The sequence below is a fragment of the Manihot esculenta genome, chromosome 5, assembly GCF_001659605.2.
Source record: "Manihot esculenta cultivar AM560-2 chromosome 5, M.esculenta_v8, whole genome shotgun sequence".
Taxonomy (NCBI): Eukaryota; Viridiplantae; Streptophyta; class Magnoliopsida; order Malpighiales; family Euphorbiaceae; genus Manihot; species Manihot esculenta.
Window position 1 is genome coordinate 10,169,054 of NC_035165.2, and position 72,089 is coordinate 10,241,142.

At 32.8% G+C, this 72,089-nt stretch overlaps 5 protein-coding genes across 5 annotated transcripts; all 5 read right to left on the bottom strand.

Moving 5' to 3' along the window:
- Window positions 1-4,431: 4,431 nt before the first annotated feature.
- Window positions 4,432-6,989, bottom strand: LOC110615745 (eukaryotic translation initiation factor 5A-like). Its single transcript, XM_021757814.2, has 5 exons — window positions 6,667-6,989; window positions 5,873-5,995; window positions 5,713-5,769; window positions 5,553-5,627; window positions 4,432-4,939 (listed from the first exon to the last, which is right to left on the bottom strand). The coding sequence occupies exons 1-5, from the start codon at window positions 6,787-6,789 to the stop codon at window positions 4,838-4,840; spliced, it is 480 nt and encodes a 159-aa protein (XP_021613506.1). The 5' UTR covers window positions 6,790-6,989; the 3' UTR covers window positions 4,432-4,837.
- Window positions 6,990-9,325: 2,336 nt separating this feature from the next.
- Window positions 9,326-12,630, bottom strand: LOC110614321 (cell division topological specificity factor homolog, chloroplastic). The gene is made up of 2 exons (XM_021755833.2): window positions 12,419-12,630; window positions 9,326-10,190 (listed from the first exon to the last, which is right to left on the bottom strand). Exons 1-2 carry the CDS (start codon window positions 12,509-12,511, stop codon window positions 9,585-9,587), a joined length of 699 nt encoding a protein of 232 aa, XP_021611525.1. The 5' UTR covers window positions 12,512-12,630; the 3' UTR covers window positions 9,326-9,584.
- Window positions 12,631-20,512: 7,882 nt separating this feature from the next.
- LOC110616105 (peroxidase N1) lies at window positions 20,513-21,928 on the bottom strand. Its single transcript, XM_021758428.2, has 3 exons — window positions 21,353-21,928; window positions 21,105-21,267; window positions 20,513-21,002 (listed from the first exon to the last, which is right to left on the bottom strand). The coding sequence occupies exons 1-3, from the start codon at window positions 21,737-21,739 to the stop codon at window positions 20,587-20,589; spliced, it is 966 nt and encodes a 321-aa protein (XP_021614120.2). The 5' UTR covers window positions 21,740-21,928; the 3' UTR covers window positions 20,513-20,586.
- Window positions 21,929-30,641: 8,713 nt separating this feature from the next.
- On the bottom strand, window positions 30,642-32,174 carry LOC110615159 (xylan glycosyltransferase MUCI21). The gene is made up of 2 exons (XM_021756884.2): window positions 32,063-32,174; window positions 30,642-31,873 (listed from the first exon to the last, which is right to left on the bottom strand). The coding sequence occupies exons 1-2, from the start codon at window positions 32,172-32,174 to the stop codon at window positions 30,642-30,644; spliced, it is 1,344 nt and encodes a 447-aa protein (XP_021612576.2).
- Window positions 32,175-39,189: 7,015 nt separating this feature from the next.
- LOC110616364 (xylan glycosyltransferase MUCI21) lies at window positions 39,190-41,384 on the bottom strand. The gene is made up of 2 exons (XM_021758767.1): window positions 41,054-41,384; window positions 39,190-40,564 (listed from the first exon to the last, which is right to left on the bottom strand). The coding sequence occupies exons 1-2, from the start codon at window positions 41,172-41,174 to the stop codon at window positions 39,282-39,284; spliced, it is 1,404 nt and encodes a 467-aa protein (XP_021614459.1). The 5' UTR covers window positions 41,175-41,384; the 3' UTR covers window positions 39,190-39,281.
- Between the last annotated feature and the right edge of the window lie 30,705 nt (window positions 41,385-72,089).

Sequence of the window (72,089 nt, forward strand, 5' to 3'; positions counted from 1 at the left end):
ATGTTAGGATATCACCAAATCTCTATGGACAGGTCGAATGAAGAAAATACCTCCTTCGTAACTGAAGATGGGATATACTATTACAGGGCTATGCCTTTCAGAGTGAAAAATGCCTGGGCAACATATCAGTGGTTAATGAATAAGATCTTTAAGGATCAGATAGAAAGGAACATGAAAGTCTATGTTGATGACATGGTTGTGAAAAGTCAAACCTTCCAGCAACACCTAGCTGACTTAGAAGAGTTATTCAGAGTATTGTAGCGGTATAAGATGAGATTGAACCCGGCGAAGTGTGCCTTCTTTATCAGAGGAGGAAAATTTATGCTACATGGTCAGTGAAAATGGCATATAGCCGAACCTAGAGAAGGTAGAGGCTATACTAAGGAGACTATATACTAAGAATGCCTGAGCTGACCTATGTGAGGGGTGTGTAGAGGCTTACAGGAAGGATGGTGGCACTCAACCGATTCATGTCCAAATCAACAGAAAGATGCTTGCCTCAAAAACCTAAGAAAGGTCCCAAATTTTGAATAGACAGAGGTTTGTCATGAAGCCTTTAGAAACCTCAAGCGGTACCTCAATTTCCCACATGTGCTCAGAAGCTCTTTAGCAGGTGAGGAACTTCTAATATATTTGGTCGCATTTGAACAAGCTGTGAGTGTTGTGCTGGTAAGGGATAAAGTAGGAGTCCAGAAGCCTATCTTCTACGTCAGTAAGGTACTCAGAGATGCCGAGTTCAAGTATATGAATATTGAGAAGCTAGCATTCGCCTTGTTGTTGGTGGTGAGGAAGTTCAGAATGTATCTGGAGGGCCACTAAGGGGTGGTAATGACTAACCAACCCCCAAAGAAAATCTTGCACAGGCTTAAGATCTCAGGACGAATGCTAGCCTGGCTCAAGAAAATCAGCTCATATTACTTCATTTACCGGCCTTGGACAGCCATCAAAGCCCAAGCCTTAGTTGACTTCATAGCCGAATACTCTTTTAGCTCAGATAAAGAAGAACAAAGTGAAGCGTCATCGAGCTCGATAAAAGAGAAGAGGGGGATTCACATCCACTCGAATTTAGATGGAACCTATTTGTAGATGGAGCATCCAGCTCCACAGGCAGTGGGGCAAGAGTGTTGTTGAAAGGACCAGATGGATTCAAAGTGTGTTATGCTTTACGCTTTTGATTCCCTGCATCCAACAACATGGTAGAATACAAAACTCTTTTAAATGGGATACAAATAGTTTTGGGAGTGGGGGCAATCGACCTCAGGATAAACAGTGACTCACAACTTGTTGTAAACCAAATAATAGGAGCATATCGGATAAAGGATCCCATCATGAAGAAATATTTAGCTAGGGTACAAACTCTAAAAGTCGAGCTTGGCAAGCAGAGGATCACTGTTCAATATCAAAGAATACCCCGAAAAGAAAACAAAGAAGCAGACCTGCTCAGAAAGTTGTCCACAAAAGAACTAGAACAACTCCCGGATGAAGTATATGTGCAACAAATAAATATTCCTACTTTCAAAAAATCAGCCCCAGTCATGCAGATCGAGAAAGAACAGAGTTGGATGACCCCATACCTAGAATACCTAGAAGTAGGGAAGTTACTTGAGGATAAAGCGGAAGCTCAAAAAATTGCAGCTAAAGCTGCCAATTACCAAGCAATGAGGGAAACTTTATGCCGAAAGGGAAAATCCAGCCCGTAGTTGAGATGTGTAGACCCGTAAGAGGCAACCAAGTTAGTCTGAGAGATGGGATTTGTGGAGTTCATGAAGAGACAACTACATTGGCAAATAAAATTTTTCGATAAGGGTATTACTAGCCCACGATAAAAAAATGAAGCAGAAGAGTTTGTTAGAAGATGCGATATCTATCAAAGATTTGTCAATGCCATCAACAGCCCGACATACCATAGTCAATCATATCTAGCCCCTGGCCGTTTTCACAGTAGGGGATAGACATTCTGAGTCCATTTCCAAAGATTGTGGGACAAAAGAGGTTTGTGATAGTAGCTGTAGAGTATTTCTCCAAGTGGCCTGAGGCAGAAGCTGTGCCCATTATCACAGCCCAGAAGGTGATAGATTTCGTCTAAAGCAACATTATATGCCGATTCGAGATAACAAAGATGTTCATATCAGACAATGGTAAGCAGTTCGACTTTAAATCTTTCAAAGACTTCACGATGAACATGGGCATATAGCACAAGTTCTCCTCAGTAGCTCATTCGCAGACAAGTGGCCAAACTAAAGTGACAAATCAGGCTATCCTCCAAGGGTTGAAGAAGCGGCTCAATGGTGCTAAGAAGAATTAGGCTACCGAACTACATAGCATCCTATGGGCATTCCGGATGACACCTCGAAAACCAATAGGGGAGACACTAATGGGGAGGGGTGCAGAGATTCTCTGCACCCTGTCCTGGTAGTGCCGAACATGCCACGTATGATAAGATTCAACATCACGGGAGCATTCACCTACTCCCGTGGCATAGGAGTGAGCTCTCGAAGCAAGGGAGCTCACACTTCGGCACTATCGGTGTCGAACAATATGGTGTCGGACAAGTATGTTCAGCATATGTTCGACAGTATGATTGCCGAACATGCCTTTTTGACATATAAAATTTGAAAATATTTTCGATCTGTGCATGATTTGATAAATATATTAAAAAATATGCATGATTTTAAGAAAAAAAAGCTCGATTTGTGAGGCAGTGAAGCAAATTTGGATTCGACTTGGTTTATCATGGGTGATGGCCGCGGATGAGTCTTCACCCAAGAATTGGTGGTCTAGTTTGATGGACCGTGGTGCTATGGACGAATTAGTGACGGTGGTTTGTACATGTTATCACATTTGGCAAGGACGTAATGGATTTTCTTTGAAAGCCAGAACTTCTCCTCTAGTGGGGTGATTATATTGGCAAGGATAATGCTGAAAGAATATAAGCAGGTCTTTATGGCTCAAGCATTCGAGTATCCGACCCATGAAATCATGTCGACCTCCAGATGATGGTTTGATCAAGATGAATACTAATGCGAGTATATATCAAGGGCTGGTTTTAGCGTCTGCAACTAAAATGGAGCTCGGTCTCTAGGACCCGATTTTGGCTGAGACACGTGCTATATCCTATGGTCTTCAGCTGGCTGTCGAGTTGTGCTTCCATGAGGTGTTTGTTGAATCTAGTTGCAAATGGATAGTGGATCTGCCAAGTGCAAATTGTCTTCTCCCGAACGAATTGAGTCTGTTGGTTCCAGACTGTCTTACGTAGGCGGTACGTTCATATAAGTGATAATTTACACATCGTGAAGGAAATAAAGTGGGTCAATGCCCCTGCGAAAATTGGTTTGTTACATGCAGAAATCTTAGTCTAGATAGAAGAGATGCCTTCATCCATATCTTCTCTCATAATAAACGATATGATGATGAAGTAGTAACGAGTTCTCGTATTTTGCTAAAAAATATATATATAATTAAAATTATATGAATTAAATAAAATAAATAATTTAAAACAATTAATAATCTTTTAAAAAAATTAAATAATATTGAATGGTTTCGAAATAGAAACCAACTAATTAATTACCATTACAATTAAAATTAAGCCATCTGCATTCACTTTCTAAATTAACATCGATAAACAAGTCTAATTTTCTACTCCGTTATCTAGTGCCACACAACAACCTTCGAGCAACACAAGTAGATGCCAAAAACTCAACCCAACAGAAAAGACCCCGAGTCTAACCGCCTCGTTCCATCAAATCAAGAACTAAGGGTTGAACTATTTTTTGGTCAGAGAACTAAAGGATAAAGTAGATCTTATAGTCAATGCCAAGTAATTGCGGACAACCAGAGACATTAACAGCCGAAAAAAGAGCTAGACCATGGCCAAGAGAAATTAACAAGTTTGCAGGAGGAAGATGGTGGTAGAGCTCATTGGCATATCCCACACAGCCAATGCCTTACGAGTAGGTCATCTGAGGCTCAAAATCATAGACGCGACAACCACATTCCCTCCGCACCGAACCCAGCAATCGAGCACCAAATTGTTGCATGAGCTCCCACAAATTTAATATAAACCAAGCGAAGCCACCAAGGCGACTATACAGTTCAAACGAAAAGAATCCTCTCTAAGCTTAGACTTGTACTACCTAACACAAATTATATAGACCCTCACCTCGCGATGCCATAAATTGCACCAACGGTAGGAAAAGGCAAATCCATGACCAGGCACAGATGAAAAACGCTAATACCCTAGCTTAAAAACGAAAGGGAGATGACAAATTATCTCTCTCTCTCTCTCTCAAGTTCTATAGAAAATGCAAGTAACGACTCAGAGTTTTAACCCGTTTAATTCAATTCTCGAAAATTTTCACTTACCAGTTGCTATTAATGTCAGGCTTTGAAAGTCTTCCTAATCTAGCTACATTAAAAGTATGGAAAAAAAAATTACACAAACCGAAACATCAATTATTTTCTACTACCAAATACACTTTCCATAAAAAGAATCATCAGAAGATATCTTACACACGCTTCTCCATGAACAACAAAAATATTAAAAACCTGGAATACACGAGAAAACGAAAATGTAAAATAGTTTGAAACATCCAAAGGTGCTAAGAAGTGTATAGTCTTGCTGGCAGATGTAACTTCTCCACACCAAGAAGTGCAGAAATATAAAATAAATAATAAAAAAGTCTACTTAAGGACAAATCTTTATAGGTGGCGGCCACATCTCATGTAAAATGTTTCCTGAAACAGGCCGAGTTCTCAAACCCACATTAAACGCACTGCTAAACTACAATTATCAGTAGTCAACAATGGACAAGCAACACAGACACCGAGTAAAGAACATTTACTTGGGGCCAATGTCCTTAAGAGCACAGATCTGCTCCTCTCCCATGGAAGACATCACAGTCACAACCAAATCTTTCCCCTCGGAAAATCCATCCTTGATCTGCAAGATACAAAGAAATTCACATTACTGATTAGATATCACATGAATATAGGCTTGGAGAGAAATCGTAGAACAATCATTCTGCCATAGTTCATCCCTAGTAGTAAGGACAACACTTGGGTGTAAATTTAGCACATAGCATGGGTTGTTCTTGGTCAGATTAGCAGCAAGAGGCCGTGAGATATCCCATTTTGAGACGTATCAATTCCATAGACGGGAGAGTTTGAAAGACAATATCCCAGCGATGCAATTCAAAACACTAGTCTTATCCCCTCAAATTAGATGGTTCAATAGAAAGATGATAATTAGGGCATGGCAAATTAATGACTATCCTATGAATTGTCAACTAAACCTTTATGATTCTGCCATCGTCTTTCAGCTAAGTCTGCATGCTGAATAACGAAGGGCATAAGCATATTCATTATCTTATACCTCTTGATTTATCTAATCTTTCACTTCCACCTCCGTCCCACCCCTTCTCTAGCTTGTCCTATTTAGCATCACGAAATGCCTTTTTCCCTTTTTTTTTTTTTGGTTTTGGGGTGGGTGGGGTTTGGGGAAGGGGTGGAGGGTTGGCTATCAATCCGACAGTAAGGTGGGATTCTTCACTTACCTGAGTCAGCAGACTTTCATCGGTTGGAAGCCTCAGGTCGTCCTTGGTGTTACCATTCTCAGTCAGCAGACTCACCTGAAATTTAGCAGTGTATTGATTTTAAGTTCAACCAACTTAGAAGTGGGAGAAATCACAAACAAGAGAAGAAATAAGAACATACAAATCCATCCTCAGATATATCAATCAGCTGGTAATCAGTACGGGTAACATGGGGAACCTGTATCAAATTAAAGTAATGCCATGAAAAATACATTTCATAGTAAGTACTTAAAGTTCAGAAATCACTCAAAAACACCAAGATAAAAGGTCATAGTTCATACATCACAGTTGTGAGAAGAAGGGACAATATCTTCAAGCTTCTTGGCGTTGAAGATATCAATGCCAACAAAGTGACATTTAGCATGACCATGCTTGCCAGTCTTGGAGGTTGAGACCTCAACAACCTGTGACACAGAATACAGTTATGCTTTAGAAAGAGAATGAGAAGAAACAAATCAACTAAAACAGATATAAAAGGGGAATAAAGCAAACAGGTGAAGACTCAATCTAATAAAAGGCATGCCAACATCAAGAACCCACTGTTGGAGCCATCATACAACATAATCCACACTATACATCACATTTAAGTCCTAATTCACAGCTTCACATTTAATAACCAAGTGTCCCCACAAAAAAATAAGTAAACTAATACAATGAATTACTGATGGAAAGCATCTAGAACTCTTTATTTGTAATTATACATTGTAAACATCAAAGTATGCAACATAATCCGATTTACTTGTAATCTTAAATTTTCAGACTCCTAACAATAGCCACCCGGGTGTATACAGGATCATCTAAAAATTATGGTAAATCTTATCCAAAAGAGACAGAGGCAAAATAACTATATACCCTAAGTTTAATTCTAGCTAAAATCCCCCAACAAAATTGACCGCGTACGAAGCATAAAAAATTCATCCAAATGAAAAAAACTAAAAAGGTTCGGATCCAATCCTCGTATACATACATGAGGATCTAACGAAGCGGCAGATCAAATCAATCAAAACGGCAAAGCTAAAGATCTTAATACAGATCTACCCAATCCGCAAACAAGAGAGATGAATAGATTAATTACCTTGCAAGGACGGTTCTTGATGACGATATAACCGTTTTTGCGGATAGTACCAGCTTGCTGAGGATAAGTTTTCGAAGCTCCAGCGTCGGCCTTGGACTCAAAATGATGCTCCTCGTCAGACATGGTGGCGGCTGGTAGCTAGCTTCGAAAACGAGTGTATCAGAAGAGAGTGGAGAAATGAAAAGCAGAGAAGGTGGGTGGGGGAGGAGGATTGAGATTTTACGGTATTTATAGGGGTATATATGGAAGAGGAAAAAATTAAAAGGATCTAGGGTTTTCTTCTAAAGGTAGCTTTGGTGTGGATATGCGAGTTTGGGCCGTAGGATTTAATCTTTGTGGAAAAATTTGAGAAAAATATCTTGAAGCGTTTGCGTTGCAATAACGCAGACAGCACGTGGGAGAACGCCACTGTTTCAGAAAGATGCCTCGTGTTATGATGTAGTACAAATGATAATAATTAGAAAATTCTTAGCCGTTTTGTTTTCAATTATCCTTTTCTTTTTTCTTTTCTTTTTTTTTAGGATAAAAATGAGTTTCAATAACAAATAAGCATTGCCATTGGTTGGGCCCAAATATAGAAATATTAGAATTCTAAAGCCCATAACAGAAGCCTCTTTCCCATATTGCAATTCTTGGAATTTTTTTTAAATAAAGTTTTTTTTTTAATTTTTATATGAATTTTTAGAAATATTATTATCTTTCTTGTTCCTATTTTCTCTGCTTACAGAGATGGGTGACTTGAGTTCTTTCTTTTTGGGTTGGTTTATTTTAGTCTTGCAGGTTTTTTTCTTCATGAGCTTAGGCATGGGTTTTTATTATTGATACTAACTTTTACTTTCCGTGGAATTTATATTCTTAATCCTTTTTATACATATAAATTTTAGATTATATATATATTTTTTTGAAATAGAGATTGAAAATTGAGAGAGTAAAATATAAAATCTCTTAAATTTATTATGCACTTATCACTAGACTAAATCTGTGAATGCTTAAATTATATTTAACATAAACAAAAAACCTCTCTTATATAAAAAATTTAGCCTTAATGATAGAATTTTAAAAAAATATTATGTGATTTATTAATTTTTACTGTGTGTAAATTATTTTAAATCTGCTTAATTTTATATTTAAATAGTATTTTATGATGTTATGTTATTAATAAATAGCGATAATTTTTATATTTTATATTAATATAAAATTCATATTATAAATTACTATTTTAATATAAAAATTAAATTATAAATTCTAAAATAAATTAGATATATTAACATAAAAAATCTAATAAAATTATAGTATTTTTTTATTTTTCTGTATCATATATATAATTTTATTTAATAATACTCTCTATGTTTTATAATTTTTTTCCACACTATCTTTTTTATTTTTTACATAAATTGAGAAAAATAATTTTTTTTATTAATTTTTCAATTATATCTTCTTAAAAATATTAAACTTTATTAAATATTAAAAATATTTTGATAATTAATGAGAATTTTTTTTAAAATAAAAAAAAGTGCAATTTTAATTTTTTTTAATTAGACATTGTATCTTGGTATAGAATTTCTATTCAATCTTTTGCATTCTACAAGATCCCAAAGATAGTTTCTTAAAAACGTATTGCCTAATAAAATTTTTTATTATTGTATTCTTTTCTTACGTTTTTTTATTATTTTTATTTTTCTTAATTTGTACAAAAAGTTTAGAATACTAATTTTTTTTAACAAAAATTAGCTGCAGAAAGAGATTTATTAATAAAATTAATTTACTTTAATTTATTTGAAATTATTATATATTATTAACTAAAATTTAATTTATAATAATAATACTAGATAATTTATTAATATTTTAATTTTATATGAAACAGAGATAATAAATAAAATAGTAAATGATATTTTACTAATTATTTTGATTAGATACTTATTTAGTATTTAAAAAATGAACTTTAATACAAATATACAAAAATAATTTTTTTTGTTAATTATATTTTAGAGACATATGTGTTTTTTGTTTTCTCTTTTATCTATTATTTTTTTTAGTATATATCATAAAACTTAACAACAACATAAAATAGCTTATTAAATAAATTAAATAATTTATGTAGTTTAATCTTTTATCAAATATTAAAATTTGAAATACAATTATAATTAATTAGAAATTTTATTATTTAAATATGTAGTTTAATCTTTTATCAAATATTAAAATTTGAAATACAATTATAATTAATTAGAAATTTTATTATTTAAAAAGTTTATAGTATGATTTTAAAATATAAATGTAAATAAAAATAATAAATGTGTAGTACATGTATTAGTTTTTCTGGTTTTTTATTGCTAAAATTGAAATTTGAAATATTTATGTTAAATTTATTTTATTTTTTAAATAAAACAAAAACTAAATTAATATTTAATCAGGGTAATTAAAAATATTATTTATTACTTCTATTTTGCATAAAATCAACATATTGATAAAATATCACATAACAATAAAAATTTTATTATAAAATTAAATTTATTATTATCGTTATTAATTTAACGATAAAAAGACAAGAAAGAAAGAAAAAAAAACAAAGAGCTCTCTAAGTACAAGATTCAGTGAATCATGACAAGAAGACATTGGTCTGTCAGTGAAAATCTCAGTCAATCTCCAACACAGTGGTAAATACGGAAATACCCTCTGGAGGATTCAAATACGATGCTTGTTAACATACAACAGTACACGCACAGTATAGACATGCTTTAACGTTATTAACTCAGCTATTGAATCAACTGCAAAAATAAAGACAGGAAAATCTTCAATAGCTTACCAGACATTTCTTATATATACACAACTGTAAGCTTATCTCCCTAGCTAAAGATCCCAACATGGAAAACAAAGTCTTTGGTACTTGAAGACACATCGTTTTATCATAAGTGTTAAAATCACCGAGTTCTTTCATCTGGGATGAAGAAATCAAATCTGACATCCACAGAACCAGAAGTGTCGCCAGTATCTTTGTATTCGATGTTTGTTATTGATCCAGTTTCTTCTGCATCCTGATATTCTGGCCTCACCCTTCGTACGGGCACTGTAACAGAGTACACAGTCCCAAGATCGAGATCTGCAGTGACACTTAGCTGGACTTTGTCCTCTGAGTCTATTTCCACAAATTCTGATAGAGCATGCACAACGTTTCTTACAATCTTCTGTTTTGCCTCGTCGCTAACAGCACATCTGTCAGAGAAAAGAATCATCTTCAACCGCTGTTTGGCAATCCTTGCATTTGAGCTCTTTCTTCGTGCTGGTGATGGGAATATTATCTTCCATGCCAGGTTTAAACGCTCCAGGAAGCTCATGTTTATGGCATTTAGGAGAAAGCTTTCAGCATCATCTCTAATTGAAGTCGAAGACAGCTGATAATCTCCACTAATCCCAGAAAATCGTCTAGAGTGATCCTGCATTTTATATCTATCAAGCATGATACCAGGCCACTTGTGTCTGTTTGGGGTTGTGCCAGATCCCCGACCAGGGAAACCAATGAACTCTACCTGCATTTTACAGAATGAAAGACTTTATCACAGTGAAACATTTTGGCATTACTTTCTCAAAGTTTCAGCAATATGCATTTGTAATTCTTCCGGCTACGCTTCAACGTTGAACATATACAATTAAATCAAATAACAAAGAGTTAGCTGTTTACTGAAATAGATTTTAAGCTCATGTAGGCCCAGGAGAAAAACTACCTAGGGAACATATGGTTGACCCTCATCCTTTGTCTTTCATTGGATATTTAATAATTTCTAAGGGAAAGTACAAAAAAGTATCCTATAATTTTATCGATTTTTCACTTCAGAGTCTATAATTCAATTTGTATCGAAATAATATCAGTGATATCACGCTATTAGAAAATTGCGTCAATTTTTAGACAATGTCAGGAATATTGATGTGAAACTCATATCACAAAATTCTAATTTAATACAAATTGAACCACAGACCATGAAAGGAGTGAAATCATAAAGTGTTCTTTTTTAATTAACAATTATATTTTACTTGTCAAGTTAGCATTTCTTGACGGCGTTAGAAAATTGCCCCTATTTGCCAACGGGATGATACAAGTACTATTTCACACAAATTGAACTACATACTCCGAAGTGAAAATGAGTGGAACCACATGATATTTTTTTTGTATTTTTTCCTAATTTCTATAACAATAACAACTAAGCCTTAATCCCAAGCATGTTAGGGATGTATAACAATTTCTGGTACTATTTAAAATAGCCAAGCATTATGCTTTGGACGTCTTCTCGCAGAATGAAAGCTGAAATTTTTTGGAAAGGTAAGGTCTCCACTCATAAATCATAACCATAAGGATAAACTATTCATATATTAAAGTAACAATACAAGATGCCTGATACCCTTCTAACTATGTGGAACCCTCCTTCAATTGCATTCAGCGAATGTATACGCCATCAAACTCAAGCACTTGTTACAGTGTTATCCAACCACATAAGCAAAATAGGGCTTACTTAACTAATAATTTTTGGATATGATTAGACACCCATCCTGATTATCATAACCGTTTAACTTTGCTCCAATAGCAAACCCAAACTGGTTTAATCATCAAAATCAGCCATAATATTATAATAATCTTATTATTTTCTTGAACAAAATCATATTTGGAAGGAAATCTCGCTGCCATGCCCAAAAATCCAAGAAAACCATGTAAAGACAAAGACACTATACAATCAAATAAAAGTCCCAGACTGTGCTGGTTAAATAGTCAAGAATCTGCTAATGGTATGAAGGAATAGCAAAGATACACATGTAGAAGCATGAATTAGCAACATAGAATGAGCTAAAGAAGGCATTATCAGTGACAAGCCTTATGGTTACTATCTGAGAAGTCAAATAGTGAACTTCAAAGCCCCACAACAGAGGGGAGGAGTAGATGAGACTACATTAGGTGGATTATTTTTCAGTAAATTTATCCGCAGAATCCCGCCCAACTCTGCTGACCAAGTAATTTTTGGTCGAAAGTATTGAAAAGTAAATTTGACTCACCAGAATCACATCACAGAAATGGATGTTTGTATGAAACAACACTTAAAGCATGCCCATGTGAAAAGGGAAATTAATCCCATATAAAAAGATCATATATGAACAAAATTACTGCTTGTTTCATTCTAGTTGGTTCTAGAAATATATCAACAACAATGTGCCAAAAACTTCATCATAAGCAGCTTCTCTGAGGATCACTTTTTGGGTTTTCTTTAACAACATCCAAGTTCCTCTTCACCTTGCCTAAAAACTGTTAACTTTCCAAATGCTATAAGTTCTTAAAAAAAAAAAACAAAACTATATAACCCTCAACAGATTTTTATAAAGCAATGTTAAATATGAACTAAGTTCCACCACTAGGCTAATGTTCAATCCATAAAATTGGATGCACGAACAAGCGAAGCAATCACATAAATATCAAAATATGTAGGTTAAATATAAACCCAAATCACCAAATTGGAGCAAAAAACCTATTACCATAATTAACCAATTCGCATAACCAAATAAAGACTAGTAGGAAGACATGGGAAAGATCCCAGGTTTTCCCGTTTCTAAATATCCTAATTTTCTCGCCAAACGAGCAGATACATTGGGATAAATTGGGCGTATGTGCACATATGAGAAGAATTAAGAAATACCATGCGAGAGTAGATGCAAATAGAGACAAATTATAAATGCAAGCGGGTGAGGGATCGAATCGAGTAAAAAAGCTAATGACCTTTGAATTTGAAGTAGGCAACGAGCTTCGAAGAGGGTGCTTGTGGTAAGAGGCCAGTGTTGCAGAGACCCTGAGATCTCCCGATATCGCCATTTCGATTCGCTCACTTACTCGCGCTTTGCCTCCCTACTAGATTCTCCCTTGAGCAGCTGTTCACGCGGCCTTCTTCACGAGTAGAAGGGTGATGAGTTGCAGTTTAAACGATGTCGTTATGTTTGGCTAGGTTTTGATTGGCTCATTTCTCGCCTGGGAATTAACGATGCAGTAACCGGTTAAAATTATGATAATTAGTGAAATTTATAATTCGTTATGATTGTTTTATTTTGTCTGTACAAATTTTTAATTATAAATTTAATTCAATCTTTTTAATATTAATTAATCAGCATTGATAATCCTTGTAAATTGTTGGTCACATCTAATATTAAGAAGGGTAAAATGGTAAGAAATATATACATATTTCTAAAATTTTAAAAGTTTCAAATTGAATGAAATAATTTTTTAAAAAAATTTTCTGGGGAATATTATTTAGTCTTAATGTATTTCAGAAAATATTAAATCTCTTATGATTTAAAAACTTTTTCAAAACATCTCTTCAGTTAAGTTTTGATATTTTTTTTACAAATAGAAATTTAGAAAATAAAATTTAAGAGCTCTCCTTATATATATTTATTATCAGACTAAATCTGTGAGTAAATTTTAGTATTATTAACTTAGATTTAGAAAGTTTTAGCTTTGTTAACTTAGATCTAGGATTATGAATAATTTTTGAAGATATTAAATTAAATTGAATAAAAAAATATAATAAAATTAAAAAAATATAACGATAAAAATTAAATTATATCCTATCAAATTAATAAGTATTATTCTTATTTAATTTTATTTTTTTATCATGAATAAATTAAAATTAAATTATATAAAAAAATCCGACAATAAAAGTAGAATGCTTTTTTCAAAAATTATTTATTACATTTTAAACATGTTAAATATATAAATTTTAAAAATCTCAAATAATATTATATTTTAGGATAATCGAAATTTAAGCTCATCCCTTGTCCAACCATCTTTTAACTTTAATAAGTTAGATTAGAAAAGAAAAATAATGCACTATTTCTAAATTTGGAATTAGCGCATAATCTTGCGGGTTTTTTTTTTTATAAGATGAAAGAAACAAAAATAAATTACATCATTTTCCATTTATTTTGGAGAAAATATTTTTTTTAAAAAAAAAATATTTTTTATTATTTTTTATTTTTAAAACATTAAAAAAATTTAATTAACAAACAATATTTTTATAGTTAAAATAAAAAATTAAGGTGTTTTAAAAAAATATTTTTTAAAAAAAAATCATTTTTCACATTTAAATTTTTTTATTAATATTCTTTATATATAAATTTTTTAATATATTTTATTTTTAAATTAAAATTAAACAATAAAAAATAAAAAATAATTTATATTTTTAAAATTAATTATATTATAATTAACGGATCAATTTTTATATTTTTAAAATCGAACATTTAAATTTTTTATTTTTATTCTGTTTAAATACATGATATCTATATTTATATTTCAATTAATTTAAAAATAAATAACTTATTAAACTTTTATATTTTTTCGTAATATTCTTATTGTATCATAAAAAAATAAAAATGAAAACAGAATTTAATATTAGTACATGATGTTTTAATATATAAAAATTGAAAATTTAGCTTCATATTTAGCCGGAGATTCTAGAAATTTAGCCTCAGCCACAAATTTTCCATAGTGGATTCTCCTTCATCCCCATCTAATATTCACCCTAGTTTGATTCATCTCAAACTAAAAAATCTAAATAAGGTTTATTTTTTTTTAATTATTTAGAGAATGGAATAAAACCTTCTTCTAGAGAATGGAGTAGTTTTGTAGAGAATGGAAAATGTATATGAGAGGAGTAGGTGAAAAAAAGATGGTAAAATTTTCTTGAAGTTGCATAGAGAAATTAATATTAAAAAAGTTTTATTTTTTAATTATTTATTATATCTTTAAAATAATAGTATAAATTTACTAAAAAAATAAATAGTTGGAGAAAAACTAATAGATGAGAAAAGGTCTAAATCGGAGGAAAATTCACTTCTAAAACAACTTAGGGTAACAGGATATTTTATATTGACAAAAAATTTTTTTTTCTCGTTATTAGGGATATAAACTTATCCACCCAAAGATATATTATGACTAATAAAAAGAGTTTGGGCAGCTAATTTTTAACAAAGCCTGATTCTTGAAAGCTTTCTTGGCCAACATGTGGGGGCTTCATACGAAGCACTATTAACCTATGTGAAAGAGATGGACTCTATATCTATAATGAGGCTTTTGATATCATGCAACACATTTTGGATGTTTATGGGATCTTTGCTGGTATAAAGTGAGTCAATAAGCTCCCTGCAGTCCCCTTCTACGATGAAGCGATTAATGCCTCTACTATGACCTAAGAGGATTGCCTCCCGACAAGCAAAACTCTCCATGATCATGGGTCTGAATTGCTAAAGATTGAGTATTTCCAGTCAAGAGTCTATTTATTGTGGTTTCTCAAGATGACAATTGTGGCTCGTCTCTTATTGGCTTTATCGATAGCAGCATCAAAGTTAACTTTAAAAGACCTTGGTGGAGGAAGCTCCCAAGATGTAGGGGTATGATAGGATGCTTACAACCCTTGGAGATGTGTATTTATTGTATTAAAGGATTCTTGATATCCTAAGGTTGTTGATACAGTATCCCTTGGAGATTGATAGAGCTTTTGAAAAAGCTAGTTGTTTTTTGCCTTCCAAATACTCCAAAGAATAAAAACTATCATCTGAATAAGCTCCCGACAAGCCTTATGTATTCTAAGTCCAGTTGTAATCTCTTCCCAATAGTCCATAAAGGAGGTACCACTAATAAGAGTATATCGAAGTTGGAGAGGAGATGAGAACCACACCGCCGTAGCTCTTGGACATTCAAGGAAGATAGGCTTGACAGATTCTATATTCCCGCATGCATGACATTCTGGAGGCAAGGAAGGTAAGTATTTGTGTATGGCCAACCTTGTGGGCAACCTCTCAAAGAGAACACTCTAAAGAAAAATCGCCAACTTGCTAGGTAGATCAATCTTCCATACCTTCTAAAAAGATTCAAGGAAGTGGAATGATGAAGAACCTAGAGATGATGAAATAAGGATATTTAAAGTTCTTAGTTGTCGAGTAATATAGTAGCCATATTTCATCGTGTAGTGTCTATACCTTTCGAAGTGCCATATCAATTTGTCTTCTTGCCTATACAAACCAATGGGAAGAGATAGAATAAAATTAGTATCTTCATCCATAAAATTATTTCTCACAAGATCGATATTATAAGAATTAGTTGTGGGTTCAAAAGTTGAGACACACATACAATGTTGGCATCGTGATCATGTTTCAGCTTCAATCAGTCTGGGAAGGTTTGAGGAATCCAAGGGTCAGTTTTGCATAACTTTGAGTTACCATCTCGAACGTGCCATCTAGTTCCTAATATTCCTTCTCCAAAGGATGCTTTGCCATTTCTGAAAGGTCTACTATCTATATTCACCTCCAAGAAAGAAGTATTTGAAAAATATTTGCCCTTAAGGATTCTTGATAGAAGGAGATCTAGTTTATCGATTATGTGCCACCCTTGTCTAACTAAGAGAGCCATGATAAAGCCTTCTAGGTACCAAAAACCTAAACCTCCTCTTTTCTTTAGTTTGCAAAAGGATTACTAGGAGACCCAATGAGTTCTCCTTTCTTCTTATTGTTGGCCCCACCAAAAGTTGACAATTATTGAGTTGATAGCTTAGCACACAGAAGTTGGTACCTGGAAGAAGGACATGGCATACCTTGGGATGGCCGTCAAGACTGCCTTGATAAGAACTTCTCGATTGCCTTTGGATAGAAGATGCTTTTTTCAATCCATAGTCTTGTTAAAAATGTGATAGAAGGAAATCTAATTTATCGATTATGCGCCACCCTTGTCTAACTAAGAGAGCTATGTTAAAGTCTTCTAGGTACTAGAAACCTAAGCCTCCTCTTTTATTCGGTTTGCAAAAGGATGACCAGGAGGCCCAATGAATTCTCCTATCTTCTTATTGTTGGCCCCACCAAAAGCTGACAATTATTGAGTTGATAGCTTAGCACACAGAAGTTGGTACCTGGAAGAAGGACATGGCATACATTAGGATGGCCGTCAAGACTACCTTGATAAGAACTTCTTGATTGCTTTTGGACAGAAGATGCTTTTTTCAACCCATAGTCTTGTTAAAAATGTGATCCTTGATTACCAAAAAGACTTTAGTTCTAGATTTTGGGATGTTAGATGGTAGCTCCAAAAACTTATCTAGAATGTCAACCTTTCTAACAAGGAGAAAAGTGTGTTTTCTTGGTTCCTTTAGTGCTCGTTGAGCTTTCTGCAAGTGCTGAAGAGCTTTGAAGCAACATTGATAAGTTGTTCCCGTGAAAGAATTCTCTGAGCTAGGTTCATATATTGAATAGTAAGAGGAGAGCATTAGTTTTTGTTTCCTGTCGGCCCAATTACTAAAGTGAGAGGGGACCTATATGAAAATCATTGTAGTTTTGTTTTTATTTCAGTCCATTATTCTCTATCTTCTATATTACCCACATTAAATGTGAATTAACTTCAAAATAAATAAAATAATTAAATTTAAATATTATATTTCAAATAATAAAAAATATAAAACATTAATTTTATAATCTATAAACTTCTAAATCTTACAAACTACATTATAGTAATAGAAACACAAAAACAAATAAGAGTTAGCTTCAAAATAAAAATTATAACTTTAATTTTTGTTTTATAGAAATTAAAAAAATAAAAATAAAAATAAATTTTGCATATTATCTTAACTATTTAGAAAAGTGATTAATTTTAATTTTGCATAAATAAAAATAATAATTTCTACACATTATTTTAACTCTTTTTTCTTTGAATGTAACTAATTTTAATTTTATACAGATTAAAAAGTTAAAATAATTTCTGCATATTATTTTAATTTTTTGTATAAATGTGACTAATTTTAATTTATAAAAATTAAAAAAATAATTTGTGTACGTTGTTTTAATATTTTTTTTATAAATATGGTTAATTTTAATTTTACATAAATAAAAAAAGTTATTACACTTCAAATAATTGCAAAAATATAAAATAATGTGTCTTCAAAGCATATTACAGGTGCAAAAATATAGCTAATTTAATTTTTTTTAATTAAAATACAAATAAAAATAATTGAATTGAGATATAACATTTTTAATAATAATAAAAATAAAAAATCTAATAAATATTATATACAAACTACCATAAAAACTAAAAAAGAGAAATGAAATTAGGATTAAAATGCATGGTGTACAATATTTATTTATTAGTTAACCAATAAAAAATTAAAAATTAGATAAAATATCTAAACTAATCCAATATTACCATATAATCAAGTTTGTTGGTTTGATTTAATGGATGGGTATAAACACCCCTAGAACTTTGTTGATGATTCCATCATTTAAAGTAGCATAACAAAAATATGGAGCCATAAGCAAAAAGCAAGGTGAATCTCATTATGATTTTATTAGTTTTTCTTTCTTTATAGTTAATTCAATTTTATTAAATATTAAATTTAATTTATTTAATTTTATTATTTTTTCAAATTGAATCTATTGATATATTACCCTATCTTTAATCCTTGACAAGAAAATATATGGGGTATAGAGAATCCCTTTTATCTCAAGCCTCTAGTTGGATGAATAAATTTTCAAAAGTCACAGGCATTCAATTGGAGGGAGTTTGGACATTGCAACTACACATTTCATAATCCATATAGTTTATCTCCACTCTAAATCATAGATTTAACATAATTTCATTCTACATATTTGTATCTTTTGCATGTATCTATTTTGTCCGTTATGTTATTGTTTCTTGCCTTTCTTCTTTGTTTTAATATTGTACATGAATTTATATAGTTAATTAAAAAATATTGTTAGAGATGAGTTTCTTTTTGTAAAAGTACTATGCTCTTCTTTTATGACTAAATTCCATGAATGATTTTTTTTTTTGAAACAAAAGCAGGTGATAGCATTAAAAAAACAAAAAACAACCAATACAGAGTAGCCTCAAAGAAGAAAGGCACAAAAAAAAAATAAAACCTAAAAAAACACGGGCTCAACCTAGAGTAAAAAAAAGCCCCCAACCAACAAATACACAGTCCCAGAATAATCAGGAGCTCCAACCCGAATATGGGGAGACCATAATGAATGACTTCATCCCAACTTAGAGAAGCAGAGAAAGACTCAACAGGCAGCTGAATAGAGCTCGACCATCTCAATCTCATATATGTATAAGAGGACCAAGAGGTCAACGAAAGGGGCACCGTAACATCCTTTGGGATGTCCAATGCAATCGGAAAGACAAAATCCGTGAGATCCAACCTTACAACAACCATAATCCTTAAAGCAATTCAGGGTCTTTGCCATCCCCAACCTGCACAGAAAACAAATAATAAAGGAAATCCAATATAAAGGAGGCAAAACACTAAAGAAACAACACTAGAAATACAGATTGAAGGAAAGCTCTCGCAGTAAAGCACAGAGCTGCTAGGAAAACCCCCTAAAAAAAAGAAACTATCTACGCCCCTCGATGGAGGGGAGAGCACAGCTGTACAACCTAGATGAGAAAAAGTGAGAGCTTCCCCTACCTAGAAGGGGCAAGGGAAGCCGAATCACACTGACACAGACGAGAAGGATAGTGAATGATTGTTGTAAATGAACTTGCACCTTCGATATAATTTTATAGAATTAGGTTTCAATCTTTCTTAGATTGAACTTGTTTCTCTTTCGATGTCAAGGTTTTGGATGGGTGATTGAACTTCTTTAACATCTTTCTAGTGTGAAAGAATTTATTGTAGGCAAATCTCTTTTACTATGATCCACTAGCATCTTTGAAATAATAAGGTTATTAATGAGAATGCTATCCACATGATTAATGATCTAAAACCTATAGTAAACTCCTCACTATTAATTAGCTAGCCTCGTGGATGTGTAAAATTATTATATCATGAATATACCAATATTGATACAAATACTTAAATCAAACTTTCAATGGCCACTATTTATTTTTAGATAGGTTTAAAAATTTTAAAATTTTTCGTTATTTTGTAATTTAATCTAAATTTTTAAGAATTGATAAAATTGTTTAAAATTATAAATTTTATTATAACTGTATCCAATTTTAGATATGAAATATGTTGTAATTTCTATTGAAATTAATAGTAAATAAAAAGAAACTTATAAAATTATGGTCTTTTGCACTAGACAAATGAAAAAAAAAATAAATTAGAGATTTTGAATTAAATTATACTGATTTTTTAAAAATTTAAATTAAACTGTAAAATAATAAAAAATTTTAAATTTTTTTTCTACGAATTATATTAGTCTAATAAAATAACATATATGTTATTGCGATATCAACAGTAAAATACGTTTTCTTCTATTTAAATTTTAAATTTAAATATAATTATAATGAAATTTATAATTTTGTATAATTTTAATAAATTTTAAAATTACAAATTAAATTAGAAAATAGTGAAATTTTTTGAATATTTCATGTAAACAGTACTTAATTTTTATCACCTATGCCCAAAAAGATTTCTCTCTTTTTGGACGATGACCAGCTCATTTTCAATCCTTCTGACAGCGTCTGAATTCCAGGCTGTCGAGTCTTCTGAGTCCGGCTCTACAATCACAAGGATTGTTTCAGACTTCAGAAAAATACTAAGAAAAGATAAAGTTCCTGGAGAATAATACAACAGCCAATTGGACAGAGACAGAGAGTCTTTTGTCTTTCTGACTTTTTCCCAAAAAGCTACAGAAGTTCAGTCTGACCAGCATTAATTAATTCTTACAAAGGATGGCCATCTTCAAGTATATCCAATAATATTATTAATAAATAAGAAAATTCTCGTCTTTAATTTCTTGGCTTTTTGAAAGGAGGGTTGATGCATGCTCTAACTGTTATTTTAGCCTTGATTTCTGCTGATCCAAGTATTTGATATGATTGTCAAGCTAGCTGTGAGTTTTCAACATCACCATTTCTTTTTCTTGGATAACAAAAAGTACTACAACAAAATCATATCATCATCATCATCAATTTATTACAGAACATTTTTTCCTAATTTCACCATCAGATCCTGTCTTCACTCCAATGTTACTCATCTTCACCATGGACTTCCCGAACTCAACATTGAACTTCAATGCAGCCAAGCCTCTAACACCCATGAATCGTTGAACCAAGGTTCTGGTGGAAGCATCTGTCCACAATTTCTGATCGGACTCAAGAATGCCTCGCCCATTTCTCAGGTTGCTGAAGAAAGATACATCAAACTTGTTCACGCTGCCTGTATCTAATGCGACTCGCTTTGTCCCGTCGCCGTTCTGTGGACACAGTGCTTGTAGCTGGGGAAGAAATGAGGCGTTGATTGTTGGGTCGGATCCGTTCCCGCTTGCATTATAAAGTCTATAATTAAAGAATTGGCAAGCTGTAGTCCCTATTGTGTGTCCTCCTATATCAACAAAAAACCATGGACATGGAAGTTAATTATCGTTGAATTTTGTGTCTTAATACTAAATAAACATGAAAAATTCAGATGGGTTTCTGTAGTTACCAACTAGAGCGACAAGATCCTGTGCATTAAGACCCTTTTCAGCGAACTTTTGCTTTTGTTTGTCTATGGAGTCTGTGAAGCCAGGCAAATTAGCAGTATCAGATACCAATGACACCCGACCGTCTCTACGTCCAGTAGGCACCCTCCAACTTCTTCCACCAGTCTGCATGAAATTTAAAGACGCAAACGTTTAGCAGTTTATAGTAATTTTCTGAATTATCAACTCATTAAATGTGATCAATAATTACCAGAACAACAGAGTCACGAGCTGCAAGTGCAAGAATATCAGCGCAAGAAACAATTCCAGGACATGCAGCTTCAAGCTGAGTCTTGGCATCATCAATAACTTCAAAGCCTTTCAATCCAAGATTTGGTAGTGCAGTTTTCTCAGTGTTGGAACCATCAATAAGAATAGAAGCATCACATCCTTGAACAAAGCAATCATGGAAATGCATCCTAAGCAAACCAGCAGCAACTGCTGGGTTAGACTTAAAATGTGTATCAACTGTAGACTTTACAATAGATTCAGCTGTAGGACAAGTACGAGAATAGAATCCAACACGAGTGCGTTGGCCTTGCACCAACGTCGCAAGCAAAGCAACAAAGAGACATATTAACATAATGCATCTTCCCATGATTGAAATAAAGGATTAAAATTTGATGTAGATATTGAGCTAGAAGCTACGAGATGTTGGAGTTTGTTTTGGCTGTGAACAAGAGAAGTGAAGTATTTATAAGCATCCAAAGTCAAGAGAAAGAGAGGGGAAGTAAGCAAAGGCAGCCGAGGGTCTTCCACTAAAGTTGACATAAATGGAGGATGAGTAGGGAGGCACTATCAAGATGGCAGCTATTAATTAAATTTTGTTATTGTTATATAATTTGGGGATTGCATGATCCTGTATATCACGTGAAGAATATTAAGCATCTTGTCATTTTTATTTTTCAGTGGGTTCACATTGCTCTTTTGTCTACTCCTATGAGACAAGAAATAGGACACGATGGATAAGGAACGGATTGTATAGCCAGGAAATTGGGAAAGTGACCCTACGCAACAGGGCCGTGCCCATGGACATGGCCATAGTGCTAGGACGCGGTTCTACCTACTTCTGCAAGGAGCTTCCAAGAAAATGTGGGTTTACTTTGTTTATGGAGAGAAAAGGAAATATTTTTAGGTGTATGATGGACGTAAAAAATATTAAATTAAATAAATCTTATTTATTTTTTTAATAAAAATCCACTTATTCATATTTTGAAAATATATTAATTTATAATAAATAAAATTTTAAAAAATATTTTTCGATGACATCAAATATTCATCACGAAACTTCCTAGATATCATAACTTCAATTAATTCGCAGGAATCTTTAATATTCTTATAGTTTTAAGACATAATTACTATGATTATTGCAAGTATAGACCCTCTATATATATATATATATATTGCTATGGGAATCATTTGAGGAACACTATATCGCTTTACATGCCCTATTTTAGTTAATGTATAATCACTTTAAATTTTAATATAATTAATCAATCAATTTTTATATTTTTAAAATAAAATAATTAAATTTTTATATAATTAATCCGTATAAATAAAAGATTTTTTCGTAAAAATATTATATTAATCAATTGATTAAAAAAATAAATATTTTAAATATCTAAAATATTTTCATGAATACTTAATCATTTTTAATATTAGAAATTTTTACATTATGTAAATTACAGTTTAATTTCTAAATTTTAGTGTAATCAATAAATTAATCTTTATATTTTTAAAATTAAAATTTTAAATTCCTCTATATTTAATCTATTTAAAATTATAATTTTTCTATCCATTATAAATATTAGTTCAAAATTAGAGAGATCAAATTTCTGAAAGTACAATTTTTTTTTTAAAAAAAAATTTATAACCTATTTAAAAATTATGTGGTACCATAGTTGAAGTAGTAAGTATTTTTTGAAAATTTTGAAATTATAAGTATTGAAATATTTTAATGAATGAAATTTGAAGAATAAAAAATGTTAAAAATTAGTTAAATAAGATATTATAGCTAAAAGTTAATGGAAATTTAAGTGTTTTTTCAAATAAAAATGAATGATCAAAATATTTAAATTATAATAAATGAGGACGGACAGATTATAGATGGATTAAATGTATGATTTTAAAAATATAGAAACTAATCTATTAATTATGCTAAAATTCAAGAATTTAAGTGTAATTTATTTATTTAGAAAGGGTAATAAAAATACCAGTCCAAGACTCATGGATGTGAATATCTCCTTCAAAGATTCAGTAATGGCAACTTTGAATATGAATCTCGGTCTTGTTGGAAATCACGAATGATGATCTTGAGAATCATTTAGCCAAAAAATGGAGTAGAGCGATTGTGATATGCCTGCTGGGACACAAAGTTGGATTTATCTCTTTACAATCAAGACTCCAAGATTTATGGAATACAGCTTCTTTCGGAATTCTTGATTTAGGTAATGATTTTTTCATGGTTAATTTCGTTAATAAAGTGGACTATCACAAAGAAATTCTTGAAGGGTCGTGGGTTGTTCTTAGAAGTTATATCAGATTCAACGATGGACATCCTCTTTTGATTTTGCCACTAGTACGTTTGACACAGCCATAGTATGGATATGATTACCAGGCCTCCCTCTTCATCTGTATAGTAAGAAGATGCTACATAGAAGTGGTGGGAACTTTGATCAAAATTGACGACAACACAACAACTGCTTCTCTTGGGGAATATGTTAGAATCGCAGTTGCTGTTAACCTTAGTAAATCGATTATATCCAAGATCAAGATCAAAGGACGAATTCAACTAATAGAATATGAAAATCTTCCTCTCATCTGTTTTCAGTGTGGAAGGGTGGGCCATCCTACTAGTTGGTAAGAAAACACTAAATCTTAAAGTACCAAACAGAGCAAACCTTGAGACTAAGAGCTCATGATTTGAGATATTAAGAAACACTGATGCCATGGAAAGCCATAGCAAGGAAGTTCATCCTTCAAGGAATACGCCCCAAAAGGAGATAACTGCCAAAGATTCCATAGTTTTGACAACAAAAGGAAAGGAAAAACCAAAATACAGACAAGATAAGCTTATTAGGTTACACATTTTACCTTAGAAATTTCTTTAGAAGCAAGGGGAAATTCATCTAACACAAAACCTATAAAGATTGTCCCTCTGCACCAAATTCTACCTTTGCAAAATTCTAAAACAAGTATAATTCAGGTAAAGACATCTCTAGACCCTAATAATCATACAGTAGTCCGTATGGGTAGCCCTTCTCAGGTTGCTAGTTTGAGCATATAGCTACAAATGTCTCATAATAGTGTAAAGGCTCAAAATTCTATTGCCATAGTCCATGTGAATGAATGCCCTCCTGAGCCTGGAATATCCATTCCTTTAAGCACGTCTGACTCAGTCCAAGCGAATGGTTACAATTCTCTTGCTCCATTTCAACCTCTCCCATTGTTAATTGCTATAAATGAAGAGATAGCAGAAGGATAGGAGGTAGAAGATGAAGATGAGTCTAATATCGTCTTTGATAGTGAATTTGAGGAGGAAACATACTTGGACCCTCACCTACGAAACTGAGTAAGATTTACCAAGTGTTTGTTTTCTCCCTTCTGTACGTCATATTTTATTTCTATGTCTATTTTCATTTGGAATTGCCAAAGGACGGACAACCTTATTTTTTTAAATGCTTTCAGATTATTAATAAATAAATATAAAACTGATCTTATTATTCTGTAAGAGTCTCATATTAGTGGTAAGAAAGCTGATTCTTTCACCATTAAGATGGGCTTCCAACACTCCCATCGGCTGGAGGCTAGTGATTTTTTGGCAAGTATTTAGCTTTTTGGAATAATGATTGGAATATTCAGATTCCAATAAATAATAGGCAGTTTGTTCATACTTGTATTTTTAAGAATTGGGAGCCTCTCATTCTTTTTACTGTAGTATATGGAAGTCCAAATGCCCATAGTAGGAAGAGTTTATGGAATGACTTATACTCTCTTACAATTCCTACCCATGTGACTTGGTTGCTTGCAGGTGATTTTAAGTCTTTAATTACTCGCAACAGATGAATGCTGGGCTGGCTCTATTCATAGAACTGGAGTATCATGAGACTTATTGATTGGTTTTCCAAAACTCAACTCATTGATTTGGGATATCAAGGACCTAAATTTACATGGCAAAGAGGAAAGGTTTTTGAAAGATTAGATCGAGCAGTGTGTAACTCTGCTTAGAGATCATGCTTTCCTGAGGTTAGTGTTTTTCATCTTACTAAAATCTAGTCGGACCACTGCTCGATCTTGATCAAGTTTCAAAGTTTTCAATTACATATTCGAGAACGACCTTTCAAATTTCAAGCAGCATGGTTATCTCATAGTTGTTTTCATCAACTCTTGCAAAAATCCTAGATTCCAAAAAAGTTTTATGGACACCCTGAGTCACCTATCTGATAATCTAACAGACTGGAACAAAAATATTTTTGATAATGTATTTCATAAAAAAGAAGACTTCTTACCAATATAGAAGAGATTTGGAAAGTTTTGGATAATAATTTTTTTAGATATTTGGTTAACTTAGAGTTGAAATTAAGAAAAGATTTGGAGGTAATTCTGCAAAGGGAAGAGCTCATATGGTATCCCAAATCCAGAACAGATTGGATACAATAGGATGATAGGAATATTGCATACTTTCATGCCAAAACGCTTTTCACAAGGAAAAAGAATAGAATTGAATTGATTCAGAATGATGAGGGGATTTGGATTGACAACCAGGAGGACTTTAAGAATCATGGTCTGCTCCTTTTTTTTTATAATCTCTACCAAGCTATGCTATAACAGGTAAGTTTTTTATTATTCCGTATCACCTGTTTCAGATTTTAATGGGTGATGTGGTGATCACAGAAGTTAGAGATGCTCTATTTAGTATGAAACCGTGAAAAGCTCCATGCCTAGATGGCTTTTAGGCATGTTTTTTTCAAAGCAATTGGTCTATTGTTGGTAAGAGTATCTACAAGGAAGTTGTTAGAGTATTAAAGGGTGGTCCCTTAGACACTAATCTTAATAACACTCTCGTTTCTCTCATTCCTAAAGTTTCAAAATCAATTTCTTTTAAACAATTTAGACGTATTGCTTTATGCACTGTTATATAAAATTATTACTAAAGTGATTGTTAACAGATTGAAATATTATATTTCCATGTTGGTTGGTTCCAACCAAACTAGTTTTGCACCAGGGAGAAGAATCACCGATGATATCATTATTGCCCAAGAAGTTATTCACTCAATGAGAAAGAAAAGAGGCTCTAAAGGCTTTCTTGCATTGAAAGTTGATGTAGAAAAAACATATGACAAAATTAGTTGGTATTTTCTTCAGGACACCCTAAGGGACATAAGTCTTCCTTCTTTATTGATACATGTTTTTATGAGCAGTGTCTCGTCTTCTTCTATGCAAGTTGTGTGAAATGGTGCACTAACAAAGAAGTTAAACCATCCAGAGGCTTAAAACAAGGAGATCCTCTATTTCCTTACTTGTTTGTGTTATGCATGGAAAGGTTTGTGCATGGCATCAATAAAGCAGTGAGCCAATATGTTTGAAATCCAATAGTGCTTTGCAGAAGAGGTCCTCCTATATCACACATTTTCTTTGCTGATGATTTAATTCTTATTGCAGAAGCTTCCTTATCTTAGGTGGACATTATAAAGAGAGTTCTAGATTCATTTTGTGCCAATTTTGGCAAAAAAGTTAATAAAGAGAAGATCTGCATCTTGTTTTCTAGAAATATACCTACTAGCCCCAAAAGAATTCTCAACACCAAGCTCGGAGTTACTAAAAGATCTTGGGAAATATTTTGGTGTTTCTCTCTTTTTCATTCTCGAGCCTTCAAATCAACCTTCTAGGGAATCATTGATAAAATAAGAAGTAAGTTTGCATCCTGGGATGTAAGGAAACTTTCTCTTGCGGAAAGAATTACTCTTGCTCAGTCTATTATTTCAGTGATTGTTGTTCATACCATGCAAACGATTTTCTTACCTGCCTTAGTTTGTGACATAATAGATAAGTTATTTCAGAAAAATGACTTTATCTTTCTAAAAGAGAAAGTCATTCCATGTACTTTAAACATTTTATTAAAAACTCAATATAAATGTATTAATATATTTATTTTTTAAATTAAAATTAATAATATAAAATAAACTATTTTATTAAAAAATAATTTTTAATAAAAAATATTTACTAAAAAATTATTTATAAATACAAATGACTTCCTACAAACAAACAAAGTATTAAGTCTTGATTTATATGTAATCAAATTGCCAAAATTTATCTAAATAATTTTAAACTCATTTTCGATTTGACATAAAATAACTATTATATATTGCTTTCATTTTTAATATACGAATGATGTGGGATTCCCATTATATATCTACATACAGAGAAGCTTCCATAAACAAATTGAAAAAAAAAAACATATATAATTATTTAATGGAGTTTGTACATTGTTCACAGTTTTTATTTATCTCGAACTAAGCGAACGGAATTTTTTTTTATCTTTTGAAAAATAGAAATATTAATTGATTTAATTAAGTTATATATGTATAGATTATGTTTAGAAATTTCACTTTGCAAACGCAAGGGAAATGCAGATCTCGAATTCATCCCTTGTGTAATTGAGTGGTTGTTCAAGGACTTAATTATCTTTTTGGGTAAATTCTTAGATGGATCTTGTCATCATGAACCAAGTTAATTTTAAGATATAAAATACATAGGTTTCTTTTTATTTTAAATAACTTACACTTAATCGTTATACTATAATTAAAACCGAACACTTACATCTCTCTATTGTCCTTTCATCTAAATATACGGTCTTTCAATCTATTTTTTCATTAATTCAAAGGTAAATAGCTGGTCAAACATTTCAAAAAAAAATTTCTTCCCACGATACTCTTATTACACCATACAACACAAAAAAAAAAAAAAAAAAACTTTTAATTCTAAAGACCCAAATAATATTTTTCATTGCCATCCTAAATACTGCATCCTTTAATGGCTAAAAATTTCAACAAGTCCCTCGCAATGAACAAAACCATCCACTTCGTCCTTATTTAGCACTAGCAACAAAACTCAAAACCCAGATCTTTCTTGTGCTTTTTCCCCATTGTTTGGCCAAATCATCTTTCAAAAGAGGCCTTTTGTTGGTAATGGATAATTATTTCCACAGATTAATAAGGGGAGGAAGAAGACAGAAGAATCAAATCATACACGAGAATATAACAAAATGATGCTATTACTGACTAAGTAACAATGGAAAAATATTACAGGACTAATATGAACACCGACAAGTACAAATTCTCCATGGTTAAGCAGTGTATTAAAAAAGACAGCTAACCATGGAGGACAACATTTACATGCATATCAACATTATTTAATGATATACTCTATTGGAGACCTTGACAACCTTGGCTCTGCAACTGTCAAAAACTTCATTGCAATAATTAAGTACATCAATTCCTAAAAATACATAGACAACAATGACAAATTTTAAGATAAAAGAGAAGTCTAATTAATTTCATAAGATGGGTACTTCTGCAAATTGAAATTTCTAGAATCAACATCCAAAGGCGCCTCTTCGAAATCCAGAAACGTGAGACCTAACAGAGGAGATGATCCTCCTGAACCTTGGCTTTCAATCAACATGGGAGACGGTGTCTCAACCTTGCAACACTTGTCCATGGTAACTTTCTGCTGTGAATCAGCTTCCTTTGCCACCGCCGGCTTGGTCGTCCCCACTTAGGCTTTCTTCTTGTTCAACGAGTTTGATTGCTTGTCAACTTTTCCTCTTTGTTTCTGTGATTCCACTAAGCTTTGACAGATCGCTTGCAGCTTCGCGTCAACTGAGGAATGGAGAGGCTTGTACTCGCCAAACTTGCCTTCGATGTTAGACCCCTAATGGCGGAGCTTCCTCAGCTGTAAAGAAAGTGCTGAGCCAGAGTGGAGAGAGAGAGAAAAATATAAAGCAGCAAAAGGAAGAAAGATCAAAGATGAAGATGTGGAGAGTGAGAGACGGTTAATGTGGAGGGAAGTAAGGAGGGAAGGAGGGAGAGGGAGAGGGTGAGGTTTTTATAAAGGATATTTTTGGCATTTAAAATATTTTTCTCTAGATGTTAATAGATTTTAAAATGAAAAAACTTTCGATTTGAATGGAATAAAAACTGAAATGAAAAGACTTTCGATTTGAATAGAATAAAAATATAAAAATTTAAGTATTTAATTCTAAAAATAAAAGATTAATCTATTAATTATAATAAAATTTAAAAATTAAAATGTAATTTTTTTTTTTTTTATGAAAAATCCACTCGTTTGTGTTTTACAAGTCTGGACAGGATTTAGACAAATGTTTCCATTCTTTTTGTGCTGTGCACTTTGTTGCTATGTATGCAACAATTGAAGTTTATGTTCTGTTTGTTCCTAGAATTGAAGTACTAAACTGAATTAATTTAGTTTAATTCAATCATTCGTTTGAAATTAAGAATTTTATAAAAATTTAATTTAATTAATTTCTTTTTTTTATAATTTTTTATTTAAAATAAAAAAATTTAATTTTTTTTTTCATTTCAAAAATTTTCATTATATAAAAAAATAAAATTATGTATAATTTCATAGGAACTCATTTAAATTTTTTCCCATAAAATTATTTATAAAAGTAAAAATTTCTCCATCTCATCGAAATAAAATGCTTTTATTAAGGTTAGACTGATTTTAGGTAATATTTTGATTGTCATGAGTGAATGCATAGCTTAAATTTGAGGAAACATGGTAAGTTTGTAGGGATGGCAATCAAATTGGATATAACCAAAGCTTATTTTTAATATTTCAATATTTATAAGAAGTGGATATCTTGAATTATACAGTGTATATCTTTAATTTTTTTTTTTATTATATCAACGAGATTTTTATTCTTAATAAATTAAAATTGATATTCTATAGCATTTCTATTCCTTAATCGATTGCTACAATTAATATAATTCACGAATGCATTTCACAGAATTCAATTGCTATAATTAATATAATTCATGAATGCATTTCACAGATTTAACTTAGAAATGATAATTCTCATGTCTCTACAATATGATTTAAGTAATTAAATTATTTTTATATTTTATAAATTAAAATAAACAAATTAAAATACAAAACCTTTATAATTTTTCTATAAAAAACAATAGTCTAATTTAAATTTTAATCAATATATTAAAATTTTTTAATTCCATAATTACCCTTCATTCCCATTAAAAAAAATATTTCATGTAACAAGGCATACCTTCAAAATATTACATGATAATGACTTATTCATAAAATTTTAAATCAGAAATTCATTACACTCCATTATTAAAGTTATATAATAAATTAAAATTTAAAATTTCTATAATAAAATGCAAAAGCATGTAAATTAATGTAGGTTTTTTCCGATTGACCAATCTACAAATATAGCAATAGAAAATACAATCAAGCTTCCCTCAACCCTCCCTATCCATGAACCGCCTGGCCTTGCTATAAGCAATCTTCAAAAATTTCCTAAACCTTCTTAAATCAAGCTTTACATTTTGCTCCTTCAAGTATATATCCATTATCTCACCAGGCCACCCTTTTCCCTGAACTTGAACACCATGAGGATCCTTCACCAGCAAGCTCTCACTCCCATATTTTTCCACCAAGCTACTCTCTTCCGCTCCAATCCTATACTCCATATACTCCAGCTCCAACCCTCTTCCTACCCTTCCAAAAAAAGCTTCCGATGCCCACTCGACCCCAATCGGAACCACCTGCAAAAACACCGCCCCTGCACGGAGAAACAACGAGTGCGTAAGCGCCGCCCCATGCACCCCAACCAATGCATGGCTTGAATTCACCAGCGCATAAGATTCAACCAGGGAGGTGTTATACTTGGGTTCAAAAACAATCACTTCAAAACCCGTTTCTTCCATCGCCTTGATTACTTCATTTTCATTCACAATCTCACGTCCTGTGCTTCCCTTGCGGCTCGCAAGCAACAGCCGTGGGCGTGCCCACCCTGGGCTTGAAGTTGGAGGGTTCAAATTCAAACCTTTTTGGTTATATGCTTTCTCTAGTAGAGCCCTGAAATGCAGGAACGTTCTATGGTTAGGCATTAGGGTTTGGTTTATCGTCATGAAGCCATGCGAGATTAGGCCAAATATTGCTGACGGGAAGCAGTGGGTGTTTGTATCTTTGAGCGTTACGATCGGGTGTCTCGTGAATGTGTTTAGCAAATCTCCGTACTTGGTGACCCACCAGTCAGGAGCTTCGGAGACAACGATGACGAAGTCTTGGTCGGGGAAGATGGTGTTGACGGTGATGAAGAGAGGGATGATTCCGTCATTGAAGTCGTGAAAGAAGTTTCCGGTGTAGCCGCCGACGCTGAAAACCAGGGCTGGAGCGCTGTGTTGGATTTGGCATGGCGGGCTTGTTGGGCTTAAGGTAATAGTGAGTTCTTTGATTTGGGCCATGATGAAATCTTCGAATTTCCGAGGATAGGGTTTTATTTTTTCAACAGAATTTAGATTCGCGGGGCCTACAACGAAGAAAGTAGAGGTTGTGGGGTCCAAAACAGTTGAACCATTGACTGAGCAGAGATCATAGCGCAACTGAGTGCGGTCGCAGCTGATTTGACTTCCACAATGTAACTGCCGGTCTCGTCGGGTAATCGTTCTCAATTTTGCACGTGGCATCTCTGAAAATAAATATAAAATAAAGAAGAAAAATGAACGACTTTCTTTATAAAAAATCTAATATTTAATTTTTTTATATTGAAAGTATTTTAAATTATTCTATACTTGTCAAACGGTTTGATCAAATTAATGCTAGGAAAATGACAAACGATAGAGTTAAAAAAGGAATGAAGGATGCGTTAGGGGCATACCTGCAAAATTCTCGTTTGATGAAAGAATTGAATTTCTTGATCGCCAAATGAAAGAAAAATTCGTCAAGATTATGAAGCACAACACCAGAAAGAGCAAGAAGACAATTGCCATTTCGTAATGCTTCCTCTTCTTCATAATCATTTGTAGTGAAATCAAAACCTCAAGAAACTGATGAAAATTAAGAAAATGATAAATTCTGATCAGTGATCATCAATTGTCATGTAGACATGTACAGATTAGAGGTTGATCAGTTCTTACACTGCAACTTCAAACTTGGAAATGGTAGAGAGAGAAAGAGAGCTTCCATTCCTTTTTATTCATTAATTGCCCTTTGCTTCTTCAAAAATAATGGCTTTACACATGGATTATATATAGATTACTTAGAAATGGTTTCTAGTGTGCAGTCAACGTAATTGGCCGTTGAAATTTTAATTTTCGGGTGATTATGTAAATTCATTTTTCAATAATGTTATTGAACTTGACAGCATACGCGAGGCATGGAAAAAAGCCTGATTTTGCGCTGATGATGGTGTATAGAATGAGAGAGAGGATCAGGTGGCGTATTTGATTTTGGTGTCTTTCCTAAAACATTTTTTTATTTTTTAATTTAATTTAATTTTTATTTTTAAAAATTTTAATTATTTTAATCTAATTAGATTTTAATAAAAAAAATTGATAAAAAATTGAATTGACCAGTAATAATAATATATTATTTTTAATAATATAAAAAAATTAAACTATAATTAAAATTAAAATATTTTAATTAAAATTTAAAATATTAAAAATAAAATATAAAAAATAAAAAATTTATTTAAAAAGCTAATAGATTAAACCAAATTAAATTAAACTGAATTACACTAATTCGATTCAAATTGATTTTTTTTAAAATAAGTTCAATTTAATTTTTATAAACTTACTCTGATCCTGGTAAATATTATATAAAAATAATTAACGGATAGAATAAAATCATTATAAATATAATAATTGTTTATCAATTATTAATTAATTTCCTCTAAGTAATTGTATTTAGTTAAATTTTAAAAGATTTAAGATATTTTCCCCTTATAAAAATAAATAAATTTCCTCTAATTTGTTTGAGTTCTCTTCTACAGTTCTACTGTTTGAGATGATATCAAAGTATACTTGTAGACTAATTCCCCTCGTCAAGTATTTTTATTATAGCCTTTACTTCAAAGACTAAATCCCAAAATTCATTATCTTTCATTTGATAAAATTCATTTTGTAAAGGAAAACATTCAACTTTTTTAAATGAAAATTTTTAAATTAAAAAATTAATTTTTTTATTTTTAATAAAAATTTTATTAAAAATGAATTAAATTAAATTAATTTTTTATAAAATTATTAATTTCAAATGGAGTGTTAAAGACATGGACCTCTTTAGTCTTCATAACATGCTATATGAAATTTAGGAAAAAGTATAAAAGAGTACTATGTGGTTTTATCAATTTTTCACTTCAGAATTTATTATTCAATTTGTATCAAAACAGTACATGCAGTATTGCATCGTACCAAAAACTGATAATTTTTAGACGCAGTTAGAAATATTGATATAAAAATCATATTATAGGTGTTAACTTAATATAAATTGTCATTTCAAAAAAAAAAAACTTAATATAGATTGAATCATAAATTCTGAAATAAAAATGATTGAAATAATAGTATTTTTTTTTATACTATCACTTCTTAATTAATAATTATATTTTAATTATTACATTAGCATTTCTCGATGATTTTAGAAAATTGTCGCTATTTGCTTACAGCATGGTACTGCAGATATTATTTTGATATAATTTGAATTATAAATTTTGAAATGAAAATGAGTGAAAGTACAAAATATATTTTTATATTTTTTCTTAAAATCTATGTTCAAGGTGTGAGCTTGCAAAGAAATTAAAGGTTGTATTACTCATATTGATTAGTACATATATATGATATGCTTTCTATTGCCAATCCTTTTTCATAAAGAGAATCAAAGGATTATTTATAGTTTTTGGTGAAGACTAAAGCTGGTTTGTGATTCTGATGGAGAAGGAAAAAGACAGGTTAGAAAGAAAAAAAAAAGAAAAAAAAATTATATTATTGACCGTTGTAAAATTAGTTTAAATTTCAAAAGATTTTATAGTCATTAAATATTTTATGGTCGTTAAAGATTTTATAGTTGTTGAAAATTTGATAATCGTTGAAGATTTTATGGTCGTTGAAAATTTTATGGTCATTGAAAATTTTATGATCGTTGAAGATTTTATGGTTATTAAATAATTTATTTATGAGATTTAAATATAATATTAAATCTGACTGTTATGATTTTATTATATTATCTCAAAGTTTTTATAATTATATATAACGGCTGATTTTTCCACTATAAATAGTCTCCATCTTTACAAAGATATCAACTCCTCTTTTTTTCTACTTTATTCTTTCTTTCCTCTGTATTTTCTGCTGGGTTATAAATTAGATATAAATTCTTGTTGTTCTGATTCTGAAAAAAAATCCCAGAAGAACATAATTAATCCTGGGGATTACAAAATAAATCTTTAAGGACAGTGTTCAACACGACTCATGTTTCATTATTTTATCCTATTTTTCCAACAATTTTAAGGATTTATCTGTATACAAATGGAATCAAATGTTGTCACTGTCTCTACTTTTGCACTGCCTGCTGCTCTATACGCCAAACTTTTTCCTGACATCTCGAAGATTAAAGATACAAATAGGAGGGAACTTAAAGCTGCAAAAGGTAAAGAGCTAGCTACAAGAGCAAACCTTGTATAAGGAAAAGTGCACAAATTAAATAACAGGTATGAAAATGAGAAACTTGATTACAAACCTAAGTTTAATAATCTCATCTTTAAAAAGAAAAGATATTGTCTTGTATGTGGTAAAGCGGGTCATGATGCACCCCAGTACAGGAAAAAAATGATAAATGACAATCCTCCAAAACCAAAAGTGAATTTAGTTGAAGGAGATGATATTATTGCTGCGGTCATTTCTCAAACTTTTTTGTAGCTAATGTGCAAGAATGGATAGTAGATTCTGGTGCTACTAGGCATATCTGTACAAACAGAAATGCGTTTACCTCCTACTCTACAGTGGGAGAAGGAGAAAAACATGTGTATTTGGGTGATTCTAGAACTGCAAGTGTCCTTGGTAAAGAGAAAATTCTTCTCAAATTTACATTTGGCAAGACCTTGGCACTTAATGAGGTACTTCAGGTGCTTAATACGATAGCTAATTTAATTTCTGTTTTCCTATTGGGAAATGCTGGGATTAAGGTGTCTTTTGGGTCAGATAAAATTACACTGACTAAAAATAATATTTTTATTGGAAAATGTTATTGTAATCAGAAACCCTTTATTCTCAATATTTCTGCAATAACAAATGAAAATGCATCTTCTTCTACTTACTTGCTTGATTCTTTAATTTATGGCATGCTAGATTAGAACATGTTAGTGCTTCTTATATTAAAAATAAAATAAAATAAAATAATGTAATATATTAGTATAATATCTGGCACTGGTAATACATGTTTAAATAAATGTGAGATTTGTGTAGAATCTAAGTCAACAAAAAAAATCATATTTAACTACACATAGAGAATCTGAATTACTTAGTTAAATACACACAGACTTAGGGAATTTAAAACAAACTATGACTAGAGGTGGTAAAAAATATTATGTAATTTTTATTAATGATTATTCTAGATATACTAAAGTATATTTACTTAGAAATAAAAATGAAGCATTTGAAGTAGAAAATTAATTAAATAGGAAAATAAAAAGGATTAAATTAGATAGAGGTGGAGAATATATATTATTTAATGACTGTTGTGAAAAAGAAAGAATAATTCATTAATTTACTCCACCTTATTCACCTGAATCCAATGAAGTAGCGGAAAGAAAAAAATAAAACATTAAAAGAAATTATGAATGCTTTATTAATATGTTCTTCCTCACCTAATAACCTTTGGGCAAGTTTTATTATCTGCTTGTTATCTACAAAATATGATACCCTATAAAAAAACTAATAAAACACCCTGTGAACTTTGAAAATGTTATACACCTAACTTAAAATATTTAAACGTGTAGGGATGTCTTATTAAATTAATTCTTCCTGATCTTAAGAAACGCAAAATAGATTCAAAAACTTCTAATTACATGTTTATAAGTTATGCTGAACATAGTGCTGCATATAAATTTCTTGTTTTGAAAAGTGATGTATTTCATTGTAACACTATAATTGAGACAAAAAATGTTGAGTTTTTTTAACATATTTTTTCTTTAAAAGTTGAGAAAATTTCTCATGCACCTAATGAAGATATTTATGAAAATCATTTTGGAAATGATAATGAAAATTTAGGAAGAAGTAAAAGGCAAAGAAAAGAGACTTCTTTTTGGAAATGACTTTTACACTTATTTTGTTGAAAATGAACCTTTTAAATTTTTCTGAAGCTATTAAATCTTTTGAAACTCCTTTTTGGAAAGAAACAGTTAAAACTGAAATTGATTCTATTACTCAAAATGGTACTTGGACTTTAGTAGACTTGCTTCCAAGAGCTAAACCTATTGGTTGTAAATGGATTTTAAAATATATATATATAACCTAGATGGGTCAATTGAAAAGTATAATGTAAGGCTAGTAGTAAAAGGTTCTTCTCAAAATAAAATATAGATTATTTTGACACCTTTGCTCCTATAGCTAGAATTTCTTCTATTAGAATATTAATTGCTTTAGCTTCTATACATAAACTTGTTATTCATCAAATGGATGTTAAAACAGCTTTCTTAAATAGAGACTTGGAAGAAAAAATTTATATGGTACAACCTGATGGTTGTATTATTTCTTATCAAGAAAATAAAGTTTGCAAACTCATTAAATCATTATATGGTTTAAAACAAGCCCCCAAACAGTAGCATGATAAATTTGATCAAGTTTTTTTGAATGATAATTTTACCTCCGTTAAAGTTGATAAGTGTGTATATATAAAACGTATAAATGATGAATCTGTGATTATTTATTTATATGTGGATGATATGTTTATTTTTTGTACAAGTTATGATATAATTTGTAAATCAAAAGCTTTCCTTGCCTCTAAATTTGATAAGAAAGATATAGAAGAGACAAACGTGATTTTGGAAGTTAGAATCATAAGGAAGAATGATAGTCTAATGCTATCACAAGAGCATTATGTTGAGAAGTTTCTAAGAAAGTTTGAACATTTCAATGTCAAACCGTGAGTACCCCTTATGATTCTAACTGTCAATTAAAGAAAAATAGAGGTGACTCTGTTGCTCAATCTGAATATGCACAGATCATTGGGAGTCTGCTGCATTTAATGAATTTTTTACCAACACCATCTGTATCAATGCGTTGTGATTGCCAACCGGCAATAGCCATTGCAAAGAATAAAACTTTCAATGGTAAGAATAGACATACTCGTCTGAGACATAATATTATTAAGCAGCTGCTGAAAGATGAAACTATTTTCATTGATTATGTGAAGTCAGAAGTGAATTTGGCCGATCCTCTGACTAAACCTTTAGGGAGAAAACTAATAGATGAGACATCAAGAGGAATGGGACTTGAGCCAATTTGAAATTAACAGTGATGGAAACCCAATCTTTATGATTGGAGATCCCATGAAAAATATTTATATGGGTAATAACAAGTCACTTGTTAGTTCTGGTAGCACTATTTATTGTTGTCATTTCCTATGGTGTGAGAAGTGCTAGACTGCATTAATGAGAGGATGAGATGAAAACTCTTAATGATATTCATATCCCTTATGGGTGGTGTATAAATTGCAGTATATACTTGATGATATCACCTATATAAGTGTGAAGTGGGACCGCTTCTATGAGATTGTAGCATAATCTCTAGAGTATCTATGAACTACCAAGCGCACGCATGGCCTATTAGCGCAAGACAGCATTGACAACAAGATCTGTGGAGTGTGTTATGAGATTGATGGGATATTAGCATACAAAAAGAGTTTTTTGTTCATAGAAACAAAAGTTTCACCAATTCCTCTATATGTTAAGTCTTATTAATCTAAGTTTGATTCATAGTCTAAAAGACGCCAGAATCGAAACATATACACTAAATTTCTATACCCATTAATGAAAATTCTTTTGAAATCTGCAGGGGATTGTTGTAAAATTAGTTTAGATTTCAAAAGATTTTATAGTTATTAAAAATTTTATGATCGTTAAAGATTTTATGGTCATTAAAAAATTTATTTATGAAATTTAAATATAATATTAAATCTGATCGTTATAATTTTATTATATTATCTCAAGATTTTTATAACCATATATAACGGCCGGTTTTTCCACTATAAATAGTCTCCATCTTTACAAATATATCAACTCCCATTTTTTCTACTTTATTCTTTTTTTTCTCTGTGTTTTCTGCTGAATTATAAATTAGAGATAAATTCTAGTTGTCCTAATCCTAGAAATTAAATCTCAGAAGAACCTGTTTAATCCTAGTGATTATAAAATAAATCCTTAAAAACAATGTTCACGACTCAAATTTTATTATTTTATCCTATTTTTTCAACATGGACATATATCAAAATTAATAAATTCATCATTTTATTTCCATTAAATTATATAATTCTACTTGAAAATTCATTAAACTATAAAATAATTTTTCATAATTAACAAAATACATCTCTATATAGTTTATCACTTGAAATAAAATACGCTCAATATATGGTTTGAAACAAGTTTTTATCTAGATTAATACAAATAAATAAATTTTAAATTCCTTGTGTTTACAAAAAATAATTTACATTTGAAAAATATTTTTTGCGATAAAATATATTTTATTACTTAATTTTAATTTAAAAAATAAAATTTATTAACAAATCTATATATATATATAAGTTTTAATAAGAATTTTAAAATATGAAAAATAACTTTTTTTTAAAGAAAAATTATTGTTTTTAAATTGACTTTTTTTTTATTAAAAAAATATTTTTCGTTAATTAAATTTTTTGGATATTCCAAACGTGAAAAATAAATAATATTTTAAAAAAAAATATTTTCTGTAAGAGCAATATGATGTGTGTTCTAAATTACACATAAATTAGTGCAATTCAATTGGAATAATATTAATTCTTTATCAATAAATATTTATACAAACAAATAGTTGCATAGAATACATTTAATCATAATTCTTGCCCCTCTTCTATCCCTATCCTTTTTTGCTCATAAACCTTTTAGCTTTTCTGTATGCATTCTTTAAATACTGTCTAAATCGAACCAAATCAAATTTAATATTTTGCTCTTTCAAATATATATTCATAATATCATTTGACCAATTTTTTCCTTGAAAAGCAACTGGATCCTTTAGTAACAGGCTATTCCTATCATACTTATCTACCAAAGTGCTTTCCTCCACTCCAATCTTGTATTGCATGTACTCCAATCCCATAGTCCTGCCTGAATTTCCAAAACAATATTTAGCTACCCATTCATTGCCTAGGGGCACCACTTGCATGAACACCGATCCTGGTCGGAGAAACAACGAGTGTGTAAGTGCTGCACCATGCACTCCAACCATAGCATGGGTTGAGTTAATAAGTGTATAAGCTTTCCACAATGAAGTCTCAGTTGTAGGTTCAAATATGGTCACGTCAAAACCGATTTTTTTGGCTAATTTTTTTACTTGAATTTGATTTAGAATTACACGTCCAACGTCACCATTACGACTTATTAATAATAATCGAGGCCTTTGTTTCGAAGAATTGGATTTGATGGGATGGTTTTCACCATGGTGACGACCATAGGCTCTATCTAAGAAGGCACGAAAATGGAAGAACGTTTGTGAATTTGGTAGCAATTTAGGGTCAATGGCCATAAGTCCATGAGAAATGAGGCCTATTGTGGCAGAAGTAAAACAATGGGTGGAGGAATCATTATCAAGGTTTACAATAGGATGTTTGCTAAAGCTTTGTAATAAATCTGCATACTTATTCACCCACCAATCACGAGCTTTTGATATCACAAGGACAAATTCTTGATCATCAGTGAAGATAGAATGAACGGTGATAAAAAGGGGGATAATTCCATCATTGAAATCATGAAAAAAGTTACCTGTGTAGCCTCCCGCAGAAAAGACCAAGGCAGGAACATTGTGTTGGACTTGACATGATGGGCCTGGTGGGCCTGAAGTGAGAGTAATCTCTCTTATCCTTTTCATCGTCGAACTCTCCCATTTTCTAGGGTAAGGCTTCATTTTCTCCACTTTGTAAGATGGTGGGACATGATCTTGGTGGCCCAAGGTATAGAATGTGGCTATGGTGGGGTCCAAAACTGTTGGACCGTTAATGGTGCAAAGATCATAGGATTTGTGAGATCGGTCGCAGTTGATTTCTGTGGGTTGAGGTGATTCAGAGAAGGACGGCGACGGCGACGGCGATTGTAAAGATAATGGATTCTGCTTGAACGCCGCCTTTAGTTTCAATTCTTCTTTTCCTTTAAAAAAAAAAAAATTATACCAATTGCAATTATCAGACCAAAGCCATATGATATGAGAGAGAAATAAGTCAAATACTATGGGCAAGTGGACATTCTTATATGTATGTTTCTTTTTTCCTTTTGCCGAGGTTCAATTCCACGAAAAGACATAATAAAATATTCCATATTCAAATTTCTAGTACTTTGTCTGGTATTGATTCCCTGGATAACAAACTTCTCTATGGAATGTTTCTTACAAGAAACTTTGTTTTAGTTCTAATGGAAATTTATGAAAAACAGTACAATAAATAATTTTTTTTATATTTTCTCTTTTTCCAATGAAAAATGAGTAAGAATAAGTAAATTACTTAAAATAGGTTTTTCTTCTGAATGAAAGTTTCAGTGCTGTTATATCTGCTCGTCAACTTTTTCAACAAATATCAGATAATTGACAAATGTTAATAGTAAAAATATAGAATGAAGGATATGATATGTGAGAAGGCAAACCTGGAAGAATGTCGTTTGAACGTGAAATGAAAGAGAAATTGATCTGAAATATGAAGCAGAACACCAAAAATAGTAAGAAGACGATTGTGATTTCGTAATGCCTGATCCTCCTCCTCTTCATAATTACTTGCAATACTGAAATCAAAACGTCAAGGACCAGAAGGAAATCTAAAAATAATCAGTTCTGATGGGTATATACAGATTAGATACAGAAAGAAGATTGCTGATCAGTTCTTGCACTGCAACTTCAAACATGGAAATGGTGTAGAGAGAGAGAGAGAGAGTGCTTTGTGAATGGAGATGGTAAGTTATGAAGATGAACTATGGAGAAGTGGAGGTGATGCCTGAGGAGAATTGAGAAGATGTGGAAGAGAAACGTGTGAAGGAATTTGGGAATATGACAGCAAATACTCTTTGACTTTCAAATAATCACGTCCTGAAAATTTTTACCTACACACAATCTGCTCTGTGGAAATAAAAAAATAATATATTTAAATTTAATAAATATAAATTACGTATAAAATTAAATTCATAAAAAATTAATATTAAAAATTTTCAATTATTAATTAACAAAATTTATATTATATATATTAAAGGTCAAACTCTCTGTTTACCTTTTAAAACTAATTTTCTAGTTTAACTTTTATAATAAATATGGTAAATTTATAATATTAAAGACTTCGCATTTAAATATTATACATTACATCATAAAAATCTCTTTATTTTAATTAATTTATTAATTATTATCAAAATAATTATTAATTATTAAAATAATTAACAATTAAGCTTTCAGTATAGTATTTAGTTTTTTATTAAGTTAAAATATTAATATTTATAGTTTAATGGAATGAATGACGATGAGTTATTTATTTTAAGTTTTGCGAAAAAGAGAAAATTATTATTTAATTTTTATGCTATTTAAAAATTTATTAGTTAATTTTTAAAAAATATATTAAAATAGGTTTAACGTTTTAAAAATTTATTAATTAATATTTTTTTAAATTTTTTATTAAATATTTTATTTTTTATAATTTTTAAAAAATTAATTGATTTTTTAATTTTTTAAAAAAATTTATTAATTAATTTTTTTGTATTAAAAATATTTTAATTTTTTTATAATATTTAATGATTAAAATTAATGAAGATATTAACTAATATATTTTTTAAAATATTAACAAAGTTTTAATATTTTTTAAAATTAAATAGCTAATGAATATTTCTATATTATAAAAATTAAGGAATAATTTTTTCTTATTAAAATAATCGTCTGTCGTTAAAAAAGCTCAAGTTGAGAATGTCACGATTTAAATAATACGAGAGAAAAAACATGGTGAATTGGGACTTGAAAGCAGCCCCTCACGATCTCAGTTTAAGTATTAAAAAATTCAATGTATATTTATAGGTGACAAAACTATATTAATTTAACAGCTTTTGGAGAAAAAAGAAATCCAGAGAAAAGGGTAGCGAAAGGGAAATCAATTTATTTTTACCGCCAGGAAGAAAATTTTAGCCTCTAAATCTTTTTTCTGTTAGGTTAGAGAGACTAGTTCAGTTTTAATATGAATTAATTAATTTTAAATTTTACGGCAGATTTAAATTGGACCTAACTTAATTTTTACTGTCTATATTTAATAGAAATTTACGATAATTTTTCAGAAAAAAAAATTTCGAGAGATACAACTTTTAAAAATATGACGAGAGTTGTAGATTTGTCACAAAATTTGATATGAAAATTTTATCTTTTAAGAGTCAATTTTATATTTTAATTATTTTTTTAAATATTTTAAATATTTTTATAATTTTGCATATTAGAGTTTTGTTTTCATTATAAATAACTTCTCTTAATTATTTCAATATTGAGAAATTTTAATAAAATTTTTCGTTTTTTAATTTATTTTTTCTCTTATTTCGTTTAATTCAAACGATATTTGTTAAAACTCCTGATGAACTCTGAATAATCCTTTATCAGATTTTATTTTAAATTTTATTTGTTTGGTTCTTATTTTGATCTATTTTAGTTAGTTTTCGGCATTGAAATGGTTGTGGATTTCACGTCTTCTCCTCATTTGGTGGTTTTATTTCTATTTCAAGAGAGAGCTTTTACATGCCAACGTTGACACCTTAGGATTGCGCAGATGCATTCGGCGACCATCGCTCTCATGAGTTCTGTCACGTCGCCTTTCTTCGTGTAGTGTGAGCGATGGGTTCTGTCACATAAGGCGAGTAGTGTGAGCGATGGGTTCTATCACGTTACCTTTCTTTGAGTTGTGCTGTGATGGTCCAAGCCTTTTTCATCTTGATTTTGTTTGGCTTTGGGGGACTCCGGTTTGGTTCAAGGTTTGTTTGGTGTATGTGTTCTATTCTAAATCATGTTTTGTTAGATTTTTCTCCTATAGATTTATTTGGATGTTCAAACTATATTAATTTTTATTAATTAAGGGCATATATATATTAAGAATAAGAAGCATGTGATTGTTGCGTTGTCGCATCTCTATACAGGAGCGTAGTTGGAAAATAAAGCTATTGAGAAAATTATTTTAGTGTATTTTATTTAAATAGAAAATTATATATTAAGTAAACAAAAACATAACAATATTTTTAAATTTTCTAATATATAGAAAAATAATTTCATAGAAAAGATCTTTTTTTAATTTAAAAGAATATAATTTTTATGGCTTATCCTTTTTAGAACCATTAGATGATCATTTTGTTATTTATATTGTCCAACACATTGAATAATTTATTCCATTAGATGATTATTATATAGTAAATAATTAAATTTTTATAATTATTTTAAATTATTAATAATATTCTTTTAATAATATTAAAATAACAATAATGACATGAAGTGATTAATTTTAGATTTTACAATAAATTTGGGTCAAATTTAATTTTTGCTGTTGACGTACGATATCTTTTCGGAAAGAAAATTTTAAGACGCACGATTTTAAAAAATGTGATGAGTAGCAGACCTATCACAAAATTCGGTATAAAAATTCTATCGTTTAAAAATTAATTTTATATTTTAATTATTTTTTTGATATTTTAAATATTTTTATAATTTTATATATTAATTTTATTTTTATTAGAAATAATTTTTTTAATTATTGAAAATAATCTTTTTAATATTTAAAAATTTTTAATATAACTGTTCATCTTTTAATTTATTTTTTTTTATATTATTTTAACCAAACGATATTAATTAATATTTTTAATGGAGTTTAATTAGGATATGAAAGTGGAAATATGAAAGTAGCATTGAAGAGAATAATTGAGATTTTCTTGAAATGAAATATTAAGAAAACTTTTGTTGACTTAAAATCTCACATAAATATATGAAGAAAAACATTTTTAATTTTCACATATTAGTTTTGAAACTTTCCAAAAAAGAAAAAATGGCCACTGTCTCCGCAAATAATGACCTAACACATGGATTTTAGATTAAGTAAATTGTTTCTCAGACCGTGTGCACATGTGCCAGTCAACGTCTGTGGCCGGTCAATTTGTAAACCTTTCGCTTTTTCGGATGAATTATATAAATTTAATTTTATTAATAAAAAAATTATAAAAAGTACAACACGATTTTATCAATTTTTTAAAATATGTAATTTAATTTTATATTTAAATAATATTTTATAATATCATATTATTTATAAATAATAATAATTTTTAAATTTTATATTAATATAAAATTAAATTATAAATTTCAAAATAAATTATATATTTCAAAATTAAAAATTAATAAAATCACACAATATTTTTTATATTAAAAAAATTATTATTTAATTTTTAAATTATAAAAAAATTTATTAGTTAATTTTTTAATTTTAAAATATATATTAAAATTTCTTTGATATTTTTTTAAAAAGTTTATTTATTAGTGTCTGATTTTATCTATTAAATATTACAAAAAAATTTAAAATATTTTCAGTATAAAAAAATTAATTAATAAATTTTTTAAAATTGAAATATTAAATAATAATTTTTTACAAACTATAGTGACTAAATAGTAAAATATTTAATTTTATTTAGTTTAATAGTGACTAAATAATAAAACACTTAGTTTTGTTTAGTTCAAATTGGTTATTTCGTGATAAATTCACCTATCGGAAAGTAATTTAATTAAGAGAGAAAAATAAACTTACTTTTTCACCATTAAAGAAAAAAAATATTTTCAACTTTCAACAAAGTAAAAAAAATAAATATTCAACCAAATAAGACTTTAAATGAAATTTATTCAATTTCTACTCTATAAGCTTATATTTTATTTAGAGAATCTATCGGATATAATCGTTTTTCTATTTAAAATGATATCTCTCTTTGTTTGTTAAAATTTTATTAATACAATCAGTAGTTTTATTTTAAAAAAAATACATATTTTCTATTTCTACATCTCTGTTAGATCTTATAACACGTACACTTAAGATAATATTTAATATTTTAATTTATTTTAAACATTAGAGTGAATTATGTAAAACTATTTTTTTTTAATTTTTAACTGTAAAAAAATAATCAATTTTTTAAATGGTCTAAAATAAATAATATTAGGAATAACTATTAAGTTAATAAAATTTGTGTGAATTAAATTATCTCTCAATATATTTATATCTCAATTTATTAAGGCATCCCATGCTCATATAGTGTAATTTTTCTTATATCTTATTTAATAAAAAAAAAATTAAAATCAATAGAGCCTAAGAATATCTTCAGTTCTTCACAACTTCGAAAATTATGTTATAGTGATTCATTTGAATTTTTTTTTATTATCAAAGATAAAGATTTTTTATTGTTAATATAAACAATACAAAGCTTTACCCAAGAAAAATATACAATTGAAGCTCATAAAAAGACCCAGCAGCTCAATACAAGAAACTCTAATACCTATATTACCATTCGACCCAAAAGACATAACTTGCCAAGGTGGATAATAAAAGATTGATTATATTCCGTCAGGAGTTTTAATCAATAACATTTATTTAAAACGATATAATAGAAATAAGAAATTAAAAATCGAAAAATCTTATTAAAATTTTTTAAAAAATTAAAAAGTAAATTAAAAAATAATGAAGAAAATACTATTTATAATAGAAAAAATTCTAATACGTAAAATTATAAAAATATCTAAAAAATAATTAAAAAATAAAATTGACTATTTTAAACGTTGAAATTTTTGCTTTGAATTTTGTGATCTTGTGTTTCGAATTTTTTTTTTTCAAAAAATTATCATGAATTTCTATAGGAGGTAAATAAAAGTTAGGTTCGGTCTAAATTTATCATAAAATTTAAAATTAATTGTTTCGTGTCAATGAAAAAAACCACAAGAAAAATATAGTTAATGCCAATCATACCCTGCCGCACCTCCTCTGTTCAGAAGCTGAACAAAATTTAGTAGAAAAGAGGTTTAACCTCAAGGAAAAAAAATCTAAGGAAGATGAGAGAATGCCTCTCTAGAAAGAAACTAAAGAGAGATAAAGAGGAATGATTCATGTAATACCCGGCTAGATTCCGGCATCGGAATCCCTACCTTCCGGCGGAATCTTCGTTGGAATCTGGAATTTCTGAAGATGCCAGAGGCTTTTAGAGGGGTAAAATGTGTTTTCTAAAAGGTTTTTACTAATTTCATGGTTTTAAACGGAAAAGGAATTGAGTTTTGAAAAGAAAAGACCAAGGAGGCGTTTGCCAGGTTCGGCCGCCGAAAGTGAAGTTCGGCCGCCGAACATGGAAAGGCTTCGGGAGCGCCTTTGGCCTCCGAAAGTCTTGTTTGAACGAGCCAAGGTTCGGCCGCCGAACATGCATGAGTTTAGGGGGCACGTTAGGCTGCCGAAGGTCTCTGACCAGGCCACCTATAAAGGGCCCTCAGATCGGAAATGGGCGAGTTTTCTCCCCATTCTCGAGCTCAGGTGAGTTCTTGTGCTCCTTTGGTCGTTTTTATGCTTTTTCTACCCATCCCTCAAAGTTTTCATGAGATCTACCCTCGTTTTGAAGTTTTAAAGCTTAGATCGAAGTTTTGGGAGCTTGGAGCTTTTGGGGCTTGGATCCTCCACACCTCCGAGTTAGAGATCACGCAACCCTCAATCTTCAAGAGGTAAGTGTAGATCTTTGCTTTCCTAGTGTCTTTTGAAGTTTTATGAAGGTTTTAATGGTAGAGTATGGGTAGATATGCAAGTTAGGATTTATGTGGGTTTTATGCCCAATGTATGTTATGTGATGCTCATGTATGTTTATATGATGCTATGTTGAATGTTTAGGCTAGGCTATGCATGTGGGAGAGTGTATGCATGAGTGGGAAAGAGCAAGTGAGATTTTGGATAGTTTTGTTGGTTTTGGCTTATGTGGGTCATAAGCCATTTAAGTATGCTTTTTGATGTTCTTTGTTGGAGTTTAAGCTTGTTTAAACTCCTTTGTGCATGGTTAAGGGTTTATGCATGTTTTGGTAAGGTTGGGTGCTTGTTTTGGGGTGTTGGAAGGTTTGGGAGGTTTCAATGCATGAGAAGCTGAGTTCTGCCCTTCTGGGAAGAACTTAGGTTCGGCCGCCGAAAGTAGTTTTGGCCGCCGAACCTGCCTTTGGATGCATGATTTGGCCGCCTAACCTTGCCCCCGAAAGCTGAGTTTTGGCTTGAAAGTAGACTTTCGGCCGCCGAAGGGAGGATTCGGCCGCCGAAAGTGCCTGACTTTCGTCTCTGGAGAAGGACTTTCGGCCGCCGAAGGTGCCGCCGAAGGTGCCCGAGTTTCGTCTCTGGAGAGAGGGTTCGGCCGCCGAAGGTGCCGCTGAAGGTGCCGCCGAAAGTGCCCTGTCCAGCCTTTTCAAGGTTGTTTTCTATGCATGTTTAAGTGATGTTTTAGAGGGTTTTTGGGGAGTTGTTTATGAGTTGTTTAGAGTGTGTTTGGCACCTCATTCGAGTCCACCTGTGTAGGACCGGACCCGAGGGATCGAGGAGGCCATCAGTGTTAGCAGTTGCAGAGTCAGTCCAGCGTCTGCCAGAGGTGAGTAGAACTAAACTTAATCTTTTATTTTATGAAATCAAATGCCTAAAGCATGCTTATGCATCATGTTTATATGTAATAGGTTGATTGCACTAGTTACACGAATATGAAGCATTGCATTATTTACTGTTGATGGAGATTGGACCAAGGACGACCCCACTAGCCCTAGAGATGTTGTGAGACCTGGCCGGGCCAGGCATACATATACAGTTGTTGTAAGACCTGGCTGGGCCAGGCATACGAAGGTTGTGAGACCCGGCCGGGCCGGGCATACTGAGACTGGAAGGGATGTTTTGGGGTTAGGTCCAATCCGTGATATGATTTGTTTGTGCTGTGACGCATTTCATGAAAGCATGTAATTAATGAACTATTTCCTTGTTTCTACTCACTGGGCTTTTTAGCTCACCCCTCTCCCCTAACCCCAGTGTTGCAGGTTTGAGGTTGATCGGGAAGTCTCGAGAGCAAAGGTTTTGCTTATGTAATAGTTTTAGATTAGTACTTTTAGTGTGGACATGTATTATAAATTGATATAATGATTTGTAAGAGAATGTAATGTAAAGTTAAGTGGAGTTATGTTTATGGTTTAGTACTATGCTTGGCCTTGAGACTTGGTTAGTCCCTATTTAATACATGATGTATGTTATGCTAGATGTTGAGTTATGTTTGAACTAATCTTGTGGCATGTGTTGTTTACCACACTATGGTAATTGATGAGGACCTTAGTGGAGGTCTTATGTTTGTGGTTTGATGCATGCACAGGTTAGGTTCTAGTTCCTTGGATGTAATCCCAGCTTGATGTAATCCCAGCTTGATGTATGTTATGTTGACTCAGCTAGAGTTTTGATGAGGGCTCTAGTAGGGGATCCTTTTATGTTTTCAGTTATGTCGCATACAGGTCAGGCTCGGTTTGTACATCAGATGTTTGAGTTTTTATGTTAAAGTTTCGGTCATGTATGAGATTTGACCAGGTGATAGGAGGTATGTTTGGCTTGCTACGGGTCCCGGCGGCCTTAAGCCGATCTGGATCCTAGCGCCGGTGGCGGTTCGGGCCGTTACGATAGGGTATCGGTTTCCGGGTCGTTACAATTCAATTGAATTAATATCTTTAATTTATTATGTATAGCTCTGAAAATTTATTTGATTTTGAATAATTATTAATTTGTATTAGATCTTAAAATTGATTTTTCTATTAGATTAAATGAGTTCGTCATCATGTCATCTTAACTGTTCATATTTTGATTAGAGAATCTATTAAGTATAATTGTGTCTATATTTAGAAAGATATCCTTTTTTGTTTAATAAAATTTTATTAGTACAATCAATAGTTTATTTTAAAAAAATAATAATAAATATTTCTTTTATCTTACCTTTCAATTTTTTTAAAATGCTTATAATTTTTAATTTAAAATTATTACCATTTGTATTATTTAAATATTATTTTTTAATTAATCATCTCGCAACAATTATCCCTCTCAAAAGAAAATACACAAAAATGTGCAAAGTCATAACAGTAAAGTTACTTTTGGTGAAGAAAAAGGTCCAATAATTTATTAAATATTAAAAGATAGATTTTAAAAAGAAATCTTATAAATATATGGTGTGGGTTAGAAGCTGCATGGATTCTTTTTTGTTGCTTCTTCATAAATAATGGCTTTACATCTGGATTATATATATTTATATATTACGTAGAAATCATAACAGAAATTTATTTTTAATTTATAATTTAATAAAAAATAATAATAAAATAAAAATAAAATAAAAAAATAAGTATAACTTTCTTTATAAAAATACAAACTATTCATAATGGAAAAATAGTCATTTTATACTATTATAAAAAATTTGATATAATATAATTAAATCTACTTAAAATTATAACGATTATATTTTATTAGATTTAAATATTAAACTTACAATAACAAAAAAATTTTATAAATAAAATTTTTAAGAACCATAAAATTTTATAAAATAAAATAATTATATTTAAATTCTAAAAATATTTAAAAAGTTAAAAATTAATATTTATTGGTAAGTTAAAATCTTTTGAAATATAAATTTATCTGTACAACAATCTTCTGCATATTTCAAAAAGATTTTCATTGCTGGATTTAAGATTTGAATGTATATGTTTCGAAACTGATATTTTTGGACTATGAATCAAATCTAGATTAATAAACTTTTACTTTTATGAACAAAAACTCTTTTTGATAGGCTAATATCCCATCAATCTTATAACACATCTTGTTGTCAATGCTATTTCGCGCTAATAGGCCATGTGCACGTTCAGTAGTTCATAAGTACTCTAGAGATTATGTCACAATCTTATAAAAGCAGCCCCACTCCACACACTTATATAGATGATATCATCAAGTATATACTGCATTTTATATACAACTCATAAGGGATATGAATATCATTAAGAGCTTTCAGCTCATCCTCTCATTAATGCAGTGTAACATTTTTCACATCATAGAAAGGATAACATTAAAGAGTGCTAACAGAATTTACAAGTAGCTTTTTATTACTCATACGAACTTTTTTCATGGATGTCCAATCACAAAAGTTGGGTTCCTATCAATGTTGATTTCATATTGGCTCAAGTCTCATTCTCTCTAATATTTTATTATTGAATTTTTTCTTAAAGATTCAGTTAGAGGATTGATCAAATCTACTTCTGACTCATATATTTAATGGATGTAATTTTATTTTTCAGCAGCGGCTTAACCATATCATGTCTTAAATGCATATGTCTATTTTTATTGGCAATCACAACACACTAATGATATTAATTATATTCTCAATAGGGTATTTGCTAAGAAATGTCTTAACTGCTCAAGCCTCATTATCATCTAATTCCAATAAACTCTTATTCCATTATAGTTTTGACAATAATAATTGATTTCAAGTAATTGAATCAGCACATAAATTAAATACATAATCACTAGTAGATTTTATTTCATTTGAATTTAAATTTCAATTAATACCACTGTATTCTTCTAATACAATAGGACATCCACTATATAGAATACTATCATTTATAGTGTCTTTAAAATAATTCTTAAATTTGACTAGAGTAACTTAATGATCATGATTAGATTATGTGTAAATCTGTTAAATCTACACGGTATAAATTATCTCAAATCTGAAAAATTGATTAAATGCAATAATCTTTTAATAATATGTACATATTTAAATGGAGTAATAATATTATTTCTATTTGTGTAACTTTTTTTATTAATATTTAGATAGTGATAGAATGAATTTATTTATTAATACTATTAACATAACTGTAAATTATTAAAACAGTTAATAATTAAGTTTCTAATATAGTGTTTCATTTTTTATTAAATTAAAATATTGATATTTAAAGTTTAATGGAAGGCATCATGAAGAGCTATTTATTGTAAAATTAAAAGAAAAATAATTTCATAAAAAATAATTATGTATTTATTTTATTTAAAATAATATAGTTTAATGGAAGGCATAGTGAAGAGCTATTTAAAATAATTGTTTCTCTTAGTGTACATGTGCTGGTCATCGTTACAATTAATACAAGTAACAATGCACGTGATGAATATTTTTTCCACACACAAATTTAATTTAATAATAAATATATTTAAATAAATTTCAGGAATTTCAAATTTTATTTCTTTAATTTTTAAATTTTTATTTTAAAAAAAATTATTATTTTTTATGGAGGATATGTGTTTATTTTAAAATTTATTATTTAATTTTATATTAAAATAATATTTTATAATATAAATTTTAAATTAATATAAAATTTAAAAATTATTATATAAATACTATTTAAACATAAAATTAAATCACATATCTTAAATTAATAAAAAATTAATAAAAGTATAGTATTTTTTTTTATTTTTTATTTTTATCTTCAAATTTATATTAATTTAGATGATGATCCAATGAATTTTTTAAAAGTAATATTTAGTATTTTTATTTATTTAAATATTAGTATTTAAATATTGAAGTGTGAATTGTGTAGATTTTTTAAAAAAAAAAAATTAATTAACTACTGTAAAAACAATTATTAATTTTTAAAACAGCTAATAACTATTAACAAGATAATACTACCCAAAGGGCCAATAACGATTAAGTTAACAAAATTTGTTATCTCTCATTAATCACTATTTATATCTCAATTTAATAAGGCATCCATGCTGATATCGTGTAATTTCTCTTATACATTATTTAATAAAAATAATTAAAACATTTAAATTTCAATTGAAATCACTAAAATAACACATTTAAATTTCAATTGAAAAATAAGATTCATTTTAATTATGAGAAATGATCATTGAAGTAAAAATATTTTTTATTCATTTTAATAAGTTAATTGTAGTTATATAAGATGCTTCTCACAATAAATTTCTTTTTTAATTATAAATTAATTAGAAAATATTTGTTAATTAATTTTAATTAATAAATATCGATTAAATTTAATTTATCATCTATCTATCTTGAGGTCTAATTCTAATTAATAAATCAAATCGTATAATTTATTTAAATTAAATTATATAATAATTACGCTCAGAGGATAAATACAAAAACTTTGGGGTCATTCTAATCCAAAATCTCCTTCTAAAGAGTAAATTAGAGTATTTTTAGCAAAATCTTTTCTAAAGAGTTAAATTAGAGTATACTGAATCTATGCATTATCATAAATATAAAAATTAATTATTTACAAAAAAAATGAGAATAAAGTGAATATATATATATATATATATATATATATATATATATATATATATATATATTAATTAGTAATGTTAATATATCACAGTTTTAAATGATTATTTAATATTATATTTTATTAATAAAAAATATAATAATTATAATTAATTGAAAAAGAAAAATACAGTAAATAAAAAAGGAGTGCGTTTCAAATAACTAAAAAAAAAACCGTTGCTAGCATTATTCTTTGACTAATGCCTAATGGAGATTAAAAAAAAAAAAAAAAAAGGATAAGTGGGACATGAAAGCTGGCGGAGCAGCCCCTCACTATCTCATTTTAAGTCTTGGAGAAATGAAAGCCGCAGGTGATTGGTTTTAATTGAGGCCATACGTATTGAGATTTACACGATAAAGCATGTGATTCTCGTGTTATTGCCTCTCCATAAACAATGGCTTCACACTGCCGTGGCCATGTGGCTGGTCAACGTTTGTGGGCTTTCCCTTGCGAATTTTTACTCCTTTTCCAATAATATTTTAAAAGGAAAGTTATCACACCAGACCTCAATTTAACAGAAATTATATGATAAAACAGTAATACCAATTAAAATATTTTAATTAATATTATAATTATTAAGTATATCAAAGAAAGTAAAAGAATAAATTATTTCCAGCATAACTATTTAAATAATTATTATTTTTAAAAATCGACTTATAATAAATTACATCATTAATTTTTCAAACTTGAAATTTTTTTTTTTTTGAAATGACAAACTTGAAATTTATATATTCACATTTACGTAAATATAAATATACATATATATCATTTAATCTTAATATAATTTCATTTAATAATTAATTTTATTATTTAAATTATATAACATGTGGTGGTTTTTTTTTAAAACACTACTATTTTGAATTATATTAATTTAATTAATTCATAATAATTTAACGTATTCAACATTATTATTATAAAAATAATAATAATAAAATATAAATTATCTATATTACTGATGATTTAAAGTAAAAATTATTATATGTATTATTGGCCATGTACACTTTAAATTTTACTGATAATTTTAAATTTTTATAAATTAATAAAATTAATTGATAAATAATTTTATTATTTTATAAAAATTTAAAGCTCAATTAATAAAAGGTTGAATATATATGATCAGTAAGAATTGAAACTATTTTTGATTTTCTTATAAGTTATTAATGATATGATTAACTTATTTTTAATTATTATAATTTTTATAAATTTCAGATGTTTTTGAGACTATAATTTTAATTTAGATGTCAAAATTTTCATAAATTTCAGATTTTTTTGAGATTGTTACAATTTTAATAAATTTTAGTTTGAAGCATTAATTTTATTAATGGCAAATTACTTCTTTTATTCTTTTGAAAATTTTGGTAAAAGTTATTTAAATCTTGTTAAATAAAATGGTTTATTTGATTCTTTAAATTATTAAAAATTATATAAAAAATCTAAAATTTAACACTGTTAAATCTTCATGAGAAAAAATAATAAAATCTTTAATAAATATCAGGATAATAATTTAAATTTTGAATAAATAATCTTAATATTACATTTTAATAATTTAATTTATAAATAATTTATATTAATTTATATTGTCATAAATAAATAAAGTAATTTTATAAAATTTATAAAATAAATAAAGTGTCATTTAAAAATTTTAAAAAGATTTAAATTTAATAAATGCTAAATTAAAAGATTCTTTATATTAATCAAAATCATAAAAATTTTATATATTTTTTTCATTAACTAAAAATCAAACTTTAATATTAGAAAATTTTTTAATGTCTTTAAAAAAATACAACTATTATAATATATATAATAAAAATAAAAAAATAATAAAGTATATTAAAAATTTAAATGTAATTTCTCATATAAATATGATGTTTAAATAATATTGTAAATTATTTGAGAAAATATCTTATGATTTTTTATTAACTTCGAATGACTTTTAGCAAATTTTATATTTTTATAGTTTCTATATAGTTAAGTTTTATTAAAAAAATATTAATTAATTTTTTATAAACTAATTTTTTAATATGTTTTTATGGTTTGTATTATTTATCTTATATATGTAATATTATCTATAATTATAATAATATCTACATACTTTAATAACACTTATAAATTTTTAAATGAAATATTAATATTAAAATTGTTGTTTAATTAAAGATAAAATAAAAGGTAATTTGAATTTTTTTTAAAGTGAATTATTTTTTTATACTTTATAATTATTTAAATTTAAATATTTATAAATTTCTATGATATTTTATTTATTTTATTGATGTGGCCGAAATAGAGTTATATTGTGATTGATCAATTCTACAAGAAAGAGAATATGAGGTAATTGGCGCCTACGGTAGTCACTCCGACGCTCAAGTCAGTAAATTGAAAAATAGGGCGAATATAAGAAATTGCTTAGACCTTAAGGATAGTTGTGTAATAATTGCATATCTTTGCATCTACGATTATTAGTTTTTATACTGTTAAAATACGAAGTTAACTATAATATTTTCTGAAAATCTGTCTTGTGCCGGCTAATTGATAAGAGAATATGTCGGCTAATTAATCGGGAATTCCACGATTACAAGCGTAACGGAGATCTAATGGATTGTGCCTGCTAACATTAACTTATGTGAAAACTCGACTTATTCAGAAGAGGGCGAGTCTTTATGAAAAACTGAATACTACAATGTCTGGGTCTTCCTTTCTATGGGTAGAGCTGAGTTTGGGATCATTAGATCCTTGCCACGTAGTCCTATCTTATGGTGACAGCTCATGACTTACTTTGGGGGATCATTGTCTAACATAAGAGGTCCCCACGCTGGTCTTTAATTATTTAGATTCGAAGGCGACAATTATCTTTATAATTTGGGGGTGCGTGACTTGTTTAGATTGGCCTTCCATGCTCGCATCATTTGCCTCCTCCTGCCAATAGATGATGATTGTCATATTTTTAATGAGGAATATTTCCTTCTATACTTTCCATTACTATTATTGTTAAGTGCTTACATGCTTGGTACTCAACCATAACTCTCGTCCAACCATTGCCAAATAATAATTTCTAAAAAATTACTAAGGATAACACACCCAACCAAAAGAGAATTTAGTAATCATTACCTTTTTCAGAAAGTGACTAAAACAGACTTGCCAATCGAACTTATCACCCGGTCTCTAGTCTAGCTAGTGGCCACAAAATAAGTTTGAAAAATTTATAGAATAGGATTAACATCCGTATATGTGGTCTGGCAATTACCGCCTCGCTTTTTGGCAGAAATTCGCCTTAGTCTTTTAGGAGTAACGATAGTGGTTGTCGAAACCGTAAAAAATAAACCTATTAGTAATCAACAATTAAAACTGCAGATAGTGGCAATAGGGTCAAATTTACAAGAATTTGATATTAAGGACTTTCCTAACAATGACCTGGGCAAGTTAACAATAAAAGTAAAATAAGGGGGATTGTTTTTTATGATAATGAACTAAAAATTAAAACTAAGTAGTAAAAGAGAGCAATAATTAAAAGATGAGTAAATCAATAATAACAAGACTCTAGTTGAAGCATAGGATCCATTTCAGTTTGGAATTGATCATTGATACTTTGATTCTTCTATTTATTTCAATAAATTAGTTTAGGTTGTGGAAGATACTCCTCACAACCAAATTCCTCCTTAAGTTTAGTTTGATTAGGAAACGTTTGCCAATCAAACACTAGTTAACAAGTTATCAAGAAACATCCTTGGAGTTCTTCACTTTTCAACTGTTAATTGCTTTAAGAATTAGAGAAACCTAATTCTAATCTTGCCAATCGCGTGGTTAAGTTAGATCATGCAACCAATTGTTACTTGTGTTCAAATAATCTAAGCAATTACGGACCTAAATTATTCAAACTAATAATATATTACTTATACAATTAAAAGCAATGGGACTTTATTGATTCTAATAGCAAGACAATAATAAACATGAAGAACAAGTTGCATAAATATTGAAAAATAGAAGTTTAATAATGGAGTTTCAAATCTCTCAATTCATAACAAAACTGAAACTTCTCCTACTTCAACTAGAGAAAAAGGTTTTTAGCCACTCATGGTGGACAACGAGCACATAAAAGAGAAAAGGAAGAAGAAAAGGAGAGAGAGGCGCTGCTGGTGCTGCTGAAAGTTGGGAGATCTACTACTGCCGGTTGCTGCCCTTTTTATAAGTAAAAAACGCTAGATTAATCTTTCTTGGAGTTGAAATCCTTCTTCAATTTGGTTTTAAATTCCCTCCTTAATTGTGTTTCTTCATGATTGGACTTTTTTGAGGGAAGGAATCCTTTTTGCAGAGTGTTTTGATATGCTTCAGATGTGTCTTGACGTGTTTGAGATAGGATAGAACTCTTATACTTGTAGAATTTTGAATTTCTACAATTTTTCCGCGTTTCTGCACTTTCTGCTGGAGACAGTCGATTTGGACAAATCACTTGCCCCAATCGTTTCTTCCAGACACTTCCGGGTTTCAACTGCCACTGTCTTCAGACGATTTGGGCAAATCAACTTGGGCATATCAAGACTTGAACTTTGGCTTCTTCTTCCTGTAGCTTCCTTAGTCATTCTTTGAGGCTGATTTGGCCAAATTACTTCGGCCAAATCAACTTTTCAACATTTTTAGACTCTTTTTCACCAAGTTTCTATTTTTCATCATTTTCTGCAAAATATGATAAAAAAAATACAAAATTAGTTAGAAAATGTGTAATTTAGCATCAATAATAATGATAAAAATGTGGCTAAATTATATTTGATCAAATACCCCTACACCTAACTTTTTGCTTGTCCTCAAGCAATAAATAACTTAGTCAATCAAGCCCCCTTCCTTTGATCTTATTCACCACTTAATCAACCACCCTAGACTCCCAATTTGAAGCATCGTAGTATAGAGTACATGCACTAAGGTTGTTTCACCTTTCCTCATTTCCCCTCACCTACAGTGGTCAAGAGCTATCTTCCCCAAGAGAGAAAATTCACTTGTTTATGCTCAATTCTTAGTTCTTAGTTTGACTTATGCAACCTCGAGAGTGACTTGCCCTTCTTTTAAGCACTTTTATTCAGCTTGTGCACTTTTATTCTTGCATGAAAAAATCACCAACCTTTTTACGTGAAGGTTCATATTTGTGATACCCACCTCCGATTACTCAGTTGGTCACCTATTCAAGTGGCTACTAGCTCTGTTCATAGTCCTTGACCATTGAAACAAGTTTTTGCATTTGTGCTTTTTAGCTTTGCTGACTCTTCTCTACTTTTTCACAATGATTTGGCAAATCAACACACTGAATGTTGCATTAGCCTATTTTCATTACATGCATTTTCATTTTTATTACTCTTTCTTGACCACAACAAGTTTAAAGATTCAATTTAAGAAGAAACTCCCTAAGTGAAGGTAACTCACTGCAAATGATTCAATTCAGGCTTAAAGAGCTGGTAAATCAATGGGGTCATGGGATAGAAAGTTCTTTTAATTTTGCTATCTATACTGAGTAAAGCAAAAATAAATAAAAAATCTGTGCATATGTGCAAAAAAGAAATATGTGTGAAGAAGTGCAAATATGTGTGAATTGAAAAAAAAAATTCAAATATGTGGGAAATTTAAAAGCTAAGACTACATGAATGTAATACCCGGCTAGACTCCGGCATCGGAACTCCTACCGTCCGGTGGAATCGCGGATATCAGAAACCTCTAGAAGGGTAAAATCATGTTTTTATAAAATATTTTCATGTATTTTAATGTTTTAAGTATGAAATAAAATGAGTTTTTGCATGAAAAAGTCCTTGGAGGAAAACTCAGGTTCGGCCGCCGAAAGTCAAGTTCGGCCGCCGAACATGCATGCGTTTTGGAGGCACGTTAGGCCCTCGAAAGCATGGACGAGGGAAGTCCAGGTTCGGCCGCCGAACTTAACCTTCGGCCGCCGAACATAGCATGCATGCGGAGGCACATTCGGCCCCCGAACGTGGCTTGGCCAGCCACCTATAAAAGGGTCCCTTAGCCGAAAACGGGCGAGCTTGTTCTCCCCATTTCGGCCAAGGTGAGCATTCCGCCATCCTTCCCCAATCTTGAGTTTTTCCTTCCTTTTTCCATGATTTTTACAAGTTTATAACTTTGGTTTTGAAGATCTTTGAGCTTAGAACGAGTTTTGGAGCTTGGAGACCAAAAGTTGGAACTTCTCCCATCTCCAAGTTTAGATCTCCTCAACCCTCGATCTTCAAGAGGTAAGAGCCGATCTTAAGCTCATAATATGTTTTAAATAAGTTTTATGAAGTTTTATGGGGTAAAAATGCATGTTTGAGTTAGTTGAGCTATGTTAGGTTTTATGTGAGTTTTGAACAATGTGGCATGTTTGAAGTGTTGTAGATGGGGTTTATGTTTGTTTGAGGCCCCTAGGAGCTTGTATGCATGTTTTGGTTGAATGGTATGCATGATTTGAGCTTGGGAGGCGAAATGTGCATAGGAGAGCTGAGTTTCTGCCATTCGGGAGAAACTCAGGTTCGGCCGCCTAAGGGACTTTCGGCCGCCGAACCCCCTTGTGGAGGCAGCATTCGGCTGCCGAAGCTTGCCTCCGAAAGAGGACTTTCGGATCTGTCTGGGACTTTCGACCGCCGAAGGTGCCGCCGAAAGTGCCCTGTCCAGACTTTTCTTGCATGTTTTTATGTGATGTTTTCAGGATGTTTTAGGGGGTTTTTGGGGAGTATAGTAGGGTTATGTTTATGTATGTTTGGTCCCTTATTGGAGTCCACCTGTGTAGGAACGGACCCGAGGAACCGAGGTGCTTAGCAGTGTCAACTGCTTCAGAGATAGTCCAGAGCTAGTCTCAAGTGAGTGGAACTGAACCTTATGTTTTAAAGTAAATCAAATGTTAAGCATGTTCATGCATCATAAAATGCCATGATATGTAGTAGGTTGTATTGCATTAGTATTCACGAATATGCTGCATTGCATAATATGTTGATGATGTGGGTGAATCTTGAATGATCCTCTAGCCCTCAGTACGATATGATATGATGAGATATGCCATGGTATGATATGAGATAAAATAACCAGGTCGCTCCTGGTAATATATTATATGTGAGCGAACACTAGGTGAGGCCTAATCGCCCCTGGTGTAGTTGGACATGTTATGGTATGAATTATGAAAGTGAATACTAGGCGTGGCCTCATCGCCCCTGGTATAGTTGGACATGTAATGATATGTGGAGGGCTAAGGGTGACAAATTCATCCCTGATGTGATATGTTTGTAATGTGATGCATTTCATGATAGCATACGTTAAAATGAACTGTTTTCTTTATGGTTTTCGCTCACTGGGCTTTTTAGCTCACCCCTCTCCCCTAACCCCAGGTTTGCAGGGTCAGAGGTAGTTCAGGAAGACGGCAAGATATGGTTATGGTCATGATATGTAATAGAATAGTAGTGGACATGATGTAATGTAAGGTTATGTATTGATGTAAAAAGAGTTGTATTGCATAATGATATTATGTTATATGTTCAGAGTTATAGTATTGTGCTTGGCCCGAGTTGGTTAATCCCTTTATACATGAGTTTTATTTTATGTCGTTTCATGTGATGGACCGAGTTTGACAAAGGGTATGCTGACCCTAGGGGTTCTATGAGTTCAGTCATAGTGCATACACAGGTCAAACGGGTTATAGAAGAAGTTTACAGTTTTATGTTTTAAAGTTTATGCTTATGTTGATCATGTATGGGATTATACCAGCTACACAGGATGTATGTTAGGCTTGCTACGGGTCCCGGCGACCTTAAGTCGATCTGGATCCTAGCGCCGATAGCGGTCCGGATTTCCGGATCGTTACAGAATGGTATCAGAGCCCTAGGTTCACATGGTCGGACCTATTTCCGGGTCGTTACAGAATGGTATCAGATCCCTTTAACAGAGCCCTAGGTCCATGCATCTTTGAGTGATTGCCCCATAGTGCCCTTGAGTTTTCTTTGTGCATATGTGGAGTTGCAAGCCCTTTTTGGTCTTTTAATTGACATCCAAGGTGTGTCCAAGAAGATTTATGCACTAAAGAGGAAGGTGGAGCCTTGATTTGAATTTTGAATGAGCATGGCACTATATAGGAAACATGTGATCTTCAAGATTTGGCTCATTAAATAGGGAAGAGCATGTTCGGGGGCAAGTTCGGCCGCCTAAGTTAAGTTTCGGGGGCAGGACTTTCGTCTCTGGAGCCAAGGTTCGGTGGCCTAAGGTGCCCCCGAAGGTGGGTGACTTTCGCCTCTGGACTGGACTTTAGGCCGCCGAAAGTGCCCCCTAAAGTGGGTGACTTTCGGCTTCCAAAAGTGCTTCCGAAAGTGCTTCCGAAGGTGGGTGACTTTTGGCTTCCGAAAGTGCTTCCGAAGGTGCTTCCGAAAGTGGCTGTTTTTTGGCATTCTTTGGCACTTTTTAAGAGCATTTTCTTCAAATTGTTTCTTCACACCTAATATTTGCAAAACATGATTAAAACCACAAAATTAGGTAGAATAGGTGCAAATAAACATCAATAAGATCATAAAAATATGGACTAAAATATGCTCTATCACACACCTATCTTAGGCATTGTTCTCAATGCAAAAGAAATATGAAAGTTTTAAGAGAAAGGGACTCCCTGGGATGGCAATTTGGCCAAATCAATAGCCAAATCAGGTGTGATGTTGGTCTGCAGGTATGAAGTATTGAACCAGCAGCTGCAGTATGCTTTCCATATGTATAATTCGAGCCTCCATTCTGTCAATGTGAGATTCTGCAGATTGATCAACTGCTGGAGGTTCTGCTGATTTGGATAGTGATTTGGGTAAATCACTTAGCCAAATCACCTCTGTTGCAGTTAAGTTCTGTTGATTTTCCCATCAATTTGGGCAAATCGCCTCCACTGGGTTACCTCCCAGTAGTGCCCTGGTTTAAAGTCGCGGGCCGGACTTTTCCGATTTGAACAAGGCTCAAGTAATTAGGGGAGGGAAAAGGGTCCCAACAGAATTAAGTAAAAAGTACAGCACGCCTTTTATTTTGGTTATAACCCATCCTATTTCTTTCATGTACTCATGAAGTAACATGATTAGTTTCTCCTCTTTCAAGTGAGGTGTGCCTCTAGTGTAACGACCCGAAAATCGGACCGCTACCGGCGCTAGGATCCGGGTCGACTTAAGGCCGCCGGGACCCGTAGCAAGCCAAACATACATCCTGGAAACCTGCTTAATCCCATACATGATCAAGGAAAATACATAAAAATTTAAAACCTTTCTTTCATACATCCAACTCAACCTGAACATACATTACATGGCCATAAACATGACCCCTCTGTGGGATTTCAACAATGCCCCAATGGGCAAATACATCATGAGATGAGTTGGCTTACATCTATACCATCAAATATCTAAGATCATGCATCAAAAGGGATTACAATACTCATAGGGTCAAGCACATCTATAACCTCAATATACCTCATTACATAACATACTGCAATCTCTTACATTACATCATAGTACAATTGTCATGTCCACAATCTAGCTATTACATACACAAACTTCAAAACTCTGGCTAACCTCCTGGTCTACCCTGTACCTGCACATCTGGGGTTAGGGGAGAGGGGTGAGCTACAAAGCCCAGTGAGCAGAATCGTGAAATCATATATTAAAATTTCATGCCATTATGTAATGCAACACATCACAACTAATCACATCTCGGATGGTATTGTCACCTATAGTCCTCTACATAGTCCAACTGTGCCGGGACGTAGAATGGGTACAACCGGTCTTTCTCTTAACATAACATATCATACAGTCCAACTGTGCCAGGGACGTAGAATGGGTACAACCTGGACTTCCTCTTACATCGTGCCAGGGATGTAGAATGGGTACAACCTGGACTTCCATACCATATCATGCCATAACATCATCATATCATATGAGGACTAAAGGATCATCCAATAACCAATCCACATCATCATCATAAATGCAATGCAACATATTCGTGAATACTAATGCAAGCAACCTACTATATCTCATGGCATTCATGATGCATGGATCATGCTCAAAATTCATACTTCATTTATTTTTAAAACTTTAAGGTTTATTCCACTCACCTCTGGCTAGCTCTGACAAACTCTGTAGCAGCTGGCTCACTGCTGAGGTCCTCGGTTCCTCGGGTCCGAACCTACACAGGTGGACTCCAATGAGGGACCAAACATACATAAACATAACTCTAACATACTCCCCAAAAACCCCCTAAAACATCATGAAAACATCACATATAAACATGCAAGAAATGACTGAACAGGGCACTTTCGGCGGCAGGTTCGGCGGCCGAAGGTCCCAGACAGAGGCGAAACTCATGCATGTTCGGCGGCACCTTCGGCGGCCGAAAGTGCCAGACAGAGACGAAAGTCTCCTTTCGGGGGCAACTTCGGCAGCCGAAAGGCCTGCCTCCCCAGCCATGTTCGGCGGCCGAAAGTGCCTTCGGCTGCCGAACCTGGTTTCTGCCAAAGGGCAGAAACTTGGCTCCCTCAAGCATTTTCGCCTCCAAACTCACCAATCATGCATACCACTCAACCAAAACATGCATACAAGTTCCTAGGGGTCTCAAACAAGCATATACCCCAACTACAACACTTCAAACATACTCAAACATGCCACATTGTTCAAAAATCACATAAAACCTAACATTTGCTTAAAAACTCATACAACCCTATACATGCCATTCTACCCCATAAAATCACTTAAAACTTACTTAAAACATGCATTGAGCTTAAGATCGGCTCTTACCTCTTGAAGATCGAGAGAGAGACGACCTAAACTTGGAGATCCACGAAAATGAGCTCCTGAGTTCCCAAAGCTCCAAAACTTGGTTTAAAAGCTCAAAACTTACAATGTGAGTTTAAAACTCAAGAAAAATGGAAGAGATTTGGAAGAAGAACACAAGAGTTGCAAAGGGAAGGTCGGAAGCTTGCTGTGGCCGAAAATGGGAGAAAGCTCGCCCATTTCGGCCAAGTGACCCTTTTATAGTGGCTGGCCAGGCCACGTTCGGGGGCCGAACTTGCCTCCGCATGCATGCCATGTTCGGCGGCCGAACTTGACCTTCGGCGGCCGAACCTGAACTTCCCTCACTCATGCTTTCGGGGGCCTAACGTGCCTCCAAAACGCATGCATGTTCGGCGGCCGAACTTCACTTTCGGCGGCCGAACCTGGGTTTTCCTCCAAAGACTTTTCATGCAAAACTCGTTAAATTTTCATACTTAAAACCATGAAATACCTTAAAACATTTTATGAAAACATGTTTCTACCCTACTAGAGGCTTCCGACATCCGAGATTCCACCGGACGGTAGGAATTCCGATACCGGAGTCTAGCCGGGTATTACATCTAGCCTCTATGTTTGAATTTTTGAAGTGATTGGGCAGCACTTCGAACTTCAATTCATATTTCTCCATAAAAGGTGGCTACAATCTGGTACTAAATTTGGGCAAATCGAATTCTACTTGCACTGATGATTTGGGCAAATCAAAATTTGTCTGCACTGTTGATTTGGGCAAATTGAATTCTGCCTGTATAAGCGATTTGGGAAAATCACCTCTGGACCAGTCTGTGCAGCGTGTTGTCTCTTCTGTTTCTGTTTCTTTCAAATTTTTCCTATTCTCCTCATCCTTTTGGCTGGTGTCCCTTAGTATTTGTTTGAAAGCATCAAGCAAAGGTATATTGATCTCCACTTTGCAAAAGGTTTCAAGTATTTCTTTTTCTTCTTTTTCTTTTTGAAACTTTGCAAATCTTTTTGGAAAGGGAGGTGGTACTTTGAACTTTTCTTCAGGTTGCTGTACTATTTTCTGCTTCTGCCTAGATTCTGTCTGGTCTGTCGATTTGGGCAAATTGATTTCTGCCCTTTCTGGTGATTTGGGCAAATCGATTCTGCCTGGCAGTTCTGCCTGTCTGTTAATTTGGCCAGTGATTTGGGCAAATCGACTTCCTGGATCACTTTTTGGCAACTTCTCTTCAGCAGCCTGTTTGTGCATTTGGGCAATCCTATGCTCAGTTCTGTCATTTTGAAGCTCTCTCCCACTTCTCAATGTGATGGCACTAGCATTTTGCTTGTGGTTAATCTCCGTCTGGAAGGGTAATTTCCCTTGTGATTCTAGCTTGCTCACGGAGGTGGCTATTTGACTCATTTGTTGTTCAAGATTTTGCACCGTGTTTGCTAAAGACTTCACGATCTCTTCAAGTGGCGTATTAGATTTTTGAGGTGCTGTTTGGGCTGGATTTCTTTGTTGATAGCTTGGATATTGATTTGCCCTAACATAACTAAAGTGCTCCCTCCAACCTGGGTTGTAGATGTTAGAGTAGGGGTCATACCTTCTTTGGCCATTAAACCCTCCAACTGCATCAACTTGCTGGTCCTCTTCTTGAAGGGAAGGGCATAGGTCAGTTGGGTGTCCCATGTTTGCACATATTCCGCATAGCCTCAGTTGGTGAAGTTGCTAAGCTTGTTGGGCCTATCCCACAACAAGACTACGGACAGCAAAGGTCAAATCAGAAATTTGGGAAGCTAAGGAGGATGTACTTACCTCGTTTACTCTCCTTGGCAGTTGTCCTTGGTCTCCATATTGCTTTGAGGTTGCTGCTATTGTAGAAATTAGGTCCCTTATGGCTTGAGGAGTTATGTCTTCAATTGATCCTCCACACATTGCATCAATCAATCCCCTTTCTAAAGGTAACAAACCTCCATAAAAGTATTCAATTAGGGATTTATCAGAGATGTCATGTTGAGGGCAGCTTGTGCACAATCGATTGAATCTTTTCTAATATTCATATAGCTCTTCATAATCCTTTTGCTTGATGCAACTGATTTCTCTTCCGATGCCAATAACTTTTGAGGTTGGGAAGTATTCGCTCAAGAAGGCGCTCACCATCCCAGCCCATGAAGTGATGGATCCAGGTGGCAAATAGAATAATCAATCTTTTGCAAAATCATCAAGAGAAAAGGGAAAAGCTCTTAATTTAACATGCTCTTCGGAAATACCTTGAGGCCTCATTGTTGAGCACACAATGTGAAATTCTTTAAGGTGCTTGTGTGGATCTTCATTTTTCAAACCTCTGAATTTTGGAAGTAGGTGAATTAATCCAGTTTTAAGCTCAAAAGGGGCTGTCAAAGGTGGATAAGTGATGCACCATAGAGCTTGATCACCTAGGGGTGTTGTTAGTTTGCGAAGAGTCCTTTCTTGTGCCATTGGGGCTCTTACCTCAATGTTTTTAGCTTAAAATTCAGCAAGGACAGCAGCTGGTTCAAGAGCAGCAGCTGCTGCATTTTTTTGCCTCTTCAGGTGCTGTTGTGATTGCCTTTATTGCAACTGATTCAACTGCTGTTTTAGGGGCTGGTTCTAGAATTTTTTTGGCAAAAATTTTTGGTTTTTGGGTTGGTTCTAGTGCAGTTTTAGGGGCTGGTTCTGGGTGCAACAGCTTGTGCAGCAACAGGTGCAGCAACAGATTCAACAAGTGCAGCATGTACAACAGTTTTAGCAATTGATTCAGCAGGTACAACAACAATTTGTGCAGAAGATACAGTAGTGATTTGTGCAATAGAATGTATTGCAATTTTTAAATTAGTTGCTGTAGTTGATGAAGATGGTCTTGAGGCTTGATTCCTCAAGTTTGCTTGCTTTCTCAAGCTCTTGGCAATACGTTCAATTTTTGGATCGTAAAGAAGAGCTTCTTTACTGTAATACCCGGCTAGAGTCCGGCGTCGGAAGTCCTGTAGTCCGGTGGAATTTCTGATGTCGGAAGCCTCTGGAAGGGTAGGGTTTATGGTTTTCTATGTTTTGAAAGCGTTTTCCTGTTTTAAAGTGTTTAAAGAAGTAAGATTTTGCAAGAAAAGCACCAAGGCAGAAAAGCCAAGGTTCGGCCGCCGAAGGTGACTTTCGGCCGCCGAACGTGCATGGCATTCGGGTTCTCATTCGGCCGCCGTAGTTGGTCTGGCCAGCCAACTATAAAAGGCCCAAGGTCGGTCAAATGGATAAGATTTTCTTTCCATTTGCACGAGCTGAGGTGAGACTTGATCTTCCTTGAGTGATTTATGTGTTTTCTCAAATCTTTCATGGTTTTGATGGATTTTCATGTGGTTTTGAAGTTTTTGAGCACAAGAGCAAGTTTGGAAGCTTGGAGAGTTTGAGAGAGGATTTCTCCATATCTCCACGTAGGGATCGTTCAATCTCTTATTTGGAAGAGGTAAGTGAAGATCCTGAACTTCCTTTCTTGATTTTGAAGGTTTTATGGGAGTTGTATGGGTAGTTATGCATGTTTAGGTTAAGGGAGGTTTTTGAGGATTTTGGTGTATCAGCATGGTTAAGTGTTGTTTGATAGGTTTGTTGGAGATGTTAGGATAGGTTTAGACCTCTTTATGCATGTTATATGGTATATGCTAGTTGGGAGTAGTTGCTATGCATGTTGGATAGGTTTTGGGTGAAGTTTGCATGAAACAGAGCAGGTTTCTACCCAACGGGCAAAACCAGATTCGGCCGCCGAAGGAAGGTTCGGCCGCCGAACCCCTTGTGGAGGCAGTTTCGGCTGCCAAAGCTTGCCCCCGAACATTTGGACTTTCGTCTCTGGAGGCAAGGTTCGGCCGCCGAAAGTGCCGCCGAAGGTTGATTTTCATCTCTGGACGAGACTTTCAGCTGTCGAAGGTGCCGCCGAACATGCATGAGTTTCGTCTCTGGAGGGGAGTTTCGGCCGCCGAACCTGCCGCCCAAAGTGCCCTGTCCAGCTTTCTTTTGCATGTTTTATGTGATGGTTCTAGGATGCTTTAGAGGGTTTTTAGGGAGTTTCTTAGAGATGTTCTTGAGTTAGTTTGGTCCCTCATTTCAGTCCACCCGTGTAGGAACGGACCAGAGGAACCAAGGAGGTCAGCAGTGAGCACTGCTTCAGAACCTGCAGAGTCAGGACAGAGTCAGCCAGAGGTGAGTGGAACTGAACTAAATCTTTTAATATGAGAACTCAAACATTTTTAGCATGTTTCATGCATCATTTATGCCATGTTTATAGTCTTGCATTAGTGAGCACGAAGATGTTGCATTAATCAGTGCATTACAGATCGGGCGTAGCTTGGATTCATTAGCCCCCTAAATGAAGACCTGAGGAGCCTTGAAAGGGCCGGGCACACGGTACCATAGGGTGCTGAATAAAGACCTGAGGAGCTCCTTCGCGGGCCGGGCAATGTGGGGGAATTTTGAATTAGTCCGTCTGAGATTATGTGATTTACTTGTGTTGTGATGCATTCCATGAGATCATGTTTTATAACATGTTTTATATGTACTACTCACTGGGCTAGTATAGCTCAACCCTCTCCCTTAACCCCAGTCTTGCAGGTTCAGAGTCTAGAGAGGTCAGCAGGGTACAGATAAAGAGAAGAGTTATGTAATAGCTAGTGTGGACATGTAATTGTCAAAGATAGTGTATGTTGTATAGATGATGCTTGACCTTATGAGTTGTAATCCCTTTTGTATATACATGGTCGGTTATGAAAATGATTTTATTGTATATGAAAAACCAGGCTTAACAGTATATGAGAGGACCCGCCTAGAGCAAAGATGAGAGCTCTAGCAGGGGTTTTACAGTACAGAGATAGTGTATGCACAGGTTAAGCCTTGGAACAGAGCAACGTTTTAATGTTTACAGAAAATGTATGATCATGTATGGGATTTCACAGGTACACAGAGTTCACAGTAGGCTTACTACGGGTCCCGGCGGCCTTAAGCCGATCTGGATCCTAGCGCCGGTAGCAGTTCGGTTTCCGGGCTGTTACAGATTGGTATCAGAGCAGTAGGTTCATATGGTCGGACCTATAGAGAGAGAGTCGGGCTCATAGAGGTCATAGATGGTCAAGCACCATAGGAAAGCATGTCCATTAGGATAGGATGTCAGTCCTGTCTATCTGATGTGTGAAATGCCATAAGTCATGCATGTGCTATATGTTGCTAATGTGCTATGTTATGTGTGTTGTGTTCCAGAGAGTGAAGATGCGAGGAACTCGTCAATCCGCGAGATTGACTGGAGTCCCACCAGTAAGTGAGGGTACAACTGCTCGTCCTCCTGCCTTGCCAAGGGCAAGATCTCACAGGTCAAGCAGGGAGGGAACGTCACGAGACCCTAGAAGGTCTTCTGACGAGAGCAGAAGAGGAGTAGATAGAGGGGGAAGATCAGAGGAAGAGAGAGAGGCTATGAATGTTGGTCAGAGCAGAGATGAAAGTATGGGTATAGGAAGGTCTGAAGAAGGTATGGGAGAGTCCCAAGGAGGCGCACAGGCCTCGGGGTTTAGCTATCCACCCTTTCCACAGGGCCCGGGGGTATCCGATGGGAGGTACGTCGGATTTCTCCAGCTTTGCCCCATATCCACCTTATATGCCATATATGCCTTATCCTTCTTTTTACCCACCATATCCCATGTATCCACCCCCACCTTTTCAGCCAAGTCCAGCACAACCTGAACCAAGAGAAACAGTACCTCCATCACCACCAGAACCTGTAGCCCCTGTTGTTGAAGCACAGCAACCTAGTTCATCAGGGGGCCATAAGTGAAGATGACCGAGTACTTAAAGTTGGATGCTCCTAAATTCAATACAGGAGATGATCCCTTTGAGTACCTTAGTGCAGTCAGAATGATAACTAGTGAGTTGGGAGCTGATGAGAGCAGGGCCATTGAGATGGCAGGGTTCACATTAAAGTGCAAGAAAGCCAGAGAATGGTTCAAGAACTATGTGGACCCCAGAATAGACAGCATGACATGGGAAGAGTTCGCCAATGAGTTCGCAGGGTGGGCTTTTCCTGACAGTTTCAGGGAGATGAAGGTTGTCGAATTCGAACAGCTGAGACAGATAGAGGAGATGAGTGTTGATGAGTATACATATAAGTTCCTGGAATTGTTACCATACGTAGGTTAGGCGTATGATACGGATCAGAAGAAGGCAAGGAGATATGCCACAAGGCTTCACCCCAGGTATTTCTCCTTGATTCTTCCAGCAGAGAAAGAGAGTTTCCACTCCATTGTGGATGCAGCCAGAAAAATGGAGGCGAGTGCCATAATACAGGGAACAGGAAAGCGGCTGGTGGTACAGTCTTCGGGTTCTAAGACCCCCAATGCAGCAGTTTCTGGCAGCAGAAAAGGAGAGAAGTTTAAGTCCAAGAGAGGCAAGTTCTGGAGCAGGATTAAGTCAGGACTGGGAATGGGAAGCGGCTCCAGCTCTGGCACAGGCAGTCCAGTATGTCAGAGATGTGGGAAACCACACAGAGGAGTTTGTCTGATGGGATCTACAGCCTGCTATAGATGTGGGCAAGAGGGACATATTGCACGAGAATGTCCCCAGGCGACCTTTATGGCACCATCCCAGCAGATGACCTCAGGCAGTGTAGCACAGCCAGCAGCTTTAGCCGTACCACAGAGTAGTGGCAGAGGTAGAGGAAGAGGGTCAGCCTCTTCATCAGGGATGGGTTCCCGAGGTGCAGGTCCGTCAGCCCAGCACGGATTTTCACCATGACTCAACAGGAGGCAGATACATCGAACACAGTGGTGTCAGGTAATATCATCATTGGGTGTTCAGAGGTGTATGCTTTGATGGACCCCGGTGCTTCTCACTCTTTCATTGCTTCTAGAGCCGCAGAGAGGTTGGGTTTGATAGTCTCCGAGTTAGAGTGTCCTCTCTGGGTCAGTGGACCTAGATGTGACCCATCATTGGCAGAGTCAGTCTGTCAAGTCAGTCCAGTATGTATAGAGAGTAGACACCTTCCAGCTGACCTTGTGGTTCTAGAGTTGGCAGATTTTGATGTCATTCTAGGGATTGATTGGTTATCTACGTATAATGCTACCTTGAACTGCAGAGACATGGTAGTCAGTTTCAGAGACCAGGATGGGTTAGAGTGTGTCTTCAGAGGAGACAGGAGCGGGACACCTAGAGGTTTGATATCAACCCTTCAGGCTCGTCGGTTGTTGAGGAGGGGTTGTCAGGGGTTCCTAGCTCATGTGAGAGAGCTAGACATGCAGGTTAGGGAACCATCCTCAATACCAGTTGTTAGAGAGTTCCCAGATGTGTTTCTTGAAGAGCTTCCAGGACTACCACCTGTTAGGGAAATAGAGTTCGAGATAGAGTTAATGCCTGGCACGAGACCGATCTCTATTCGTCCCTACAGGATGGCACCAGCAGAGCTGAGAGAATTGAAAGAGCAGTTACAGGAGTTGGTAGACAAGGGTTTCATCCGCCCGAGTACCTCACCTTGGGGTGCTCCAGTACTGTTTGTCAGGAAGAAGGATGGACCTCTTAGACTTTGTATCGACTACAGGCAGTTGAACAAGGTCACTACCAAGAACAAGTATCCTCTACCCAGGATCGATGATCTATTCGACCAGCTGGCAGGAGCAGGTTGTTTCTCTAAGATAGATCTGAGATCCGGATACCATCAGTTGAGAATCAGGGAAGAGGATGTACCCAAGACAGCTTTCAGGACCAGATATGGGCATTATGAGTTCCTAGTAATGCTGTTCGGGTTAACTAACACCCCTGCAGCATTCATGGATCTCATGAACAAAGTTTTCAGAGAGTACCTGGATCACTTTGTGATTGTCTTTATAGATGATATCTTAGTGTACTCCAGGGATATAGAGGAGCATGCCCAGCATCTGAGGATAGTCTTGCAGACTTTGAGGGAGCATGGCTTGTATGCCAAGTTCTCTAAGTGCGAGTTCTGGCTGAGGAGCATTTCTTTCTTGGGGCATGTAGTCTCAGATGAAGGTATAGCAGTGGACCCCAAGAAGGTAGAGGCAGTAGCCAACTGGTCTACACCCATGACAGTAACAAAGATCAAGAGTTTCATGGGTTTGGCAGGCTACTATCGGAGGTTCGTTCAGGACTTCTCGAAGATTGCTGCTCCGATGACCAGACTGACTAGAAAGAACCAGAAGTTCGTATGGTCAGAAGAGTGTGAAGAGAGTTTTGAAGAGCTGAAGAGACGGTTGACTTCAGCACCAGTGTTAGCTCTGCCGATCAGTGATGAAGACTTCACAGTGTTCTGTGATGCATCCCGAGTGGGATTAGGTTGTGTGTTGATGCAGAATGACAGAGTGATAGCTTATGCTTCTAGACAGCTGAAGAAGCACGAGCTAAATTACCTGACACACGATCTTGAGATGGCAGCTGTAACGACCCGAAAATCGGACCGCTACCGGCGCTAGGATCCAGATCGGCTTAAGGCCGCCGGGACCCATAGCAAGCCTGACATGTAACCTGTAAACCTGTTTAATCCCATACATGATCAACAATCATACATAAAAATTAAAACTT

Coding starts and splice junctions, on each gene's coding strand:
- LOC110615745 (XM_021757814.2), bottom strand. CDS start 6,789: ATGTCTGACGAGGAGCATCATTTTGAGTCCAAGGCCGACGCTGGAGCT. Junction 5,770..5,872: donor CTTCTTCTCACAACTGTGAT/GTATGAACTATG, acceptor AATTTGATACAG/GTTCCCCATGTTACCCGTAC. Junction 5,628..5,712: donor ATATATCTGAGGATGGATTT/GTATGTTCTTAT, acceptor GCTAAATTTCAG/GTGAGTCTGCTGACTGAGAA.
- LOC110614321 (XM_021755833.2), bottom strand. CDS start 12,511: ATGGCGATATCGGGAGATCTCAGGGTCTCTGCAACACTGGCCTCTTAC. Junction 10,191..12,418: donor TGCCTACTTCAAATTCAAAG/GTCATTAGCTTT, acceptor TGTAAAATGCAG/GTAGAGTTCATTGGTTTCCC.
- LOC110616105 (XM_021758428.2), bottom strand. CDS start 21,739: ATGGGAAGATGCATTATGTTAATATGTCTCTTTGTTGCTTTGCTTGCG. Junction 21,268..21,352: donor CTCGTGACTCTGTTGTTCTG/GTAATTATTGAT, acceptor AATTTCATGCAG/ACTGGTGGAAGAAGTTGGAG. Junction 21,003..21,104: donor GGATCTTGTCGCTCTAGTTG/GTAACTACAGAA, acceptor TTGTTGATATAG/GAGGACACACAATAGGGACT.
- LOC110615159 (XM_021756884.2), bottom strand. CDS start 32,174: ATGGCAATTGTCTTCTTGCTCTTTCTGGTGTTGTGCTTCATAATCTTG. Junction 31,874..32,062: donor ATCAAACGAGAATTTTGCAG/GTATGCCCCTAA, acceptor ATTTATTTTCAG/AGATGCCACGTGCAAAATTG.
- LOC110616364 (XM_021758767.1), bottom strand. CDS start 41,174: ATGAAGAGGAGGAGGATCAGGCATTACGAAATCACAATCGTCTTCTTA. Junction 40,565..41,053: donor TTCAAACGACATTCTTCCAG/GTTTGCCTTCTC, acceptor TTTTTTTTAAAG/GAAAAGAAGAATTGAAACTA.